Here is a 69,648-nt window from a genome sequence, read left to right on the forward strand (position 1 = left end):
CATTACTTCTCCTAAAGTGCTAGAAATTTGGCAAAATCATTCACTACCTTTCTTTTAACCCATCTAATATAATAAACTTATAGAAAAAAATTTTTAAAAAACACACGAAAAATTTAAATAAAAAACTTTTCTTTTTTTTGCTTTTAAATCCTTAATTTTAAATCCTTCAATGCATTTAAAAGGGGTGTTGAAAAATTTTTTTTCTTTCTGCTTTCTAATAGTATTGTAAAAAACCTGAATAATTTTTTTCTTTTCTTCTTTATTTTTTTTTTCCCAGACATTAGGGTCATAACACTAAACCCCAATCCGTGCTTTTGTTATAATTGTTTTATTTTGTGGTGATGTGATTTAAAAAAAAAATTTTCTTGTCGTCAAGTTTGTCTTTTTAAAAATATGGTAATTACTGATGGAACAGGCCAGAAACTGCTACAAATATAGAAAAGTTGGAACAATGCTATGCACGAGAAACCCAAAAACACCTCTGTAAATATAACCCAGTACTTACTCCCCCAAAAAATTTTATAACTTTTTCTGTAAGCAGCAGCTAGTTTAGTTAATGAAAATTTAATTGATCTTTTTTTCATTCCATTATTATAAAATAGTTTTTTTATTACCATTTATATAATTAAACTTTTTATTTTTTTTGTTCAAGATCGTTAAAGGTACCCAACTATTAAATTTTTCACATAACCCTTTCCTTTTTTCTAAAGCTTTTTTTTTTCTTATAGTCTCGTCTAAAAACTTTTTAAATTCAAAAAACTTTTTGTGTATAGGAAAAAGTTTTTGCCAAAAAGGGAACCTTAACTATTTCTTTAATTTAAATCTTTAATATGAACGTTCGGGGATTGTATTATTAATTTTATAAATTATAAATATTTCCTCTGTCCAGTTTGGTGTATACCTTTTTTCAAAATGCTTTAATTTACTTAAGCGAACTCGATCCCCAAATTTTAAATTTTTGCTTTGCTCTTTGGTATCTTAAATCCCCGTAAAAATTTAAAAATAAAAGTCCCTTTTTTTAAATTTTTACTACTTCGGTTGGTGCATTTTTAACTAAATTTTTTTGTTTTTTTAAATTTTTATCAACCATATCCTGCAAAATTTAAAATAATATAAGTATTATTTGCTGAAAAATATTTCCACTTTTCTTTTAAATTTCTTTTTAAATCTTTCTATTACTACACCCTTTCCTTCAAAAATGTATGATACATAAAATTTTTTATTTTATTAAAAAAATGTTTCAAACTTTTTAAAAAAATTCTTTTCCCATCAACCCTTTAAATTTTTACGGGTAACTCTTCTAAAATTATTTTTTTCAAACTCGTAACAGTTTCCCCGGTTTTTTTTTTTTAAAGGGGAATCCCCAACATATTTACTAAATATATAAAATAACGTTAACAGTATTTTACTCCTTTATTATTTTTGAAAAAAGTTTGCATGTAACAAAATCACTGCCCAATATCATCAATATCATTAACTATCATCTTTCTTTCCAAAATTTTCCTTTTAATTGGTTTTGTGTAATTCTTTCTATTATCGCCCAAATTTTTTTTTTGGGGTAGTAAAAGTTTGCTCTACCCCCTTTTCCCCCCGTTTTTGATTTTTGTTTTTGTCGGGGCGTTAACCCATGGGGACGCTTTTCCGTCCCACCCAATTTTGTTTTTGTTTAATTATGGTTTCACAACTAAATGTTTTGCAATTTTTTCTCCAAATGTTTTTGTTTTAGTTTTATTTAAATTGAAAAATTTTTTTATCATTTTCACTTTTACTTAGCCCTTGATCATAGCAAAAATCTGGTCCATACATACTGCACCAGTTCATTGACGGGGGTCCTTTATCAGGGGATTTCCGGGCCCACAAAAATTATCCTGGAAGTGTTAAACCTTTCTTGGGTAAAAAGGGTAACATTTGTTTTAAAATATCAAAAATTACCCCCTGTACTTTTAAAAAACTTTGTTTTCATCTTTCCACAAATAACAATAGCCCTTTATTTTTTCCCCCCGTTTTTTGTTGTAAAAATGGGGAAAATTTTTATCAGAAATTTTCTTTTTTTCAAACAAATATTTTTTTTTGTAAACTACTAATCAAATGTATTTAAATTTTTTAAAGACAAAAAATTTTGAAATTATTATTCAAAATAAGATAAAATATCTTCAATTTTTAATAAATATAATATAATATATCTCCAAAAGTTTTGCCCAAATTGGCAGACTTGCACATTGCTGCCACTTGGGAGAAAAAAGGGAGACTTTGATTGGATGAATTTGTGTTTGCCCAAAGTTTTGCCAAAAGTTTGTCAAGTTGGGAGCGATGCCCCCATTTCTGCCACTTGCAGGGTTTTGGGAAATTTTGGTGGAAGTGTTTAAATATTTTTCTATAGGTTTTCATAAAGTACTATGAAAATTTTTTTTTTAAATTTGTTGAAATTGGGCAGCTTGGTCGGTTTAGGCAATTAAAAATTTAAATTTGGGGCAAAAGTGTGCCAAAAACCCCTATATATAACTACTTTAATCATTTCAAAATTTTATGCTAAAAATCCCACATCCCTAATTTAGTGTTGTTATATTTTCTGGGGCCTTTGGGGTCATGCAGTCTATTTAATATCTATGTAACAAAGTGCTAGTTGTGATGCACTTTCCATAATCTTTCATGAATTCGAACAGACTCTGTCAAACCGAATCTGCTGTTATTTTTCTTCTATGCATCCAAAGGAGTTTATAAGATTCTCAAAACAGCTGAGAATAAAAACATTTGGAGAATCACTGTAAAATATGTTTTTTAAAAATTTTCGAAAACAAAAAACAACTACAACTGGGTGCAAATTTCGAAGTTTTATATCAATACGTTAACAATAATATGCCTCTTTAAATACGATCATACATTGTATAATCAAATAAAAACTTAAAAGCCTAGGTGCATTTCTTAAACAGACGGTTAAAAAAAAAATAAAGAACATTGTTAAAACCATGTGGACATGCATCTAATTATAGAATCATTTTAAACTGCATAAGATGTATAACATTGGTTGCATTAGAATTCTCGCTACCTATAATATTTTATAAATTATGGGAATGTAAACTCTTCCAAATTTAATTGTACCTCTTAATGCAATATCCTAAAGTTAATTTTTCCCGTGATCCAAAGAATAACAAAAAATTTAAAAGAGACAAACCTTAACGACCCAAACCGATTTTTACTGCAATTTTCTTTTTTCCCGTCTGGGTTTTTAAGGGCTACAATGACCCGCCCCTTATGATACTTTTCGTTAATTTTCCTTAAATGAAAATAAGTTTCAATGTAAATAACCGGTTGGCTGACGTTTTAGACCAAAAAAAAGCTCTCGTTTAATATATTTTGATTAAGAAATAATTTATCCCAAACAATAGGTTCAGTTGCGAAAGAATTATATCACGGTTTTTGGTAAAGTGTAAGTTTGAGAGATATTGTTTTGATTCTAACTCTATATCAAGGATCATTATCTACATCAGGGACCACATCCACTAATGATCTGTTATATTTCGATCTCTTCAGATCGTTTATGTTGTGTTAGAGTACAGTTTAATTTTTCAGCTTGAACATTTCGGCTTGGTTGGTTCCAATACTCTCGCTTTAAAAGCTTTGGTATTGTGAAATCACCCCCTGGATATGGTGCCTGCTTTTTAATTTTGTCTTTTGACAGTTTCTGTGATACGCAGGCTCCATAACCTGGAGATCCACTCTCTAAATTCCAGTTTCTTTAGTTCTGCCCATTGTTTTCTCGGTTAGGACAAAGCCATTACTTTATTTGGAGATTATAAGCCGCTTTTAATGAAATTGCTCTCTGTGCATCATTGAAGGTTCCATGTGCATCACCGCATAAATACATCTTTGGATGTCTCTAAATTATATTCTGGTACTTATAACATGTGTAAATGTTGAGTTCTGCTCAACCCGGGGCTAGAGGGCGTGGATGGTAGCTTGCATTTCCACTACCACCCATGAACAGGCTCAATCAAACCGAGCCTGCAACATTTTCGTTAATGTCGTGTTGGTCCACATTTTTATTTTCTATTCAAACCCGCCGCTCTAACGCTTGACGAGTGACGTAATAATTGTGATGTGCAAATAGTGATTGTGCTTGATAATTAAGTCATAGTTTCAGTGTTCCTTGGAAAGCAGATATTTTTTAGAAAATAAATTAAAAAAAGGTTGAATGCAGGGACATGACGCTCTTAAAGTTAGGAACGGTTCTTTCAAGTATGCATTTATCATGGTCGTTGTATATCTTCGTGAGAGTAATCGGTTCTGTTATTTGAGGCCCTGGCTTACTTTTAAACAAGTAAAGAAAACCTTAGGAACTTAAGGACTTTAGAGACATCCATTGAAGTTAGGTAACAATTTATTAAACTGTTCTTCTTAAGAGATTTTGTTTATCTTTTACAGAAATAGTAATCCATTCGTCGTGCTTTCAATAGTCTATTTGCTCTTCATAAATTATCTTACATAACATTATATAGAAACGATTCTGAAAATCTGCTCGGTGGTTCCATTATTCAGAGATAGAAGAAGAACTAAGAAAATAGTCTGGTTCGAAGGGATTTCTGATTTCCAGGGATTCCTTTTAAGAGGAGTATCATAAACCAGGTTTTAATAAACAATCAGTAAGCGTTTCATGAAGAAAATCCGTTTCAAGATGTTTGCCAATTTCAGTTCCGGTGGCTCCTTTATGCAGACAGTAAGAAATAAACAAATGTATGAAGGTCTCGAGCGTTTTGATCTGGTTGATATTCTCGAAAGGTCGGTACCATATGTCAAATATCCTGTTTCGTCGGCCCGCTTAGTAGCTACCCATTTAAGCTAAACCTACTCACCGTTCCATTAATCTGAAGACAAGTAGCTTGTCCTTTCCTATCCTGTTCGTCGTAAACTTTCAGTGAGTGTAAGGAAAAGCTGATTTTCACAGATAAGACACTATAAATGAAATTAAGAATAATTTGTTTTACTGAAGAAAATAGTAACTGCTTTTTACATGGTAGAATATTAACGTTATTCCGTTGTTGAATTTACCGCAGTGTGAAAAAGCAAGTTTGGGGCAAAGGGTACATAATCCCCAATAAAGAGAATGGAAGAGCTTGTTCTTGTTGTACCTTTGCGTTAAGTGTTAACCATAATAAATAAAATTAACCATGTCAAATGTTCAAGGTCAATGAGTTTCTCCGATAACTCGTTTGGGTTGCAGAATTCTTTCACGTGAGGAAGCCATTCAGTTGGCTTGCAGAAGACTGGTGGTTCCAGCAAGGTGCCTACACATGTCTGAAATAATACTGCTCGAACGGCCACCTGGGATATTCTTCTATCATGAAAGCTACAATATTGCCACATGAACAGTTATCGTTTCCGTCGAAACGTAAAAATCAACACATCACTGCAATCACATAACACTAATGTAACAGGAAAATAATCTTTATTGAGTTCTATGCGGGCAATATTTATCTTACAAATGGGGTCGATAATTTATTAATCGGTTCAGCAATACAAATCATCAAAAAATGTAAATTACTTTGTACTGAATTGAAAAACATTAAACCTACGTTTGAAAAATGGAATCTAGATTTTCAGCAATCAATTCACTGTGAATGTTATAGTCGTAAACAGGTTGTCCACGTGCATCGGTCCGATTTGTTAGACCATACTTGGGTGAAACACTAGACCCTTAAATGAAAACATGAAACGATCTGTTAATTGGATGCCAAATAAGAGTCTGACACAAGTTTTATTCAAAATAAAAAAGAAGGCATATATAAAATGATAATTATACATTCTAGCATAAAACTACCTTTTTTCACTGGATCCGTCAATGTACTATCGGGAGAAAAATCGTGTTGTAACAAGGCGATTCACGTGCTGTAAATACATGATATTTTATTTTTGAAATGCTTTTTCAGTGACGTATATGTATTACTGCGTAGATTACATCTGGTAGTTGCGTCTTGTTTCTTTACATTATAACCTTAATTGTAGCATAAAGATGCAATCAAATCCACAGTGCGATTTGCTGTATCAATATTCGACCCCAAACGCATAGCCCTCTCCCCTACCTCCCCTACAGAATAAATAATGTACTTACTGGCTCGTCCCTCTGCTTACACCCTTTTCAAATCGTTCAATTTTGTCGATAACAGTGAATGTATTGAATCACGTGTAACTTTTGAATGTTTGGTTTTAGGAATTGGGAAGCATCAGTTGGTTTGTTTTAATTTAATATCTCACAGAATTCATATAAATCTTGAAAGCTTGTAGTACTCACCCATTTACTAGATAACTAAAATGTAAAGTTATTATTCTTGAAACAGTCTTCCAGTTTACCGAATTTTTAAGCAAAATAAAAATGCAAAACTATGGGTAATGTCATGTTTGTAATAAAGAGAAATGACAACACAATCATTTAGAAAAACTTTGCTCTAGGTAGTGTTGTTGATTTGCTGTTCCCGGATATGGATAGCTAAAACATGTCTACCAATTTCAAGAACAACAGCATCAATAATTATTGAAAATTGTACCGGAATCGTAAAGTCATCACAAATAAAAACAGCAAATTTGGTCTCCAAGACATGTTTTTAAGCAAGAATAGTAACTTTACAAGATTGTTTTGTGTATTCCGCCTGATGAAGCCCGCGGGAACGTTTGTGACCGAGACACCAATAAACGTGTATTATCCCTCTCATCATAAATCATAAACTTTTAACGTTTAACTCTTTTATTTGTTATTGCAAATTAGTCAAATACAATCTTTTGTTTACCTTTAATTTTCAGATTTGAAAATGTTTGTTTCGATTTGTTCTCTGTAACATTGAAATATGTAAAGGCAATTATGATGTCATCTTTTCTGAGTTTCATGAAATTACCAGTTGCCGCCACTTCAGCATTGTACAACTGAAAGAAAGAAGACTTTTAAGCATACACACTAAAACACTACGGAAGATATAATGTATTTCAGTATTACATTACCAATTCACTTAAGCCTGGTGATTATACCAAGGAATCTACAAATGCCCGAATTACCTCCATTGGTATTTTGGGATCTTTCTTCGTTCGATGCATGAACGTCACCGCTAGAAATAAACAGGGTCGATGTTACTTTCAACCAAAACGAAAATAAGTACTATACAAAGGAGTGTAATAGAGAATAACAGGCTACTATCTTTTGATATCAATGTTATAAAGTGAGGCTGAAATGGGTCGGAAGAGTTGAGGGGTGAAAAATAGCACAATAAATTAAGAAGTCTTAAGCAATTTCATCCCGTGTCATTTGTACGCCGTGAGTATGTACATCGATATTGGTGATAACGACATCAACATTTGCAAAAATAGTTTTGGCTAGAATCATTGAATATAATAATACTATAATAAGAACTTGATGAAATAAAACATTTAGGCTTAAAGGTACTAATAATCGCCCTATTTATTTTTATAAAAAAAAACACATGGTACTTATTCAGTCAAGATTTTCTCTTATTTTCGTAGCAATTTACACCCGTTCATATCGGTTTACCTATAAACAGAAGAAAAAGAATTTTTTTATGAAATATCGTGGAGACAATAGCCATTGATGAGGGTGATAAGACAACATTCATTGCTTGATAAGATTTTTTTACTGTCTGTTTTGCAAATGATGGCTTTAGAGAAAATGGAGTTGATTTAAAGAAAGTCATCAATGACTCTTTAATTGAAGTGAAAATCTTAAAACAAGATCTGGTAATTTAAAAATATTTCTTACTGTCATGCTTACTCTGAAAAGAGGAATGCTCCAGCCAGCATGACTATATCGGCCCGATATAGGTATAATGTCGGAATGTCGGCAAAATGTGCCGATGTAGGGCCGACGTCGGGCCGTTGTAGTGCCGCAAAATATTGTAATCGGTAGATCGACATCAATCAGTGTAACTATTTCGTACGTCGGATTGACATCGTGTCGATATTGGATTCTCTAATATAACTATATTTTTCAAAATATTATTGATAAATGTGAAAAAGTAATCTATTGTATATATGTGCTAATTTTTTAAGCAAATATGATGTATGCCAGAGTTAATCAAACTAGGTTCCAAACAAAATTTGTAGACGGTATTTATCAAAATTTTATATGTAATAAAGGGAGGTAATAATTAAGATGATTTTTATTTTTATGTAAATTGCCTCCATAGAAATACTTATATTTACAAAAAAAAATGAAAATATAAATATGTTTAAAATTCTAATTGAACAATTTTAATAGTGTTAAGAGTATACAGAAAGCTTACGTAACTGTATAAAACATGCAGTATATAGTTGTGAAAAATATAATATCAATAAAATCAAATAAGCATCATACACATGATGCGAGACACATCAGTTCTCAAGAAAATTACTCTGAGAATTTATAAAGTGTATATTTTAAGAAAACTTTGATAAAGCACTGCGTGTCACACTATTTCGCGACCACGATATGATCTGCCAATATCGGGCCGATATCATTTTGATGTTGGCCAAATATCGTTTGCCAATATCGGACCAATGTCATTATGATGTTGGCCCGATACCGTCTGCCGACGTCGGGCCGACATCATTCCTATTTGCAGCCGAAGTTGAAGCCGATATCGGGCCGTTATAGACAACGACGTCGGTTTGATATCGGGCCGATATAGAATGCTGGCTGGGGCCTTGCCGGAAACCCTTTTCGATCGTGTACGAATAATAATTTTCTGGAAGAACTTTGTTAAATGTTGACATGTGCTTTCTTGAAGTTTTTATGCCGTTCAAAATCAACGTAAAAATAAAGCAAATAACTTTGTAGATTTGTAGAAAGCAGTCTAATGCACTCATTCGCCCATTAGTCTGACTTGGATAGTAAAATATTGTTGAGATACGAATAGTTAAAATATCATGAAATATGTAATGACCCGTAGGTCCCAAAAAGAAATAATGATCCGGCTCTGCTTTGACATTTCTGCAAAAATATATCTGTTATCAAATTGCATTTATTGTTCAAAAAAGGCAGTAAAGGCAGAAATTGTGATGTAAAACACACAAAGTCTTACGGACCTGCTAGAAATGACTTTCTTTGTTGTTGTAAAAATAGATTTTGCATAGGAACTGGCTATTTGTTCGGGACGGTCCCGTACGAATAGCCTCTCAGGCTATTCTATCCATTTATCTTTCGATAATGTCAAACCCCTTACGGGGACGTACACATTTGGCGCGTCAAATCACAAGGATAGTTAAAAGCAAGGAAAATTAGTTTGGTATAAAGTATAAAAGCAGCTATCAGGCAGTTCAAGGTGAGATATGATCAATACAGCATATCGTTTGTTAGAATGAACTGCTCAAGTGTAGGGAAGATGGCAACAACAGGAGGGAGATAATTAAAGTCATATACTGTTCTGGACTAGAATACTTGAAGTTATCTATAGTTGCTGATATCTTGTAACTGAGGGAATGGGGGTGACGTGTTCGGCAAGTGAGGGGAATTAAGAAGCCTTCTTTGGGGATGAGAATTAAATCATGGTGGATTTTGTACATTAGAGAAAGTTCATTTTCAATACGTCGGAGATCAAGGCGACGAAGTTTAAGGCATTGTAGCATCTCTGTGCGGTAGTAGTCAGCGTTAATCTAACAAGCTGCCCGTCTCTGGACACCCTCTATCTGGTCCATGAGGGTTTGGGTTTAGGGTGACCACACTTCATATTCCAGCTGGGGTCTAACAAGTGTCTGGAAAGCCATGGACTTCAGGAGATAAGATTTGACCTTGATGTTTCTACACAGAAACCGTTACGTTTGAGTTGCTGTCTTTGTTGACCTATTGATGTGGACATCCCACAACAAAATTTGATATATCAACGCCAATATATTTGGCCGAGGTGACTGATTCTATGGAGGTAGTACTAGGTGGGAAAAGGATGTTTGTGACGTGGATAGTTTAACATTTTGAGGGGCTGAATGCCTTATCCCACTCCAATCCTAGCTCTTCTAACATTTTGAGGTCATTTTAGGGTGAAACTGATTCATTTGCAGATGACAGTTTGAGATAGACTGCTGTATCATCCGCAAAGTGGTGGACTTCGGAGTTGATTTTTGTTGGAGATCCTTTATATAAGCTACAACGAGTAGGGAACCAAGGACAGACACCTGTAGAACACCAGATGGGACTGGCATGGCATCTGAACTGGTGCCATTCGGGACAACTGATTGGATTCAGTTATCAAGAAACTTTTTAATTTTAATCCTCTTTAGAGTTTGACCTCTCACTTCATCATCGTGCATTTTCAGTAAGACTTCTCATAGCTGACCTTATCGAAACGAAAGCCTAACTGAAATCTAGTAGTATGAAGTCTACTTGTTTCTTATCATAGACAGCGTCAACCAGGTCATTAACCAACATTATTAGTTGATAGACACATTCACGAAACCCATGTTGTTAGTGGTAGAGGTTGCTTTGGCTGTCAAAATGTTTTAAAATTGAGGAGGAAACAATGTGTTAATTTTGCTCACCCGTACTAATAGAGAAATAGCCCGCAGGTAGCTATTCGTACTTCAGTTTTGTATAACATTGTACTGAAGTCATTAATCTGGTACATTTTCAATCGAATACTTCACTCTATTATTAATACTGACTTTATTCGGTAATTTCCTAGGGCGCCATAGAATCCTGAAATTGTCCGGGTTTTTACCAATACCAAATTTCAGAAAACATGGAAGACTTCTAAATTTATATCTATTTAAAACTATGTTTGCTATAGCTTAGAAAATTTATCAAGACATACTACATCCTTGGTTATAACTTGTGTTGCGAAACAAAATTAATCAGATAATTTTCAAAGGCTCAACAGAATCACGATCATGTTACCAATTTTAAGATCACTTCACTCAAATGGAGATACAAAAGAGAGGTAACGATTTTTCAATTTTTCAATTTTGTCATAACATACATTGCTTCATAACTGAAATTGTTCATAACAAGTATAATAAGGCATAACATAGAATATACATGTGACGTCAAACAGGTAAGATACTAACAAAAATCTCCATGTAATTATTTAATTCACTTCAATTATTTATCTATTACTAATTCAATAATCAACAGAATGTAACTGCATGCAAATCAACGCAATTCTTCACAAAGCACCGGTTGCAATCTGTATCCTATATCACTACATTGTTTATAAAGCCATTTTATTCCTCTCACAGTTTCTACATAGCCAACACACATTTTATGGAACTACTTTATCTTACAGAATTTTTTGTCACACTTGACCAACAACGTCAGGCAATTTACAGATAAAATACATACGGACAGTTTGTACTCTTGGTTCTTCACATTGCATTTTAGGCATCTTTTGTATTTTAGGAAAAAGATTGAATGAACTATTTTCAAAACAATTGAATGTACAAATGAGATATCATATGAGGCATATAAAACCTGATCGATGAAATATCAATTTCAAAGTTTGAAAACAGTACCTCTGTGAAGTACGCTATAGCTTATTGTAAGTAATCTATTATTTTCCTTTATTATAAGGGTATAGTGTTTTCTAGAATGAAAGCAAAACGATATGTTTAACATCCTTAATAAATTCCATGGTGAATTCTAAGTACGTTTCAACCTGTAAAATTGTATTGATAATTCATCGTTTTTTAAATTCATGTTTGGTCAAGTTTTCATATATATATTTAATAGTGGCAAGATTGGCTTTTATTAACATATCCTAAATACGTTTTGGTTTTCACCAATAAAATTAGTTTTAAAATAGCACATCGGGAAACCAGGAAAACACGGGAAGGAATTTATGGCAAGATTATCTCTCAGTATTTAGATATTCGATCCTAAACTTATTCTGGTATAATACTTACATAGTAATATGTTCTTTTTTAAAAAAGTTATTTGCAATAGAATAATAAAATCATATAATGTTAACCTTTATATACTCAAAATAATAACTCTGTTTAAAACGCTATAATTTATTCACTTCATCAAAATATATATTACTTCAAAGGAATTAATCGTTGATTGACGCAATAATTGCTTTACACATCTATTGTTACACCTTAAATAACAGAACAGAACAGATCTGTTCTGATAATATGATGGAAATGTTTTCAAATACAGTATAAATTACTTCAAATACAAGCCGTCATCTAAGTACTGCGGCCCGCTTGATTGAGCTAAAAAACGTCATTTGATAAAATCATCTATAAATAAATTGAGTAATTAATTAATTTATGCCATCACATTTATAAATTAGGAGTTCTCAAAATTGGTAGCGGACACGGTCAAAAGTAGGTGTGAGCGTTGATCAAACAAAGTAACAGCACTTTTCTTCTTTGGTGGCCGAACAGAACAGAACATTTTTTATGGTAAATAAAAAACAACGACAACAACAAAAATCAAGCAAAAACATGCTTATATCCAGACCTTGTTTACTGTATTTAAAAGTATTATATTTTCTGTGCTAATAGAGAACAAAGTTACAAACGTAAATCCGGTGATATAGGTGTGTATGTCCGTAAGAATATCTCTAGATATGTTAAAATTTTACCAAACAATAATGAATACGTTCTTTGGTTGTTTTTTGATAAACAATTGTTATGTACTAGTGAAAATGCAGTTTTAAGCGTCATCTACTTGTCCCCATAAAACTCACGTTGCTACAATGATTTTGATTTATACATATTTGAAGACGAAATAAACTTGTGTTCCTAACTGACGATTTTAATGCCAGAGTATTACAGTTAACCGGTTTTAATGAAGTTTTTCATATTGATCATGATTTGCAAACGCAATTTGATAAATATATTGCTTTGGAAGAGTTAGGAATTCCTTTGTCAGGTAAATCTCAGGATAAAAAAAACGAATGATCATGGACTTATGGTAACTGAAATGTGCCGAAACAATAACTTAATATCGGTAATGCTAGAGTTGGGAAATATTTGAACCAGGGCTGATACACTTTTAGGGATAAGTCTATTATTGATTATGTTATTACAAGTGCGAAAGGGTTTAACAGTTTAAACGAATTTGAAATAACTGAAACTGATCCAATATTTTCGGATGGTCATAATGCGTTAATATGGTCGTTAAAACACATATGAAAGAGCAAAGTGCTCCGTTGAACAGTCCATTTACTGGTTCGAAAGCAAAGTGGAACACAAATAAATTTAACGAATTTACACAAAATGTTGATATAAAGCAGGTAAACGATATTCTATAAATATTCCAAACGCCACGAACCGGATAGTCTATAGAAAATATTACTAACGAATTAAAGGCAGTTTTTGAACATTCAGCCAATATTACATTTAATTGCGCGAGTAATATATCTTTCAAAAAAACAAAGCTCAAAAGTTAAGGTCGATTAGTTAAAATAACTCTAAAAAAGTACTGGAGTTTTCTGAAACGTTTAAAACCAAAACGAAAAGAAGAAAAAACATTTATTTAAGAGTTTTATGAATACTTTAAAGAAAATAAATACCAATTTGCATGAGGATCAAGGATATGATTCGTTGGATGATCAAATACCGGTATTTCTCGATAACTAAAATCAATTTCTTAACTTACAGATTAACGTCTTCGAAGTAACTGCGCGTATTAACAAACTTAACAACGGAAAAGCAATGAGTCAATCGGGTAATATTATTAATGAGCACATAAAGAGCACGAAACATATTTTAATGCAAATTTATGTCAGGTTATTAAATAGTGTGCTTGATACTGGCTCAATCTCTTCTTCTTGGCTTGAAGGAACCATTATACCAATTTTTAAAAATAACGGAATCTCGGAGAAACCTAATAATTTCAGGCCCAACACAATACTTAGCAGTGCAGGCAAACCATTTACCGCAGTTTAAAATATGTCGAAACATTCAATCTGTTGGATGAAAATCATGCCGGGTTTAGAAAAGGCCATTCTTGTTCAGATCACATTTTTACACTTCATGCCTTTATTGAAATTTTAAAGGAAAAGTAGCAAAAACTCTGTTCATATGTGGATTTTTCTCAGTGCTTTGATAAAAATTGGCGCTATGGGTTTGTGGCACATGTAAAGTAATATTTAATATGTATCAGAATATCAAATCATGTGTTTCCCAGAATAATAATAAATTGTTAGTCCTCGTGTCTGAAACTGGCTTGCGTTAGGGAAAAAACTGAGTCCCATACTTTTTTCTCTGTATCTTTATGATTTGTAATCCTTTTTGAAGGCAAATGGTGCTATGCGAATAGAGCTTTATAGTCCCGATGATGAAATCTGACGTAAACTTTTACTATTACATGTACTCTATGCTGTTGACATTTTTATTGTTTCTTCTAATACGTCTGCTTTTCAGAACTCTTTACATCAATTTAATGATACTGCAATAACTGGAAATTAACAGTAAATTTAGAAAAAAAATGTCTTTGGTGCAAGAAACACTAATAATTTTAACTTTACACTCGGAACCCAGCAAATTGAAATCTCAAAAAGATAATGGTAAGGGTAGATTTCTCGGAAGCATACAGCACAAAAAACACAGTCTCAGAGCCACGTATTTGCAAAGTCATTCCTGAACGCCAGGGAGCATATAGTCCAGCAAGCAAACAAAGCTATGTATCTTACATGGACAAACAATGCTGATCTCCCTGTCGATCTCATTTTAAAACTATTTGATAATACAGTTTTACCTATACTGAAATACGGATCAGAAATATCTGGTTTTGAAAATATTGATTTGCTTGAGAGAGTTCATAACGACTTCCTCCCAAGAATAACAAATATGCACAAAAGTACTCCAATGCTCTTTGGCGAATTGGGTAGATATCAAATATCTATAATAGTTAAAACAAGAATGATCTCTTATTGGGTTAAACTGTTTCTTGGCAGAGATACTAAATTATCCTCTATGATTTACAAATATATGATGTCCAAGGACTAATTCGACTAAAAATGGATAAGTAAAATCAAGGCAATTCAAAAAGTGTTGGAAGACCTGTCCTATGGTTATATCAGAATACTGATGTTACTAAATATCTGTACAAGCAAATTAAACAAACTCTCATTGACCAATTAAAACAAGAATGGCACACCAAGATGCAACAGTCCAATAAAGAAATGACATATAATAGTTTATCAAACAATTAAAATTAAGAGTATGATAATTATTTCGTAATTCTTCCGAAGACTGATTCTCTTACTTTTTTCAGATTTCGCACATGCAATCTCAGACTACCGGTTGAAACCGGGAGGTATGAAGGCACACATTTCCCGGATCGAACATGTTCAGAATGCAATAGTGGAGCTGTAGGTACTGAGCAGCACTTTTTTTATTCAAATGTAACTTACCATTTTTAACGAATATTACTGTAACAGGTATTAAACGTTACTTTCGAAACTTACTTAATAACTCTAATTCATCGTGTATTTTGCCAGAAACCTGAAAAATGATCAGAGCAATAATAACAGCTCTAATTGAATTAATTGACCTACCTTTACCTTTTGATCAAAGAGCTCACGGAGTTTTATTGCAACAATTGAGGCCAAAAGAAGTTTAAACATTTTTGGAAACAATATATTCCATGAAAACCCATTTCTGAAGTGTCAAAGCCGTGCCTATCTACATTTTGTTCACTTATGTTTGTGATAGGGGAGATAAAACTCACCTATAAAATTATTAGGGGGTAGTGTAAAAGTTTCGTCTACTAGTTTTTTCACTGTTAAATTACAGTGACTATTTGATTGTCAGTAAACGTATATATGTCAAACAATGACAGCAATAAGAAATTCATCGAGATGGAATGAAAGGCAAACTTGATATTCATTGTCAAATTTAAAATTTAAGTGAAAATCACAAAAATGGCATATTTGAAATTTAATTTTATTCTAAGAAAAAAAGTTTATTATCATAAGTCACTCATCTTTATCCATGTAATGTGTATATATCAGCAAAAATCAGAAATGTAAATATTATTGAAAATTTGTTGGGAAAAAAATGCTTAAATAGCTCTTTATTTGAAAAATAACATATACTTCTTTTCATTATTAGTCAAAGGTGAGGGTCTTCAAGAAACTCGCCAGTATGTAAAACTGGTTGGAACAAGTTGGGGAGACAATGGAAAGCTCCTACGACAAGCCTATAGGCCAATAGCAGAGTACGCATCCACCTCATGGGAAACCGCTTCTTAAACCAGTAAAGGTAAACAGGACAAGGTTCAAAATTCAGACCTGAGGATAATTCTCTGAAAACTGAAAACAATTCCAATAAAAGACATGAAAAGACAGCCAACCTTCAGCCATTAGAGGCAAGACGAGAGTACAAAAGCCCTTGTGTAGGCAGAGAAGGCAAAGAGACTACCATCACATCCACTCCACTGAGAACTTGAAAGCAGAACCGAAAACGAAATGAAACGACAAACTCTCAACCATATCGTCAAAGAACTACAAATAGGGAAAGCAAGAGCACAGGGCGCAGAGGCAGAGCCGGTTGAACCCGATTTATGGGTTCCTAGACATTGTGCTTCGAAGATCAGATTGGAGATGCCAGGAGTAGAAGAAAAGGAAAAACGGTATCAGGCTCACCAACAATCTCTAACGCTAGAAATTATCAATGACCGCTATTAAGCACACTCTTGGATCCAAGCATATACCAATGAATTAGTGGGAAAAGCAGTTTAGAATGCTGTGAGTGGTGCCTACATCAAATTTCAAACAACTCCACTCTCACACTCTCTTATCTAGTCGGCAAGAGATGCTCCAACTTCAGAGCCGAGATGCAAGCCCTCACATCGGCCACACTCTAACTGTATGATTGAGGAGAAAAGGGACAGAATATTGTTTTCATTTCAGACTCCAAGTCAACTCTTCAGGCTCTCTCAGCAGGTCTATCAGACATCTTATCGAGTAAACTGCTAAAAATCATCAATCTCCTGTCTGAAAGCAACAATGTAACATTTCAATGGATTCCTGCACATGTGGGCATAGCCGGGCATGAAGCTGCTGACAAACTTGCAAAGGAAACAGCCAAGCAATTACAGCACCAACCTCCAATTTCATACAGAGAAGCTCAGACTCTACTGAAGAACAGCTTTGTGTCAAACCGGATGAACATAAATGGAGGCTAACTGCCCAATCATGACAGTCTACACAAGCTAATAAGGCACAGTCAAACAACTATCTTCCGTCTGCGTACTGGACACTGTGCTAATAAGGCACAGTCAAACAACTATCTTCCGTCTGCGTACTGGACACTGTGGCCTGAGAAAACATATATAGGAGATGGGTGTTGCAGAGACAGCTAAATGTCATTGCAGATTAGAGGAACAAACACCATTCCGAATCCTGCAGAGCTGCTCCTATCTGGAAGAAGCACGCCAGAAAGTTGGCCCCCAGACATTTCATTTGAGACCAAGCTGTGGGAGATGCCAGCAACTTGCAGAATACGGTGCATTTCGTTGTCGCATTTAACCTTAAAATATAAAACGGCCATAAGAAGATGGAACGCAGTAAGTAAGTAAGTAAAGGTTAACATTAAAATGAATTAACATCAAGTTATAACGACAATATATCTTAACAAAGAGATAAAATAACAGTGTTAACTTTTGCATTTTTAACCGAAAATGAATTTTAGCCTTTAAAAGGGTTGATCTATGGACTCATGTCTGACGATATCTTCATTGTTGACAATGACCTATATATAAATAATAATATATATATTAATGACAAAATACCTTTAAAAATGAAAAGTATTGCAAAAATGCATCTTTTGCGATCGTTCACTCAAATTTGACATTTTACCTAAGCTTTACCAATCACTGTTTTTGAAATTAGATATGCATTGCTGACATTGCCTTACAATTATACATAAGAAAAAATTATTATCAATGGAAGTAATTAGTAGTTAATTTTTAACGAGGAAACAATAGATATGCTGTATTTTAAATGTTTACATGAAAATGACCTTTGACCTTTAATGTCAGTTTCACCTTGACCATTATTATTTCAACAGTGATATTGTCTGTTATAGATATTTTAAAATGAAAAATGATCAGTTTAACTAGTGACAAAATACCCTGAAACAATAAAAAAAAAAAAAATTGCAAAATGCTGCTTTTTGCGAATTTTAACACAAATTTGACTTTTGACCTTTAATAATAGGTTGCCTCTGACTTATTGGGATAAGAACTACATAGCTGACCTTAATTCACATGTATACATTAAAGTAAACTGGCAACAATGAATAATAATTACAAGCTATTTGAGTAAGTATGCTGCGTTTTGTGCTCTTTATATAAAAATGACCTCTAACCTTCAATACCAGGTTTGACCTTGACATATTTTCTCTTCACTGACATCGTCTGACATATATACAGTAAAATGAACAACGATCAGTTACTAAAATGACGAAACAAATACTTTTGAATGACCCTTGACCTTTGATATTATGTTTGAACTTGAATGTTTTGAAAACATTGCCTAACATTTATACATTAAAATGAACTGATATCATTGACTAAGATCGACAATATATTATCAACAAAGAGAACAGTTAAAGAGCTATTTTTCATTCTTTTACTTGAAAGTGACCTTTGACCCATAATATCTCATTTGAACTTGACGCAATCCAGATTATATTTTATAATTGACATTGTGGGACATATTTACATTAAACTAAATCACGACTAATTAGTTATAATGATAAAAGGTATCTGTTACTTTTTAAACAGGAAGCTATTTATGCAATTTTTCACACAAATTTGACCTTTGACCTTTGATATTAGCTTTACTCTTGGCGGTTTTGGGGTTACCTCTGCACTGCTGACATTGCCTGACATACAAACATTTAAACGAATTAACTTCAGCGACTAATAATCGACTAATAATGTGATGACATATTAAACAGATTAGAAAAAGTAAACGTAACAGTTTTCACATTTTGCATGAAAATGAAGTTTGACCTTCAATGGCTGACCTTGACTTTTTACAATAATATTTGTATTTCTAATTTTTGCTGTTATATACACATTACATAGATAAAGATGTTTGATTTATGATAACAAACTTTTTTCTCAGAATAACTATAAATTTCAAATATGTCAATTTTTGTGATTTTCTCATAATTTTGACCTTTGATCTTGAATATCAAGTTTGCACTTCATTCCATTTTGATGAATTTCTTATTACTGTCATTGTTTGACATATATAAATTTACTGACAATCGGATATCTACTTTAATTAAACAGTGAAAAAAACTGGTAGCCGTTAACTATACCTAACCCCCTTATATTTTTTCAAGTGAGTTTTACCTCCCCTATCACAAACATAAGGGAACAAGTTATAGGCACGACTTTGACACTTAAGAAATGGGTTCTCATTGAGGATATGAAGTATTGTTTCCAAAAATGTATAAACTTTTTTTGGCCTCATTTGTTGCAATAAAAGTCCGTGAGCTCTCGGACCATTAGTTAATGATCCGTTCACACATGTTTACTCCATTCATGAATAATATGCCTGAGTAATTATTATAACCGCACTACTATCATAGTAAAAAATAGTACGATGTAGACACTATAATTAGTATACATCCCACGCGTGAGTGACTCATCTTTGACAACATTATTCCAACGTTACAGAATTTTAAAATACAGAATTATATTCATGACATCTTATTTTTTGTTGTTGTTGTTGATTCGTTCTTAACTACATTACTTGCTATGATTCATGTCAATTTTGTCTTTAATTTAATTAATGTTGGTAAAATAAAATAACTTTCTAATCTCTGTAATATTTGAAATGATGATTTCTACCTGGCTGATGTATAGTATTTCTGATAAATACATCATTTCCCCTAACAAAATAATATTTGTCTGTCGAAAGTTTATGCTATCATGTTATTTTGTATTGACATTATGTTGTATCCCCATATTGTATAATTACTTGGATGTAATAAAGATCATGTTCTGTTCTGTATAGGGGACGCGTACATATAATTTCTTATCTTCAACAATTACATTTCAAGATTAAGTACATATATATGTTGTCAGTATATTTTTACATTTTTTGAAAATTATAACTTTTATAAAGGTTTTAGATACAATTACGTTATAATCACATTTTAAAAGTTACGTACATAGGCCTGATTGTATTGTCTTGGATTTCGGAAATTGGTTTTTTGGTCTGTAAGAAGGGTTAAATTCAGATATCTGTAAAATGTCTGATTAATTAAAATTTTATATATGCTTTTGAATGAAGGGTGAAGTATATATGCAAAAAATTCTGAAGCTCTAGCACGTAGTTTTAAATTTAGTTTTCCGGGTTTTGCTAAAGTCCGTATTTTAGTCTTGAAAAAAGGGACGATTCCTGGATTATATACCGTCCTAGGAATTTTTCAAATAAATTGACCCCACATGATCCAGACTGAAACTTGACCTAGAGATCATCAAGACAAACATTCGGACTAGTTCTGCATTTTAACTAATATTAAGGATAAAGGGTAATATACATACCAAATTTCAAAATTTTAGCACACATACTTTTAAAGTTATGGTCATTTAAAGGTATTCCGGGTTTTCCGTCAATACATTTCCGGGTTTTCTGGGTTTAAAGAATTTCCACTTTTCTTTATTTTTCAGTCGCACATCCAGAAAAGAAAATCAGGAAGTGATTTTAAATATGGGTAAAGTACGAAAGACCCGTGGTGACATTTCAACTTCATTATTTCACGATTTCTGCTTCATGATTTCACGATTTCCACTTCATGAATTCACGATTTCACGATTTCCACTTCATGAATTCACGATTTCCACTTCACGAATTCTCGATTTCCACTTCACGAATTCACGATTTCACGATGGTGAAATCGTGAATTCATGAAGTTGAAATCGTGAAATCGTGAATTCGTGAAGTGGAAATCGTGAATTCGTGAAGTTGAAATCGTGAAATCGTGAAGTGGAAATCGTGAAATCGTGAATTCGTGAAGTGGAAATCGTGAATTCGTGAAGTTGAAATCGTGAAATCGTGAAGTGGAAATCGTGAAATCGTGAATTCATGAAGTGGAAATCGTGAAATCGTGAATTCATGAAGTGGAAATCGTGAAATCAGGAAGCAGAAATCGTGAAATAATGAAGTTGAAATGTCACCACGGGTCTTTCGTAGTAAAGGCTAATTTTATGTCTACGTGCAATATTGTAGTCAGCGCATGGTGTATATTAATTACAGAAAGCGTTCCGTAATGGTTGAATAACAGTATTCAGTTCTATTCAGTAGAACAGCTGTATTCAACTACATCCGGGTTATACCTCTGGGAAGCACTTTTAATCGTGGCCCATAAGATTTTAAGTAAGAAATATGTAATATTAATAATGAATACAGCTCTGATCAATGAAATAAGAAAACACATAAGATACGGATAGAAACGTTAATACAATATATAATAAATGGGATCGGCCTTTTTTCTAGAATGCATTATTTTGTAAAAAAAAAAAAGTCAGGGTGTGAGCACAGGGGTCACCCCTTCTAAATGTATGCACGTGGACATCTTGTTTTTGTTGTTGTTGTTGTTTTTACTAGTTTAGTGTCAGTTTTCAGCACTTTCTAACAATTTGAAAATACCTGGGATTTTGCACGACATTTCAGCTTTTTCTTATACGAAAACATATTTGAACTCGGAATAAAAACATTTCTCACAGAGGTCCGTAACGTAGGAAGGGTATATGGTGGTGTTTATAGCTTCGTCAGGTCGTTGTAAAGGTCTTTTGATGTTGTTTAAAGGTGTCAGTACACACCTCGAATGTTAGATGTTTTCGATTTTGACAGCGGCAGACCTAGACATTTCAAAATGGTTTCAAAATGAATTTCTTCTAATAAATGTTTATTCTACGGAAGCGTGCAAGGGCCATCAGACTCTAATAAGTTTTATTACATTACAGGCGCGAGAAGAATTTTCGATTTTGTCTCCTCAAAGTATACACATCAAAGTATACAAAGACCTATTTTAGCCAAAAATAAATTGCCTAGAATGACAATGATTATCAGAAAAGGATAAGAGAAGAATACACACCTGCTGAACTGTGTAGTCGATACTTTTTACTAAGTCTTCCACATTGTAAACGGCGAATTCCCCATGCGCTGGTGGGTAGGGCAACGTCTCAAAACCTGTATTGGAAGACTTTTTGAGTAATAGGACGGAAATCTTATCATACTATTTTATGTCAAAACTGCATTTAACCAAATGAATCTTATTTACAATGAGCATTTCATATGATTGAATATCATATAAGAGATACAATAAACTGTGCAACACCCTTCATCCAGACACACTGACGAACACTGGTGACTCTAGATCTGTAACCAAAGCAAGAAAACAGCGTGAGAAATCTCGGAAATGAGTTAGACTTTTATATCGATGTGAAAAAAACATGTTAAGTCTATGCAGGCCTAGATATGCACAAGTAAGCATCATAGGTCCAAAATGGTACCTAAACTGTGATACAAACAAATTCTTTGTTCATGGTTATCTCATTATTACTCTATAGTAATACGTCATTTATTGGTATTTCAAGCAGCTCTTGATGTAACTAGAATATCTCGCTATAGTAATATTTTATAGACCTGTGCAAATCACGTGCTGTCTAAATAATCACATTGATCTGAGAAGTGATGTTGCATCCGTTGATCACGATCAGGGATCTCGGGCCCAAACAGTCCAGAGTCAAGTACAGGCAGCGCATGACCGGACCACCAAGTCACAAGCCCGAGAAAGTGTCCACCGACAGACATCTTTAGTGTCAGTCTGATATGAAACAGCCGGTTCATAGAAAGAAAAGTCGAAAACAAATATTACAGCTCAAACTCATATGATCCCAGTTAACGTTTGATTAGAAATTGATGTTTTAGTTTATTGAAATGTCATTATTATTTGCTTTTTGTTTTGTTTGGCCTTGTTCACGTATGAATGTAGAATTTTGAGATAACCAGCGTTTCTGTTTTTGGCCAGTTTATATATATATATATATATATACACACAAACGGAGATATACTTGTAACCCGTTATATATAGAGAACAATATTCTAACCCTTACGTACAATTATTGACGTGATTGCTTCAAACACTAATATTTACTTTTTTTTTTTTCCATTGAAAATTATTATGTTCGTTTCGTATGAGCAACAATAGGAAAGGCGCGAAATTTACGTCATAGCTGCTTAGTGATAATAAGCCGCCATTTTGACGACGTACGTGTTTAGTCAAGGAGAATGTTCCTTGGATGAAGTCGCAGTTGTTCCGTGTGGTTGTGGACAGAATGACCGGTAAGCTGTTAAATGGCACAAAATATGTGCAATTTATAAAATTATCTTATTAACAAATGGAAAGGAAATATAATGCAAATATAAGAAATGAAACTATTTTTTTCGTAGTTCATGCGAAATTACCAACAGAATAGGATCGGCAAATTAAACATGAATCACTAGCGCGGTTCATGGATTTACCGATCCTATTCTGTCGTTCATTTCGCATGAACACCGTAAAAATCATTTCATTTCTTAATTATAATTAGCACATAAAAGACGCTTACATGACTCTTAGGAACTGTCAGCGAAACAAAAGACAAACTGAATGCATCATATATTGTTCTAAAACATCGAAAGCTCTTCAAAAATTAGTAAAATCCATTTTCTTTGTACAATATTCTACCGAATACTACAGTATTCTAATATCTATCTATTCAAATGGGGTTTATATCTGTTTTGTTCTTTTACTTATGTAAAGTCACTTCATGTGAAATGGTTTCCAGATTTTTGATTGTTGGTACTTTACAATGTCTGCTGAAGAACTTTAAAACTTTTAATAAATTAAGTATAACTTTAGTAATGTAAGAGAAATACATTACAACAAATTAAAAAAAGACGTGTTTTATAATATGCCTAATGTATTGTCACAACATTCTCCTGTATTGTGTATTTTGGTGCTTGTAACTTGTTGGATTTGAGGGCTTGGGTGGTAGCATGCATTTCCACTACCGCTAAGGAACATGCTCATTTAAACCGAGTCTGCAACATGTGGAGTTTCCACTTTTTCTATTTAAAGTCATAACAGCGGTTGTCGTTTCGGGCTAATTTGCAGGCGATAAATCACCATGATAGTTATGGCAGGGAAAACTAGCTCATCCAAGCCAATCTATTTAAAAGACCTTGTTAATAACAAATGGCAAATGCGTGATACAAATGGGCATCTATTACTAACTTGCATCCCAGCCACGTAGCAACATGTGCCTGAGTGTAACATGTCCATGGTTTACCAACACGCTGAATCTGCCTCTGTGTTCCGCAACCTTGCACACCTGTAAATAAGTGAGCTAGGAATAAACATATATAAGAATATCATCTTTTATTAATAGAAACCTGTAAGACCTGAAATCTCTTGAATATTATATGTTTTATAAAGTATCCATATCCTTAATATCGTGCTTAATTTAAGAAATGCTAAAACATTTGGTGAAAAAATGCCCTATAAAATAAAAAAGAAAAAGAAAAACAACTGCGATAGCATGTGTTTTGTCTGCCATTATTTTTCTTAAAGACTAATATTCTTCAAGCTCACAGAGTATGAAAATGTCTTAACTATAGAAAAAATATTGATCCTACATCTTTATATAAAATTAACAAATTACTGAATTCACTATCAAACTTCACTTACGTATATTGATACCAAAATGATCTTTATAAGGTCAAACCCCATCCATAGTGCACCAATAAAATTTATAGACACTTTTTGTTTGGAACATGTACACGGATAACGAAGAATCCATATTAAACAACGCATCAGGCAAGCTGGAAAATATGAAAATAGAAAAAATGTACTTTGAAAAACAACAATACAGTAAGATAATAAAAGCAAGTGAACTGGTTATATTTTAAACAATTACTTGCTTAAAGTGTCGTAGAATTCGCCTTAGGTCAGAGTATACCGTTTCGTTCAGAAGTGTTGTTTATTTGCTGTTTTTTTTTTTCATAATGAGTTTTGTAAATTTGTTATTTATTGTCGATACGATTATCCAAAGTTTTATAAAAAGTGTGTTACAACTATAGCCTCTAGAGTGTTCCTTTGATTTCAACGGGTGACTTAGTTTTTACCCCACATGACCTAGATTTGAACTTGAGCGAGAGAGCATCAAGACAAACATTCTGACCAATTCGCATAAATTTTAAATTTAAACCTCGGACTCTATAGAGTGTTATGAAGATTTCCTTTGATCTTGCGTACTGACCTAGTTTTTGACCCCACATGACCCAGTTTCAATATTGACATACAGAATTGTGCACGCGTGCGTGCGTGCCTGTGTGTTTGTGTGTGTGTGTGCGTGCGTGTGTGTGTGCGTGCGTGTGTTTGTGTGTGTTCGGGGTTTACCTCTTTTTAAACAATTTTTCACTCATATAAATGACGGTGTTACTTGTAGCAGTGAGCACAATGCCCAACTTTATAGTGCTGCCTCGCTGAAATATCAAGCCGTAGACACGTGACACGATACCCTACCCAGTCACATTATACTTACACCGGACTAATCAGTCCTAGCACTACCCTCTCAATGCTGAGCGCCAAACGAGGTAGCTGATAGTAAATTTTTACGTCTTTTGTATGACGTGGCCGGGGAGCGAACCCACGACCTCTCGGACTCAAAGAGGACGATCTATCATTAAGCTACCGAGGAGATTCATTAAGACAAACATTCTGACCAAGTTATATACAGACCGTGTTACAACTGAGGCTTCTAGAGTGTTCACAAGCTTTTCCTTTAATTTGATGGGTGACCTAGTTTTCCCCCAAATGACCCAGATAAAATGTTGACCTAGAGATCATCAAGACAAACGTTCTTACTAATTCTGAAGGGGTTCAAACTTAAATTGTGGTATACAGAGTGTTAAAAATATTTTCTTTGATTTTGCAACTGATCCAGTTTTTGACCCCACATAACTCAGTTTTAGACTTGGCCTAGAAATTAACAAGACAAATATTCTGGCCAAGTTTCATACAGATTGAATCACAACTTTTTGCCTCTACATTGTTTACAAGCCAATTGATTTGAACTGGTGACCTAGTTTTAAACCCAAAATAACCCAGAATCTATCTTAAACTAGAAGACATCAAGAAAAAATTCTGTCCAAGTTTCAAAGATTGAGTACAACTGTGGCCTCTAGAAAGTTCACAAGCTTTTCCTTCGATCTGGTCTTTTGCCCTAATTTTTGACTCCATATGATCCAGTTTTGAATTTGACCTAGAGTTTATAAAAACAAAAATGCTGACAAAGCTTCATAAACATAGGAACATAGGGTCAAAACTGTGGCATCTAGGGTGTACACAAGCCTTTCCTCTGATCTGAATGGGAGACATAGTTTTTGACCCAGCATGGTCGGATTCAAACTTGACCTAGAGATCATCAAGACAAACATTCTGACTAATTCTTCTGAGTTTCAATTTTAAATTGTGGTCTCTAGAATTTAAACAATATTTCTCTTTGATCTGACCTAGTTACCTAATATTTGACCCTTAAAAATCCATTTCAAGCTTGATCTAGAAATCATCAAGAAATACATTTTAACCAAGTTTCATGAAGATAGGGCCTCAACTATTACCTCTAGAATGTTCACAAGCTTTTCCTTTGATCTAACCTACTGATCTAGTTTTTGATCCCGCATGACCCAGCTTCAAACTTGACCTAGAGATCATCAAGACAAATATATTGACTAAGATTCATAAATGTTCGATTACAGCTGTGGCCTCTACAGTGTTCACAATGCAAACGTTGACGGATGGCGTACGACGGACGCCAACGGACGCCGGACAGTGACAGGTCACAATTGCTCACCCTGAGCTTTCGTGCTCTTGTAAGCTAATAATAGAAATACAAAATAAACTTAAATTTACAATGCTAACCTGTTTTCCGTCCAGTAACTGTTCTAGCCGAAATGCTCCCTTCATCCTTAAACATTAGGAAAGGTCAGTCTATTATTGACTATATTGTGTATTTGGCTATATAAAAAGATGCGATATACAGAAAGGCATTATAGCTGAAATAACATAAAATGGGATACAAGGTATACTATTAAGAATTATCAAAGATATGTGTGAAAAGGTTGGATTTTTTGTAGAAACTGTAATGTATATTCGGAATTTTACGAAAATGCGGTAGGGTTGAGACATGAGCGATAATGCCACCGGTTTTATTTTCTCTTTTCGTGGAAGAGCTGGAGTTATTTTTACAAGATGATAGAAAATCTGGTTTAATTATCGACGATATAGTAGTAATTTATCATTATAATTTTGTGCAGATGATATGATTATAATAGACACAACACCACAGAAGCTCCAGGACAGGTTAATTTCATTATTGAACTATAACCGCGTTTTAGAAAAGCGCATGTCTCCCACAACTGCATAATTTTGTTAATAGTAAGTCATTCTTAATATACAGTTTACTCACGACAGTTATACCTTTCAAGAGTGAAAAGGTTGATCATTCAAGGGCCATAATTCCAAAATGTCTTGGCCGATTTTGCTAGTTATCGAACTTGGACGACGACTTATGGTTAAACGCATTGTGTTTAAGTTTGGTGAAGATCGGATGAAAATGGTCGACTTGGAGCGCGGATATTAGTAAAAAGGACGATTTTCGGTAATTAAATGGCCATAATTCCGAAGTGCCTCGGCCAGTTATCGAACTTGGCCGAGGATATAAAGTCAAACGCATTTTTTTCAAGTTTGGTGGAGATCAAATGAGAAATGTTTGATTTAAAGTGCGGACAAGAGTAAAAAGGCCGATGTTCGGTGAATTAAGGGCCATAATTCCGAAATGCATGGACCGATAGGGTTAGTTATCGAACTTGGCCGAAGACTTATGGTCAAACACATCTGTTCAAGTTTGGTGAAGATCGGATAAGAATGTTTGATTTGTGACAGACAGACAAACAGACAACAAAGACACACACACAGAAGGAAATCAATATGTCACCCACCCAACTGTTTAGTAGGGTTTAGAAGAAAAGACATTGACAACAAATATAATGGTATTAGGAAAAAGGGCGGATTAAAACGTAATAAATGTTGGATATGTAATGGGAAGAATATTAAAGTAGTAAATGACTTTAGCTACCCAGGTACATTTGTTTTTGTTTTTTTTTGTTTTTGTTTTGATATACTGGAAACTTTACGGAAAATCAGGAATACTTAACGGGAAAGATGATAATGGTGTCAAATGTTTTGTTGTTCAGTTGTTAGAAAATTAGACTGTATGTTCGATGCATTTGTCGGGTCTATATTGAACTATGTTTCAGAAATTTGGAAAAATGCGAAATCTAAGTAATTGGAATAAATACATTAAAATTATGCTAAAAGCAGTTAAATATCAGAAAAAAATACATGTTCTGTAAGGGCATATGGTGATTGGGAAGATATCCCTTGTATAAGAAAGTACCGCGAGTTAGAAAATATTGATTCAAACTCTGTAATACAAATAATGTTATTTCAAACAAGGTTTATGCAGTCGTTTAATGATTGATATACATGATGTAAATGGTATAAAAATGGGTTTCAAAAATATACACTGTGTTTATGGCTTTACAAATGTTTGGAATTAACCAGAGCTTGTATATTACAATCACTTTATATGTATATTTAAACAGCGTGTTATTGACTGTTTCATACAAGGCTGGGTTGTAAATAAGAAATCAAGAAGTGTATACTTGAATTGAATAATAATTGTTAAGTTATATTTGGTTAAGAATTGTATTTAGATTATTTGTCGAGTTCATGCTATGAAATTCCATACTGGAGGATATGCTTACAACTGATTTCAAAGATTAAGATGCTTCCAGAATTGTAGATGAATAGCACTTTATACTTATTTGTCTATGTTATAATGACTTAAGAATAAGATTTATCAAAAATTTTATATTGTTAGACCTAGTATGATGAAGTTAATTAAACAGTTACAAACATAAAATAGAAATGTATTTTATAAATTAGCTCTATACTATGAAGGCGCTATGTTGATGAGAGACAACATGATAAAATATTACTTCATGATCTAGCCGTCTTCACTTTAAACACAACATCAAAAAAAAAAGACAAAAAAAAAACCTGACTTTAAAATAGTCAATATTTATGTTGTATTTTGATCTTGATGATGTAGTATGTTCAAGTCAAAATAAAAACATATGTTTTGTTCATCCTTAACAATGACAATGAATTTTATATCAAGTACCTCTACCAAGTGATATAACTCAAGATGTCGAATGTTTTTCCATACTATATGTCCAGTGTCGATATGAGTTGTGATTCTATTTTTCGTGAAATTGTTCTTTAGGACTGATAGTTAATAAGTACATGCACTATCATGACGGCAAACATAAGTGATACATTTCGTTTGAGATTCAGTGATTGATATTGTTGAGGAATAAAGATATTCTAGAAAAAACTAGTATTAACATTAAGTATATATAAATCTTTTCGCATAAGTCGAGCGATTTTCATCTTAACGTGACGACATTTTTCTTTTGCATGATTTTCTAACGCTTCTGTACAATGCATGGTCAATAAATAGCAACGTCAACAAAAAAAAAAAAAAAAAAAAGGTTATCCTAACTTAATGATCTCGCATATATTCACCTTGTAACATAACCCTACTTCTGATGTCGTCCAAGATCATTGATACTAATTTTCATATAATGGAAACCAAATTGAGCGCTCTAAATGATCAGCTTTTGTCTTGCGGAATATTGAAATGAAATGTCTATGTACATTGCATATCTTTTTATGCATATATTCCTAAGGAGGATTTATTGACTTAAATATATGAATCGTGTGTAATTAAATATTTAGCAAAATTATATGTATGCATAAACAAATCTTAAAGTTTGATACTATTATGATGTTACGAATATGTAGATCTGGATGTATTTATAGATATTGAGTAGATTGCAAATAGCAGGTTAGCTGTTCACTGCATGTTTTAGATTATATAGCCATGACGATATTTAAAATTACAGATATGACATATTCCTTTAATTACTTTCCAGAAGACTGTAACTTACATGTGGAGGACTTTCTGTATGTCCGCTAGCAGGAATTTCTGCTTCGCAACTTTTGTCCTGAAGAATATATAGGATTTTAAACGTTAAGCATAATTAACTTAAGGAATATCGAAACAGATATGCTATCTAATACAAAGAAGTGAAATTACATAAAATCCACATTTATCATAAAAGGTGAGTTTAAAATAACATTAGGCAGAAGAAATATATATTCAAAAAAGTGTCCGCTGCAATAATCAGTACTTTAAGTATTACTGATTCTTACTAAGATATACATGAATAACCATTATGTTGAACTGGGAAGGTACTCTTTGTATATAAGTAGGTACCTGCGAATTTTAAAATATTAGTTTAAACCCTGTAATACAAATACTGTTATTTTAAACAGAAGGTTTATGCAGTCGTTAAATGTTTGTACTTAATAAATGACATAAAACTGGGTTTTAAAAGTAAAATAAATTTGTGATTATAGCTTTGCAAATATTTAGTATGAAACAGATTCTGTAGATTACCATCACTTTATATGTATATCTAAATAGCGTATCATACGAGGCTGGGTTGTAAATGAGGAATCAAGAAGTGTATGCTTGAACTGAATAATAATTGGTAAGTTATATTTGGTAAAGAATTGTATTTAGATTAAATGTCGAGTACTTAAAGCGCATGCTATGAAATTCTATACTGGAGGTAATGCTTACAACTGAATTCTAAAAATGAAAGAGACTTCCAAAATTGAAGATGAATACCACTTAATACTCATTTGTCTATGTTATAATGACTTAAGAATTAGATTTATCAAAAATATATAACTGTTAGACCTAGTATGATGAAGTTAATAATACTATTACAAAATTTAATATAAAATAGAAATGTATTTTATAAATTAGCTCTATACTATAAAGGCGCTATGTTGATGAGAGACAACATGATAAAATATTACTTCATGATCTAGCCATCTTCACTTTAAACACATCAAAAAAAAGCGAGTGTGTTATATAACAAAATGTACTTTCCAACTGACTGTTTGAAATAGTCAATATTTATGTTGTATTTTGATCTTGATGATGTAGTATGTTCAAGTCAAAATAAAATATATGTTTTGTTTATCTTAACTATGACAATGAATTTTATATCAAGTACCTCTACCAAGTGATATAACTTAAGATGAAGAATGTTTTTTCATACTATATGGCCAGTGTCGATATGAGTTTCGATTCTATTTTTCGTGATATTGTTCTGTAGGACTGATAGTTAATAAGTACATGTACTATCATGACGGCAAATATAAGTGATACATTTCGTTTGAAATTCAGTGATTGATATTGTTGAGGAATAAAGATAATCTAGGAAAAACTAGTATTAACATTAAGTATATATAAATCTTTTCGCATAAGTCGAGCGATTTTCATCTTAACGTGACATTTTTCTTTTGCATGATTTTCTAATGCTTATATACAATGCATGGTCAATAAATAGCAACGTCAACAAAAGAAAAGGTTGTCCTAACTTAATGATCTCGCATATATTCACCTTGTAACATAACCCTACTTTTGATGTCGTCCAAGATCTTTGATACTAATTTTCATATAATGCAAAACAAAATAGAGAGCTCTAAATGAACAGCCTTTGTCTTGCGGAATATTGAAATAAAGTGTCTATGTACATTACAAATCTTTTTATCATGTTTATGCATATATTCCTAAGGAGGATTTATTGACTAAAATATATTAATCGTGTGTAATTAAATATTTAGCAAAATTATATGTATGCATAAACAAATCTTAAATTTTGATATGGTGTTACGAATATATAGATCTGGATATATTTATAGATATTATGTAGATTGCAAATAGCAGGTTAGCTGTTTATTGCATGTTTTAGATTATATAGCCATGACGATATTTAAAATTATAGATATGACATATTCCTTTAATTACTTTCCAGAAGACTGTAACTTACATGTGGAGGACTTTCTGTATGTCCGCTAGCAGAAGTTCCTGCTTCGAAAGTTTTGTCCTGAAGAATATATAGGATTTTAAACGTTAAGCATAATTAACTTAAGGAATATCGAAACAAATATGCTATCTAATACAAAGAAATGAAATTACATAAAATCCACATTTATCACAAAAGGTGAGTTTAAAATAATATTAGGCAGAAGAAATATATATTCAAAAAAGTGTCCACTGCAACAATCAGTACTTTAAGTATTACTGATTATTACTAAGATATACATGAATAACCATTAAACAACAACACCAAAAACAGAAATGTCTTTATAAGTTGTAACAAAACCTGAGAAAGTTTAATGATCTGGCATATACATACTCTCAAACATATTTAAAATAGACCCACTTACTATTATGATGTGCGAAAATGAAGTACATTGTACTTTTAAATTTTGTTTGCTTATTTGTTGTGTGTGAATGTGATTAATTTAAGGTCAAATTCGTACGAATATAGCAAGATTTTCTCCGAGGGAGTCGTAAAAATTTATATACACCGAACAAAACCGTTAACCCGGCATTTGTTGACAATATCGCACAAATACTAAATGTGCTTTCTGAGAACTTAAAGCACTATCAGAAATAACGTTACTGATAGCATTTCCAACTTACGACATAATTAAACAATGATATTGTATAAAGCAATTCATTTTATGACTGTAACCTTTTGTTCAAACATAAAAGAAGCAAAGACATCAAACAGCATCCCTTTCGTCCTCGTAGGAAGAAGTTCGTTTGATGTTTTCATGATGTGTATCTGCTTAATCGATAGTTTTGAAATTTCGATGTGTTAAAATATGTTGATCTTATGTGTATGCTTTCTAAAATGACATTTACCATTACTACCTTAATGACGATATAGCAAATAGCGGGTTGGCTGTTTTGTTAAGTAAATATATTCGGAATGTATTGCCATATGACAATATTAATGAACTTATAGATATATTCATTTTATTTAAATTTTGCCGACCGTAACTCATATGTGGAGGTCTTACTAGAAGGCACTGCCTCGCCATTTTGACCCTGAGAAATGTATCGGATTTAAAGAATATTTATCCTTAGGAATATGAAAATCATTTTGTTCAAAACAGATATCTAATACAATGAGATTAGATAACATAAGAGAGTCATGTTTTTTGTAAAATTGAATCGATATATTTCGCGGATGGACCATGTTTTTAAAGTGACCGCCGCAATAACAGCAACAACGTCCGCTTCTCTGTTATTTAGTTAGAACAATATAGGGTATTTGTTTGTTTCCAGAGTAATATCGAAATATGTCTTCATCGATAAGGGAGACAATTCAATATTTTCACTGAAAAACCAATAAATTGTCTTTGCAGTTATGATAATTTGTGAAGATCAACAAATTTTCAGTTTATAATATGTTTACGTATCTATATAAAACTGATACTTCAGGATAAAGTTTGCATTAATTTAGGCTACTGTGTTACGTATGATGCATATACTAAATATTCATGGACACTTATGAATAGTAATATCGGATATTGGTGATAATGTCCGAAAAATCACCACAGCGCCATTTTGTTTTAAAAGCAAAAACTGCAGTTAAGTATTGTGTTTAGAAAATATACGATCCATGACTAACATACAGTGATAAATGTCAATAGTTAAGTACACGTATGCATATTTAAAACACTTTGGGTGAATGCCACCAGTGCTTTAAATGACCGGAGGCTTGCCTTGTTTACAACACAAACAACCCCTGAAAGTTAGATTTAAAAAAATACAAGAAAAACGTAAAAAAAACTGAGAAATGATTGTGAGACCTAGGTAAATCAAGCTGCAGAATAAGATATTATCATGGATTCAACAGAAATAGGTAGAAAATATTAATCTAGGAGTCCATAGCATCACAAATAAACATAATTTTATTGTTAATTGTAGAAGTATAACTGTGGGAAAATACGTCGACGAAAATGTTGGAATATTACGTAAGGCTGAGTTAATATTTTGTGAGAATTAACTAAGAAAACAACCCACTTAATGTTCTTTTGTCAGTTTATTGTACCTGTCGAAAGTAAATAGATGGAAAGTTGACTAAGCACAAACACCAAGACAGTCAAGGAAACATTTCTATTTCTTTTGAAAACTTTAGTATAGCTAGCATTTGATATTAAGGATTGTTCAGCTGTACACGACTCGGGTATGGCTTGAACATTAATATAACCTTGCGGTTCCAGTATTTCTAAAGGCAATAAAGATAGGTAATTAAGAAACATATTTCAAGAAAGATAATTTTGCCTGTAATAATATGTTTGGCACTTTGAGTGATAAAGAGAAATATCTCGCTGATAATTTTCAAAAATTCACCAGTTAGTAAACAAGAGAGCCAAGATGACCCTAAGTCGCTCACCTATATAACACACCATTACACTGTAAACATGTTTTACCTAGTGATTTCATAGAGGCAAATATTCTGAACAATTTTCATTAAGATTGTACGTGGCCTTTTGAGTGTAAACAAGTATTTTCTTTGATTTGACCTAGTGACCTAGTTTTTTTACCCCAGGTGACCAGATAAGAACATGTCCAAAATTTAAAGCTATTCCTATGAGTTGACCTAGTGACCTAGTTTTTGACCCCACGTAACCATGATTTAAAATCGTCCAAGACTTCATGATAACAAACATTCTGACCAAAATTTACGAATATAGAATAGATAATGTGTGTAAACAAGCTTATTCTTTGATTTGACCTGGTGAATAGTTTTTGACCCCATATGACCCAGATAAAAATTAATCCGATATTTCATGCAGACAAAAATTCTGACCAAGTTTCACACACATGAAATGAACAAGAGTGTTAAGGTTCATTCTATCGGAAAAAGGGCGGGTCTAAATAATTTAGATTTGCGGGTTTGTTACTGAACAAAAGTTATAAAAAGTATATACCAATGGATTTGTCTTGGAACGAAGTATACGATCAGATAGTCAAACTACGACTACGACTCTTTCATAAGTCGTACGATAAAGAATTTGATAACAAAATTGGTCATGTTTTTTCAAAATCAAGGGCTGCTTCAAAATACGTGCGGAGTCCGTTCAAAAAGTATTTACAGACAGACAAGACATGTATCTAGTTCCTGCCACCCTTTAAATTACCCTAATTATTTTCAAAAGGCTGACGATTTATGTTTAAAAATACACTTTAGAATGCTTCAAACGATTGTTTTCATCGTCCTTTGTTGACATGACGGACTACGTTTTAGTTGCTATGGGCGCATTCGGCATACAAACCCGTGTAACTCTGACTAGATCACCCGAGTTCACCTAAGTGACACGAGTAACAATTGTAGTCCGACCGAGTGACTGAAAATGACGGAGAACGTTACCTATATGCTAAAGAATGTTGCTACTTTTGACACATTAAATTACTTCATTTTCCAAAATGAACAGCTGATCAGACGAGACATTATCCCTCGTATCAGAAATTGTGTTGAATTAGTGAACTAGATGTAAATCTTAAATGCATGCATTATAGTGCTGTTAGTTGATTGCATTGCCGTTGCGTGTATCTTACATAATGTTTGCATTTTCAATGAAAATTAATATATAAATGATTTTTGTAAAGAACCTAATATAGATATTGTTTGATGACCATAATTAGGACAGACAGTCTGGTATCGTTGTTAGAAATGAACTGGTACGACTTTTGTCAGAGTGAAAAATCAGACTGGATTATTATGAATTGACTATCAAGTAACACTTGGAAAAAATGTTCAGCCCATAATGTTTGATAGACTATAAATTTGTATTTTAAGTTAATTTATACTTCAAATCATTTCCGAAGCAAGAGCTACAACTTATATTAATCCTCTTATGTCTACACATGACTCTACTACCCCGAACCATTTCAAATTAAAAGGGTGCTTGGTATGTTTTTTCTTTTTTCTTTCATTGTTGTGACTCAAATTCATTTAAGGAAACAGCGGAGACCCTGATCACATGATCTGTTTTGTGGTGTTCAATCTGCACTGTTTGTCAAGACCCTTTTATAGGACACTGGGCATAATAATCACTTTTGACAGGTGATCGAATCCACAACCTTTAGCAAGAGACGTTGATATCACTTAGCCATGCCCATTGAAGAAATATGTTACGAAAATAAAAAAGGTAAACTCTGCTGTCTTTATTTCCCCATGCTAATGAATTTCTTTTTTTTTTTTTTGAATTAAAATGTCTTTGTTAAAAATGACATAAGTGAATTCACCATGCTCACAAATAGCACATAACAAACAGTATGCTTTATTTTCAAACTTTGTACGTAGTACAGCCATGAAATGTGCTAAATGCTAGTTTGATTTTTAAAAGACCAAGTACAAGTTCTTTATGTTGTTCAATTGGGTTCAACACCATTTCCAACAATCTTATTGCCATATATGACTGACAGTCACTAATGGTAACAAATGTTCACTCTCCCTGGCAAGCTTAGCAACTTAAGTGGCTTACCAGTACACTTTCAAAAGGAACTGACAATTCTACATTTGTATGAACTGAGGCAGATTGCAAATGGCCATGGAAGAAATTTCTTCTCTAACTGGATCAAACCCGTGACCTTTACACTGGCAGTCAATGCATTAATTACTGAGCTAACTAAACTTTAGACAACAGTACCATATGTGTCTGTGGAAAGAAGTTTGTCTTACTTATAACTTCAACACCAATGTCTGGCTTTTTTTGTGGATTACTAGTATTTGTCCTTATAACTCATTATGTGATCTTAAGCCTAGATGTTTTTCTCAAATTTGTCCCTTGTGAACCTAGAAAGAAAACTTACAAGCTTTAAGAATCCTCAAAATATGCTTGACATGGATGTTGCTGTAAGGAGCAGATTTTTCAACCGCTGTCCTGAGCATGAATGCCAAAAAAGCATTTCAAAGTTTCTTTGCATTTAGAAGTAAGTAAAATGTTTTAAAAGAACAATGACAGCACGCTCAACTATTTGAAAGCAATTGTCAATATGAATGATTTCCGGTTCTAGAACTGAAATAATGATTCGAGGATTATTTGACTTGATTCTATAATCTCGCTTTAAAACCCTGAATTGATATAAGAAGTTTTCAACCCAGTACCACCCTTAGCTTTGACAAGAACAGCTTGATGGTAAAATTTTAATCGTCATTTTCTTACTACAAAATGGGACATTATTTTGCCAAATTAAAGTAAGTGTTATAGGACTTGATGCTTTTACCTTGCTTTACAACCCTGAAGACATGTGGGAAATGTCAACCCAATACCCCCATTAGTTTTGGAGATAGCAACTTGAATGCAAACACAACAATATCTATGCACAAGAAAGAGGACATTATTTGTCCAAAATTAAGGTTATGGGAAATATGCTTTGACCTTTTTTTTACATCACTGGAGATATGTATGGAAGTTTCAATCCAATATCTGCATTAGTTTCCGAGATAGTAGCTTGCATGCAAAATTTTAAACAGCTTTTTCTAAGTTTAAACAGTGGGGCATAACTTGGCCAAACATGGAAGACATGTGTGAAGTTTCAACCCAGTATCTGTATCAGTTTAAAAAAGAGCTTGCATGAAAAACTTCAACCCAAAAAAGGGGTCTGACTCAAGAAAGAGCTATGAGGCTATGGTATGTTGATATGACCTTATTTTACAGACCCGTTTTGATATACTAACTTGCATGTAAAACTTAAAACTGCATTTTTTTAAGTCCAAAAGGGAAATAATTTTGTCGAAATGCATATTAGACTAATGGGACTTGATGATCTGCGGTTATTTAATGACCTTAAAAAATAAAAATAGGTTTCAAAGAAATATGTCTATTAATTAGACCCATAGTTTACATAAGATTCGATCAAAAATTATCTAAAGTAATTATTTTGGTAGGTCGGATGAGTTGAAAGACTTGTTTGAAGTTTCAATTCAATATCCTCTGTGGTTATTGAGATAAAGTCTTGATAGTAATTGATTAACCACAATCGCATACTGTTAAGCATAGAGCTGACACTGTTATAAACAATAACATTCACACTCCGCTTAAGTTATGTAAGTATTTGTTTAATCGGCGCCGCGTGTGTGCTCACATTACAGGCAGGGAATCGCGAGATAAACTGTTATAGACACGAATTATAGCAGGTTGTTCCTATATCGTATTTCCTATACTATAAAAATGAAAATTAGGTACTGATACTTAAGTAAACATTTTTAATCACTATATTAATGCAAACAACGCATAATACTTTCCCGTTACACTAGGCCCTTTTACTTATTTACAGTATTTCATGCAGCTGAGACCAAGCACCGGCCAACCTGTTAAACGTTGACATGAGAACGTTTTATCTTTCAGGATGACCGTAAAGTTAATCATTCTTCGTTTCTTTTCTCTTAGCTATTTCTATGATCAATTACCATTTTCATACATATGCATTTTTCTTTCACTAAAATTAACAATTTTACGTAATTTCATGAAGATATACCTGTATCTTATATTTGTATATGTTGGGATGCAGCGTATATTGCTATTTCATTTATTCCAGCAATCAGATATTTAGTTTATTTATTTATTTATCTATTTACTTATCTTAGTTGACTTCTGCGTCAGTTGGCTCACACTGTTCCCGCTAAAATAGTTATTTCTACCAATCAGTCGTCTGCTATGATATCAATACAACTTTAGAGTGTTCACTATGCAACTGCTAACTCAGAGCCTGGCATTATATGATTATGCATATACACTTCAGTCTGTCGCTAACATGTCTGCATCCGCTAGCCGTTGTCTGCCCTCGTCGGCTTTACAATCAAGTCTTTCGCTGTACACTTCTACATCTACTGTCAGCAGCCTACCCAAGTTGACTGTATAATCAGGTCTGCCTCCGCAGCCTGGCATCGTCTGCAATGAAGTCTCAGCAGTACCTTTTGCATCCATTGCTCGCAGCCTGTCACATTAGGTTTAACATGATGTCTGCCATACTTTGTCACCGTTGAATGTATTGTCTGTATAATTGGCCAGCAGCCTGTCATCGTCCGCTTCTTCAATGGTGTTTGTCTGTCGTAAACATCGTAGATAGTCCGCTACTTTATGCATATTTTGGGAGTCTTAACCTGCCACCGTAGACTGTAGTCTTCACCATCAATTGGCTGCAGCTTGCAATCATAGGCTATTTCGGTAGGTCTGCCATTGTAGACCTCTGCATCCCTTGTCCTTAGCCTGCCATCGTATGCTATTCCAACTAAGTCTGCCATCGTAAACTTGCATCCGTTGCCCGCAGCCTGCCTTCGTAGGCTATTACAACCAGGTCTTTGATCGTAGACTAGACTATGCGTCCGTTGCCCGCAGTCTACTACCGTAGGTTTTTGAAATCTGTAATAGTCTGTCACCGAAGACGGTAGACTTCAATATCATTTGCCTCCAGCCTGCAATAGTCGGCTTTTTAATAAGGTTTGCCGCTGTAGACGTTTGCATCCGTTGCCCGCAGCCTGTCATTGTAGGCTAATACAATCTAGTCTGCCATCTTAGACTTTGCATATGTTGCCCACAGCCTGCCATCGTAGGCTATAACGACCTAGTCTGCCATCGTAGACTTTGCATCTGTTGTCCGCAGCCTGCAACCGCATGCTTTTGAAGTATGACATAGGCTGCCACCTTGAAATGTAGACTTCAACTTCATTTGCCTGCAGCCTGTCATAGTAGGCTTTTTCAGTAAGGTCTGCTATCATAGATCTATGCATCCGTTGCCTGCAGCCTGTCATCGTAGGCTATTACAATTAAGTCTGCTATCGTGACTTTTCCATCCGTTGCCCGCAGCATGTCACCGTAGGCTTTTTAAAGTCTGCCATAGTCTGGCACCGTGGACCGTGGACTGTAGACTTCAACATCATTTGCCCGCAACCTGCCATGCTATAACAACCAAGTCTGCCATTGTAGACTTTTGCATCTGTTGCCCGCAGCCTGCCATCAAAGGCTATTACTACCAAGTCTGCTATCAGAGACTTTTGCATCTGTTGTCCGCAGTCTGCCATAGTCTTCCACCGTGGACTGTAGACTTCAACATCATTTGCCCGAAGCCTACCATCGTATGCTTGTTCGATAAGGTCTGCCATTGTAGATCTCTGCATCCGTTGCCCGCAGCCTGCCATCGTAGGCTATAACAACCAGGTCTGCCATCGTAGATTTTTGCATCCGTTGCCCGCAGCCTGCAATCGAAGGCTATTACTACAAAGTCTGCCACCAGAGACTTTTGCTTCCGTTGCCCGCAGCCTGCCACCGTAGGCTTTTTGAAGTCTGCCATAGTCTGCTATCGTAGACTTCAACATCATTTGCCCGCAGCTTTCAATCGTGGGCCTTTTCAGTAAGGTTTGCTATCGTAGACATATGCATCCGTTGCCCGCTGCCTACCATCGTAGGCTATTACAACTAAGCTTGCTATCGTAGACTTTTGCTTCCTTTGCCCGCAGCCTGTCATCGTAGGCCTTTTGAAGTCTGCCATAGTCTGCCACCGTGGACCATGGACTGTAGAATTCAACATCATTTGCCCGAAGCCTCCCATCGTAGGCTGGTTCGATAAGGTCTGCCATCCGAGATCAGTGCATCCGTTGCCCGTAGCCTGCCATTCAGGGCTATAACAGCCAAGTCTGCCATCGTAGACTTTTGCACGGTTGCCCGCAGCCTGCCATCGTAGGCTATTACTACCAAGTCTGACATCGTAGACCTTTGCATCCGTTGCCCCCAGCCTGCCATCGTAGGCTATTACAACCAAATCTGCCATCGTAGACGTTTGCATCCGTAGCCCGCAGCCTGCCACCGTAGGCTATAACAACCAAGTCGGCCGTCGTAGACTTTTGCATCCGTTGCCCGCAGCCTGCCACCGTAGGCTTTTAGATGTCTGCCATAGTCTGCCATCGTAGACTGCAGACTTCAGCATCATTTGCCCGCAGCCTGCCATCGTATGCTTTTTCAGTAAGGTCTGTCTTCGTAGACCTATGCATCCGTTGCCCGCAGCCTGCCATCGTATGCTATAACAACCAGGTCTGCCATCGTAAACTTTTGCATCCGTTGCCCGCAGCCTGTCACCGTAGGCTTTTTGATGTCTGCCATAGTCTGCCATCGTAGACTGTAGACTTCAACTTCATTTGCCCGCAGCCTGCCACCGTAGGCTTTTTGATGTCTGCCATAGTCTGCCATCGTAAACTGTAGACTTCAACATAATTTGCTCGGACAGAGCCTGGCTTATCAATGTAGACGTTTTGCATTATAAGCACTATTTATATTGTTACATCTGCTTTGTTATGTTATTCTTCTTTTGTATTGCTCAATGGGGACTTAGCAACCTTTCTTGGGGCTGAACCTCCTGCCGCTTCCAACTGCAGTTGGATGCGGTCACGGAGGTTCTTTTTGGGCTTTCGGCTATTCATTAATAGCATCGTCCCCAAGAAAGATTGCAGCAGACTGGCTCGATTACACCAGACTTATACTTTCAATTACTTCAATTTATGTTACCTGCAATGAAATTTAGCATATTGTTTTAGTTATGGTGTATCAAGCCAGTTTTGCCAAATAAATTAGAATTACTTGTGTTTTGGTTATTCCTCGCCTGCTTATGTAGTTTGAGTATAAATTGTTTTTTATGTAATAAACATGGTTTAAACAAAAATGAAATAAATGGTCATCTGCTTTCACTTTCGATTCCTTAGGTCTACCTCTAGTAAATATAGAACTGAGTCATGTGACATATAGCTTAATATTCATTGGAAGCGGCATGCATATCATTACACGCGGTTTAACGATTTTGTCAGTTGCATTTCGAACTCCAGAGGCTTGTAACCTCCATCCATCCCCACCACCTTACCTCATTGAGCAATGCCATACTGGCTGTCTCGGGTTGGTCTGCGCTTTCTGCGGGCATTCGGCTATTTATCAATAGCCTCGTCCCAAAGAAAGATTGCAGCAGACTGGCTCGATTACACCAGACTTATACTTTCAATTACTTCATTTTATGTTACCTACAATGAAATTTAGCATATTGTTTTAGTCATGACATTTCAAACTGGAAAACTTTGATACAACGAAAATATGTCCTTACAGTATTCACTGTACTAATATATGTATGTATGTGTTGGAATTAGGAGTTTTGTTTAGGTTGAGGGTACAGGGACTTCTATAATAAAAGTTCGAATTTCGATATTCTGCATAGTTTTGAGATGAAAAAATAATCAGTCAAGATCTAAAGTTTTTAACCTGATGAAAGGTTATGTTGTGACAATTTTATCATAGTTAAAGGTTATAGATATGATATCCTCAACTACATATGTTTCTATGTGTTAGAAAATCACTTTCAATGAAGTGGTCATCTTACTTTTAGAGAGTGTTGTATCATTTCTGTTAGAGTGGAGCTTAAGGATCTTCATCCTTAAAGTTTTTTATTTGTGAATGCGAAGTACTGAATTCTTGAAAATTGAAACACTAAAATATGGTTATCAGTTACACTAAAAAAGAGCTATATAATGATAAATTTGCCTTGGGAAAACAAGAGCTGGCGGATTGGTGTGTTCTACAGTTTTTAAGTAAAGAAATAAATAAATGAATACAAAGGTCAACAAAATGTTTCCTAAAAATGCAAAACATCTTTATATTAGCTCATCAAAATGAATAAGTGTGTGAAGTTGCAATATATTCCCATTATTCGTTACTGTCATACCGGTATACATAAGTAACTTTCCAAGTTGAAAAGGGGGCATAACTTTAATTTGCAAAATTGCAGAATAGTTATATCAATGAACCTGTTCATTGCCAGTTTTAGTCCGTCACGGTGAGTAACTTTTTTATGAGTAAATCCTTTGTTGCAAGTGGCTATAGGTACCAGCTTAATACAAAAACTTTATCAAATAATAGAGGAGCTAATAATAGGATGAGTTCACTAACTCTACCTGTTCTTGGAATAGTCAAGCTTAAAAGGAATTTTCATAAGTGTGGGAGACCTTTGTAGGACTTTATGCCATATAATGTCTTTGAATACTTCAAAAGCCAAATGTTGAATATCAGTAAGAAGGAAATGTGTATATAATTATGTATTAATAACTAAAACACAGTGCTATGCAATATTTATATTTACATTTCTCTTACACCTGTCATTTCCAAGCCCAGAATAAAATACAAGTTTTCCTCTGATTTAAGGATGTGAGAAAATGCTTATCAGTTCACAGGTTCAAAACAACCAAAATATTCGTTAATGAACTGACATAAAAAGAACATGGATAAAGAGTGTCTTATATCTCAGATGACTTCCCAAAGAAATTTAAAAGCTCTCTCTCTCTCTCGCTCTCTCTCTCTCTCTCTCTCTCTCTATTCAATATTATTTCCCATATTTTTTAAACTATTGCTTATTCCCGTTAATTTGGTTTTAAAAGGGACTTCTTCTGGTGATGTGATGTGATAAGTTGTTGCCCCACCCATTTCCTTATTCACTTGTGTTTGTAAAATCGTCATACATTTATGCTAATATTAAAAGAACGGCAAAATATATTTGTATAACAGCTTTTTAAATACACCCATTGCTTCGTTGTTATTTCTGGAAAAAAATATTTATTTCAGTGAAAAGTGGACATAAATTATCATATCAGTTTTTATCAAACAATAACAACGATAACAACAACAGGAAGTAAATCAATTGAATCGTAACATTCAGAAGAAGTTTAGCCGTTAAAAGTTTATATTAATACTAGTGGTCTCATAAATCATTCAATAGCAACGGTATAGTAGCCTTCAAATAATACTTTAATAGGAAAAATGTAATAGGAAAAGGGGTTTATATATTTTCTAGGGAAGCTAAGTTCTTTATTAAAGACGGCTCATATCGCTTTCAAATGTTGTCCACAAATAAAGAAACTGACATAACTTTTAATATTTGGTGCAAAAAGATTTTAGAAGTTGTTTACTTGAAATGACTGGTCTAACACATCATTTCACTCTGCTTGGTCGCATTCGACACTACACGTATATCTTCCAGAGAGAATTGATAACTATTAACTGATACGAATACAAAAAGAAAGACAACATTGACTAGGATTCGTAATTAGACACAACCAGTTTTCTTCAGAATATTGGAAATCTTAATTAATAAAAGACATTCAAACCTGGTCCATATTTTGTGTTTCTTCGATAGAGGATTCTTCTCCTGTCGGCTTCATTCCTTCTTTTGACTCAGATTCATCCTATTGATGTACAGAATAAGTTACTAAGTTGTGAATTCAATGTCATTAAATACAACAAATTTAACTTTTACCAAGTAGTCATTGTCTACATTTTTGTTCTTTTTATTTACACATATATATTTTACAAGTATTTTAATCAGTTTGAATTAACTTGTTATTACATGAGGACCTATAAATAGTTATAATTTAGCGCTGAAAATATTCTTGTTTTTCGTATTGTCTCATGCATTATCACATTATAGGCCCCGGGGCAATTATCGAAAACGGCCCTGACGTTAGCGAGGGAAATAACGTCATGACGTTTTATGAGGTACTATAACGAATATTTCAGTTTTAGTTGTATTATTTGGAACATAACCTTGTGTATTCTGCTTGAAACAACTGATGTTTAACCCTAAATAGGCTATAAGCAACATTGTACATCTACCAAAGCATTTGATTTTATAACGTATATAGCCTATTGAAACTGAAAAGCTGGAAATTATAATGCCAGCAGATTCTAGTTCCAATAAAACAATGACGCACTAATTCTTTCTTACTATTTAATGAGTAAATATGTAATAAACAGATGAATACATAGGAGAGAGGTGTCCTGTTCTATCATGTTCTTCAGATACAAGCAAAACTATTACCTTCATTAGAATTATTTACTGGAATTTTACATTTACGGCTCGTAAAAAGTTAATATTTTACCATAGGTAAGTTTTCAAAACACATGAAGCAGTTCTTAATGGGTAAATCTAAGACATATGAATACATCTTAAATGTTTTATTTTGCATAAAGGTATGATACTGTGTCTTAAACCATTTTCATTTTCCAGTCAGTTGTGTAATTGCAAGGGAAGTAAACTAATAGATATCTCTGCTAACCTAAGGCAAAAGTGGTTATTCTTTGCACATCACAACTTTAAATACGAAAACTTCTGTTATTGGTATAAACGTAACTAGTAAGAATTTAACATTTGAAAAAGTATTTTTGGTTACATGGATGACTTGGATATTAATGTCTTTACTTTATTTAAGGTAATTCTATCTATGAAAATATTAGGGTCTATCTCTACATTTGAAAATCATCTAAACATTGAATCGTCGTTGAATAAAAATAAAATTATTGTTTTGAATTCAAATGCGAATGATGGCGTAGTCCGCGTGATATAATTATCCTTATCTAAACGGCATTCAATAATCTTATTAAATCACTGATTGGGATATAATATTTCAATTTTATTGAATTGCAATTTAATTGATTGCATTGACAGAAAAATGCTTTAACAGTTTAGCTACATTATCGTGTATAGGTACGGACGTTATGCGCTCCTGTAAGGATGCCGTTCAAGTTTGTAAATCCGCTTTGGTAAGTTGATTGATTGTGTCATTTAAACAACCCTCTTCAGACTAGCCGTACGCTAGGAGTTTACAGTTTCTTTTCTGACGTGCAGTACGATCTGAATATTGCATCGGGTTTGAGATTACCTCAGAGAGAAAATATTTTAGGCCTAACCATAGTAAATTTAAAGGATCCAGCGTGGGAGCAATCTGGCAATGACCGCCAGGTATTTGAACACTAAGTTTTCACTTGACATGGCCAGAGAGGTCTCAATTAAAGCTGGTTTCTGTATAAATTTCATTGTGGGTGTAGTTTTGACATTTTGGTAGAAAAATTGGGAGAGGAGGTTGCATTTTGGGAAGTGAAACTAAATTTTAGTATGAGTAGTACTTCCAGGTCACAGCAGTGTGATTTTGATATTGTTTTACAGTAGTCAAATGTGACAGGAGAAATCTGTCTTAGAAGATACATGACCCCTACCTTTTTCTTCATTTCATGTCAGTTTTATCATAACTCTTTACAATAAAGTAAGGATTTGTTCTCTGAAATGGGTCTGCCTATGTTTGGTAGCTCATTAAATAATTTCACTTTTTTTATAAAATATATAGGGTATACTATTTTTGCTATTGTGACCTTTAAATTCTACAAATAGGAAACAAAACAATTTTCATGTAAAAAATCATTGACATATTTAATGAACATTATTCAAAATATCGTCAGCTGCTACCCCATGGGAGGCCTTAAGTATGTTGTATATTTCATTATCTTGTTAACTGTAGTGTTAGAATGAAATGCATGATCACGAACAATTTAGTACATCAAGCAGTAAATTTACATAGTCGTGTTAAATATTTAATAAATACCTTAAAGGTTCCTCCCGGGTTGTCTGTTGCTTGATTATTATCATGCAACTCAACAACAATTGGTTGTTTATCTTCTCTCTTACCACTCATATTTTAAACTGAAACAATACATATAAATACGTTATCACTGTTCTTGTGATGTTGCATTTTAAATCATGAATATTAACTATAACGAACACAGGGAGTATAAATTTTGACCAGCCGATACAATTTACATAATCTGTAATTAACAATGGTGGTTTTTTAGGGATATTTGTGTTACATGTTTCATCACCTTTAAGATTTACACCCTTTAAGATTTGATAAGATATGTTCTATGTATCCAGTGAATGTTCTTCTATAAAGTTTACCACAAAACATTGACACATAATACTAATAATAATAATAGTAAAACACACAAAGTGTACAGAACATAAAAATGAAACGTAAACTTATTTTCAGTATGACCTTCAGTTAAGAACAACAACAATACACATGTATACAAACATTTACGATTAATTTCACAAAATCATGTTTTAAAAAATGTTTCAATGATCAATGTATTAAATACTAGTAAAAGCTTTCCATTCATCCATCCGACAGACACTCACATACTTATAAGAATGTTAAAGATAATAAACAAACAACAGCAAAAAAAATAATAAAATAACTGACATCATTATTATATGTAAAAACTGGAATAATATTATTATTTAAAGCACTGTACTGTACTACATTCATCTTTAAAATTATCTACAAGGTAGATAATGTGTTAACTGCATACTTCATATGTGAAGTCTGCAGTATCAGAGAAAGCTGTTCACATGTGGGTCCGTTACCTTAAAAGTAAACTGGTAGTCCTTAAAGACAGGGCCTAAAACGTAAGTGACGTCAAATAACATTGCCGCAGTAAGACGCCTGATTGATTTAATTTAATCATATTTTATTGCTTCTATAAACAGCATATATACCTAATAAGTAAGACCCCTGATTGATGAAGACGCCAGGTTCACGGGATTCAAGATAGCCTCTATTCTCGGCATATCAACAGAGAGATTTAAAAATGTTTGTGCCTGATGATTGGCTTGCATATTAACCGAGGAGCAAAAGGCTAACTTAGTATGCCTAAATATGCAACGAACCGCTGAAAATGTTCTCAAATTTAGATGAAAACACAATATCACGGCTCCTAACAAAAGATAAATTCTTGATATACTTATATGAGTCCTAATTTGGCCTAGTTTTCACAGAGACAAACAAGTTTTATTTAAAACAGGTAGGTAATTTTGCAAGTACTTTTAATGGTTTTACTTAGTGACATAGTTGTTTATCCCAAGTAAACCACTCATGAACCTGATCTAGTTTCATACAGACAAATATTTTAACAAATATTTATATGATAAAGTTAAACAAGAGTGCAAGAATGTCACAATATACGCCCGTCACAGCAAATTTCTATACTCTAGCACCTGTATTTGCAAATGGAATTTTAATTTTGTGGTTGTTTAGTAATAACTGTAAGTGTTTTGTTTTTCTAAGTCCACAAAAAAACTCCTTACCAGGTAGAGATACCTTAAAATACACCTAAAATTCGAAAGTAACATCTATGTTGTACCACAGAAAAGTGGTCTTGGTTTTTCCCTACGATAAAAAAGTTACAATATAAGTTATTTATAGTAACAACTAAGGGAAGTAAGTCCTCACAAAAATCTTTACCAGGTAGAGACTGGTCAAAATACTTTACCTTAAAAGTAACCTGGTAGTCCAAAATTGGATGTAGCATGCATGTTGTACTACAGAAAAGTGGTCTCGATTTTTCCCTACGACTAGTAATGAAAACTTTACAATATAAGCTATTTATAGTAACAACAAAGGGAAGTAATTCTAAAGAAGGGAACTGCGCATGACACTTCGTCTCATGACATAATGTAATTTAACCTTATGGCCTAGTTTAAGACCAAAGTTAAGTTAGTTTCAAACTAGACCTAGCTAAATAGCATTATAACAAAGGTTTATGAAACTGAGGTAGAAAATGTGGCCTCTAGAGTGTCAACAAGGTTTTCCCATTAACGGACCTAGTGACTTAGGTTTTTACCCTAGGTCATCCGGTAACGACGTTTTCCGAGTTTTGGGAGTAATATGCTAACCAAGTTTTATTATAATTTGGCCAAAATAGTGACCTCCAGAGTGTTAACAGGCAATTTGTTGACGGACAACGTTTGGCGCCAGAGAAAGGGTGATCACAATAGCTCAACATTAGCACTTTATGCTCAGATTAGTCCAAAAATACACCAAAAGGACTGGTCTTCGCTGTTTACAGTTTATCCATGACAACGCGCGGCTCACAAAAGTGCCATCGTCCAAAAGTTTCTCAGATATGATTTTTATTTACAAATCAGTCATCCCGCTTATTTACCAGAACTAAGTCCTTGTGCCTTTTTCCTTTTTCCAAGGCTGAGAAAGATGTTGGCTGGTTGCAACTATTTATCGAATAAAGCACGTTGGAGTTATATTTTTCAGTCATATAAAACTATATCAAGGGAACACTTCCTTGCAGCGTTCACCTCTTCGATTTCTTGACTTTGGAAGTGAGTGAAAGTCAAGGTTGAGTTCTTTGAAGGGATAGACTTAATCTGTAGACTGTAAACAGAGTGTATACCATATTCCAGCACGACTGTCATTTCTTAGAATGACCCTCATTAGCGAAAACACCAGGAACACTTCCGGTATGCAAGCATAAGCGAAAACACCAGGAACTCCTGTTCGGTATGCAAGCACAAGCGAAGAAAACAGTAACTCTTTTCCGGTATGCAATCATAAGCAAAAACACCAGGAATTCCTGTTCGGGATGCAAGCACAAGCGAAAACACTAAAAAAAATCCTATCAATTATGCCAGCAAAATTTGTAGTCCTGTTTGGCGCCATATAACCTATATTGTGTGGGTGCGCCGTAAAACCCAAATAAATAAAATAAAGTAAACACAAGTGAATACACCGGAAACTACTGTCCTGTATGCAAGTACCAGCGAAAACACCAGAAACTACTGTTCGGTATGCAAGCACCAGTAAATACACCGGAAGCTTCTGTCTGATATGCAAGTATCAGTAAAAACATCGGAAAATTCTGTCCGGTAAGCAAGTACCTGTGAAAACATCGGTACTCCTGTCCGGTATGCAAGCACTAGTGAATAAACCAGAAACTCATACACGGCAGATAAAATACCTGAAACTCCTGTCCGTAATGCATGTACCAGTAAAAAAACCCGGAAAACTCTCGTCCGGTATGCAATCACCAGATAATAAAACAGAAGCTCATGTACGGCATACAAGCCCAAGTGTAAACAATAGAAACTTCAGTGCATTATGCAAGTAACAGTGAAAAAGCAGATACTTCTGTTCGTTATGCAAATACCTGTGAAAACACCGAAAACGCATGCCCGGTATGCAAGCACCAGGGAATAAATCAGAAACTCATGCACGGCAGTTAAGATACCTGAAACTCCTGTTCGTTATGAAAGTAACAGTAAAATAACCTGAACAATTCCGTCCGGTATGCAAGCAGCAGTGAATAAACCAGAAGCTCATGTACGGCATACAAGCTCAAGTTAAAACATCAGAAACTCCTATCCGTTTTGCAACTACCATTTAAAACCCCAGAAACTCATGCCTTGTTTGCAAGCACCAGTGAATAAATCAGAAACTCATGTACGGAATGCAAGTAACAGTGAAAACAGCACAAATTCATGTCCATTATGCAAGTACCAGTACAAAACAACGGCATATTTTGTTTGGTATGCAAGTACCGGTGAAAGCACCGGGAACTCATGCCCAGTATGTAAGCCCCAGTGAAAACATCAGAAACTCCTGTACGCTATGCCAGTACCAGTGAAAACATCAGAAACTCCATTCCCGTATGCAAGCACAAGTGAACACACCAGAAACTCCTGTACGTTATACCAGTAAAAGTGAAAACACCAGAAACTCCTGTACGCTATACCAGTGCCAGTGAAAACACCGGAAACTCATACCCTCCAGTCCGGTATGAAAACACCGAGAAAGGTTTTATTCTAAATCCTACATATAACGGTTGAACGGAGCTGGTTACAAATTTCAATTTGCCTAGTTGTGGATATGTTACTTACACTTGAACTTAAGATGAGTGCGTCCACAAATTTATTCTAATATTATTTTTACTGTCACGTCTATATTTTGTATTTAGTGAGAACAAGCGACAGGTTTGCATGCCTCATACGCGTTTTATCTTAGTAAGCACTGGTAATAATCAAAATGTTTATTGAATCTTGACAGTTACAAGAAGTTAAAACGAAAGTCATATGAAGGTATTATTGATAACTAACGACCGCATAAAATTCAATAGGGCAATATTAGCCTTTGAATAATATTTGAATAATAAGATATTTAAGGTAGCAGGATACACTTCGAATTTTGGCCCCGTCAATATTTGTTAAAACTTAAAAATAAAGTTAATTGATGATTTTGGCATACTATTTTATATGTAAAACTTTCGTTTTGATAACTTTCTGTATTATTGTATGAACGTCCTGATCTTGCCAGTAATTAAAAGCACAAAACATGCACGCAATTTATATGAATCTGCTCATTATGGAAGTGCAATATTGCGACTCGCTACATGTAAGCCTGGGCGTGCCCAAAATATTTTCTATTCTAAGTTACCCTGCTACCTTTAAGGGAATCTGCCAAAATTAAATTTCGAAAGAACTCATTTCACAAAGTTTAGAATCTCTTCTTCGATATTCTAAACTTTCTGTGGACTTAAATCGCTACCTGACGGCACAGCAGCTCAAAAATGTTACGATGAGGACACATAAAAGCATAAAAGTCAATATACACGCATACGATTTTTGTTAGATTCTAGCACCATTAACAGGGTTCTGGTACAGTAGAAAACATCATTTTTATCATTATTAACCCACATAGCGCATATTTAGGCCACCAGCTATGCATTTCGTCTATCAGGGGATGTTCGGACGGTGTGAAACCCATGAAATAGAAAAATAGAGGGTGGGGACATTTTATTTTCGCAAAATGATGCAAACTGCCCTCATATCATTCCTAATGACAAAGTACGTTAAATCGTGCCAGAAAATGATAAAAACGGATGTATTGTACGTTCTTTGTCTCGTAGCGACAATTTGTAACGTTAGGGGTGGGAAAGTTTAGACGCTCACATACAGACTTCTTTTGATGCTATTGAAACATTATATATATATATCTTTTTAGTTTGCGAAAGATATATAAATGTTCAGAACTAGTAAAACCCTCTTTTGTTCATTTACTGAAAAATCTTAAAGTAGGAGGGTACACTTCGAATTTTGGTCCCCGTCAATATTTGTTTTAATTAGAACTTCGTGATTTTGGATGTCTGAAAATTAAGGTGAGAGATAATAATTGTTAATTCTAAAGAAACTTTAAACAGCCGATACAAGTAAAATTCGGATTTAAGTTGTAAAACTAACTGCTGCTAGCTTTGTATGAATCGGTGAGTCTCTTGGCGCGAGAAATTCAAATCACGGAAGGGTTCCTTGATTGTTGATTGATACTCAGGAACCTTTTCGCTATTTTGTGAAAAAAAAGGAGCTGGATGGGACCCCATTCCGTTTATATCCTGTAGTTCGGTAGGGACTATTTAAGTGAGAAATGCAATAAAATTGGGCATTGTTTCTGCAGCGGGATCACTGCAGGCTGTTCAAAAAGTGCAAAATTGATGATTTTGGCATGCTATTTTAATGGAATATGTAAAACTTTCGTTTTGAATACTTTCTGAATTATTGTATGAGAGTCCTGATCTTGCCATTAATTAAAAGCACAAAACATACACGCAATTTATAAAATTGCCACCCTGAATCTGCTCATTAGGGAAGTGCAATATTGCGACTCGCTACATGTAAGCCTGGGCGTGCCCAAAATTTTTCTATTCTAAGTGTACCCTGCTACCTAAAGTATTCTGCCATTATAAAGGGCAGATGACTCTTTTTGACTTTTAATTGAAAAAAGAAATCGTATACTGGAATTCTAGCGCACGCCTTTTAATAGGATTTTTAGACATTATCTAGGGAAGTTAAGTTCTTAATGTCATTTATTAGTATTTTAACAAAATTTAACTTAATAGCATACAGTCTTGTCATCATTTTATGCTTATTGAAAGCGGTTAATCAAGAAAATATATGATGCCGTGAGTCTGAGTTAACCAGTCAAAAAAGGTATGTCGTCAGTCTGATATTTAGACCACACCATGTGGTTTTCGGTTGAGTGGCCGTCTTATAGTACGATTGTAGGTTCGAACCATATGTGTGACGTACATTGTTTACCGACTTGCATATGGAACCATTTTTCCTAAATATGTTACTGATTTCAAATAGTTCAGCTGTGATACAGTATTGCAACGATTAAGTATGTCATAAAGATCTGTAAAAGACAGAAGCTCAATATTAAGATTGTGACGTTGTAATACAAATTAATATGTATACCGCAGCTGTTTATTGGCAACAAAAATCTTCGTATTAAAAACAAGGAAGAAAAGGTAAAAGAAAAATTACCATCTTGAAATGAAAACAAATTAATAAGAAAAGTAAGAAATATTAAAAATGGCGAATAAGAATGCAAAGAGTAAATAAGCTTACGACATTTCATAGTATCTTAAAAGAGTGAAAATTGATTCGTTACCTTGGCAGTTACACTGAACAGTCACTTAAGAAAATAATGTTTAAGTTTAATAACTATACACGGTTTACATTTAGATCATGATTAATATTTTGATAATACGGTAAATAAGGGGTCGCGAGCGACATGCCATTCAGCTGCATATAAAACACCTTGATAACAAAAAGCTTAGAAAATCAGCTGAGGATTTTTAGATCAAATTTGGATACGTGGAAAAAATCAACGGCAACTATAAGAGAATAGCGTCAGTAAAAATTATTAATACCAGGTAGATACACTACAGAATCTGTAAAAAAATAAAATGAATAAAAAAGTTTAGGTTAAAGAAATATGGAAGATTATTTATGCAAAAATTCTATTATTGTATTTGATCAAACGCTTTATGATTAATGACAACTATTATTGCATTTGGTAAGGTGCTTTATTGTTGATGACAAACGCATGCTACATGTTGCAATTTAGATCACTTATATATGGATATAAGTAAACCAATTAATGCTTTAAATGCCAAAATCCTTAGTATCTTATGTATAGCTTCATGATAATTTTTCAAAGTATTTTTTCTAACGCCAAGTGCCAAAAGAGAACTGGTAGTCATTTACTTGATTTGGGCTATTGGAGACTAGTTAAATGTTAGCAAATACGTTCTCTCATTGTTAATCAACTGTTTTTATTACAGTTATTACATGCATACACTGTAATGTCATTAAGTACTTGTGTAATGTCAAGAGAGCAACGATTTCTGTATTGCGCTTTATGCTTATTCATATACGTAATTTCATGTCTTCATATTTTGTTAGCTGGGTCCATTTTCGTTTAAATGAAGAACGATAACTCCAGCTTACTTATTTGAGAATACAGTTAATAGCTGATCCCTTCAAGAAACTCTCGTAGAAAGAGGTAGCCGGGGTTATTAATAAAACCCGGCCCGGCCCAAACCACAAAAATAGCCGATTCCGATTGTACGGAAACCACCGGAAACTTACGGACGGAAGGCTAATATAATTACGAATGGCGACACCGTCATCTTTATCAAGGCCATTATGTGTATTTTATTTCATTATTACGAAAGTAGAAGCAAAGTATTTGATATTGATGATACGTATGTTTGATGAAGTATTGCACTTGACATAAGCGAAGACCTAAAATAACAAGATATTTGAATCACACTCAATCAAAGAAGTAATACGTTCGGCAGTCGATGTGTCATTTTGTGTACCGGACAGACACGAGATAGCAGTTTGCAGGATACTTTCAACAGAACTGGACAGGCTAGTTAAATGTACGTCGTTATTTCACACCTAACGATGTGACATAAGGCGAAGGGTCTATACCGTGCACTGGAAGTATTTATAAAATTTGGTTGCCCGACCAAGATAGCGTTTTAGCATATTAAGTTTTAATTTAATGAAAATATCTTGTCTTAGGGAACATATGAATATAAACACTCTTATATTAAGGTTGTCAAAGATTTGCATTGGTAAGTACACATTTTGCGAAAATTAACTAGAAATGTAAGTTTATGAAATTATTATTATACTCCTTTTGCCTATCTCGGTTGCGCAACCAAGATAGATCGAAAATAGATGAACTACGAAGCTATGCGCTGTTTTCATACTTGCCATTTGTTTCAGGTTGTTGAAGTATTCAAATTTGAATATAAAACTAAATAAACTAATAAATTATATCAAAATCTAAAAACATAGTCCACATTTTACATTTTTTTTTCATATTAAAGGGAGGCAATTACAAAATTTCATAAAAAATATCAAAGTAAACATTTCCAGAAGAGGTATAACTCTATGTAATAGGTCTTTGTTCCTGAAATACAAGAAAACTGAAAACAAAATATCACAAAATGTTGCTCAAATGATAAATCATATGATTTAGCTTTAAACAAAACCGGGTGATTTTGTATGGAGATGATACCCGGAATTACAGTAAGTTGTAGAAATGAATGAACTAGAGTATAAAATATGAAAGATCGGTCGCAAAGTTTCGAACCCGGACCCCCCCCCCCCCCCCCCACCCACCCACACACACACCCCGAAACATGTCCGCTCAGTCTGTTTAAAACAAAACAATAAAAAACGGTAAATATCTAATACGGATAAATGGGAGGGTAGTGATAGCAATGAACTTTCATGTTTTAAACAATTTACTGCTAACGTTATTTTTGTTTTTAGATTATTTAATTTTTGATTTCTCTTTCTTTTATATTTGAAATAATACTAGCATATCTTTTTAACACAGAATTAAAAAAAAAAGGTCCGTCGGACTACGAACTATGCTTTTGCTATATGCTTATACAACTATTCACACAATGTTAACTTTTTGTTTTTAAAATGAACATTTTAAAGCATGGATTACAAATGTGTGCAATTCAGATGTTAAATTATTATACCCACACAATGTCCAATGCACTTTTCCCATTAGTTTAACTTGAATAATATATCATAAGCGTTTTTATATCTCGTGCGCAAATCGTTATTTTCAATTTCTGCGCATGTGATATTATACAATAATTGCCTTTTGGTGAGGTCGATATGAGCCGCGCCATGAGAAAACCAACATCCGCCCAGTCTGGTCAGGATCCATGCTGTTTGCTAACGGTTTCTCTAATCGCAATAGGGAGCGGTGGTCTAGTGGATAAGGTGTTGGCCGCTCAATCCAGAGGTCGTGGGTTCGAGCCCCACTGGGGTCACGACCATGACTTCTCATATGACACCAGTACTGGTTTTTCCAGGAAGCGGACTCGAGAGTGGTTACAATAAGCTTGAAGCTTTCATCACAATCGAGGTAAAACAAATTTGTATAAACTAAAAACTAATCGCAATAGACAATGTTGGTTTTCTCATGGCTTGGCTCATATGTGGATTTATCGGCCTGATAAAAGCAATATCAACCTCGAGCGAATTTATCGACTTGATATCGCTTTAACAGGTCGATAAATCCACATATCGACCACACATAAAAACGACAATTGTTTTATTATCAAATCCAGCCTACTCATAAGTATAAACATTAGATACAAATGTCTGCAGCCTTAGGTCATCTTTCGCGGTTAATTGTATACGACGTCGCATTGTTTTAACGTAATAACGTGTGGACGTCACAGCTGGAGGTCAATATGTGTGTTTGGCTCCGCCTTCGAGAAAATACGATTTTTTATCGTTGAACATGTGACTACATCTAGAACAATGGAAAGGACTATAAATATAGATTTAATGATAAAACAATAATTCCATATCACATGCGCAACAACGCTATTTTGTTTTTCTGCGCATGTGATATTACATTTTCGTGTCTCCCTATGAGAGATCGATACTTTCGTACTGATTAAAAGACGATGCGCTTATTTATACATAGGATTAAATTACTTTATCTTGTGTTCATACATGTGTGAACCCGGCCTATTTTTTGTGAAAAAAGAACACACTACTTAGTCATTCCATTTGAAAACATATAGGTTTTAATGGGCCTGCTATACCAAATGAAACATAATTACTTTTTGGATATAATGGAAACCCAAAAAATAAATTAATCTCCGTAAAACAGAAACGTCACAACTATATATATTTAGGGTTGAGCTAAAATGTGATTTCTCGACGCGATTTGCGTAAGGAGTTTCAATACAATGCAATATCGGGTGAAGATCAACTTTTACTATTATTTAAACAAGTTATGAAGGATGCAACTTGTTTCTGGAAAATCCCGCTCATTACACTTTCTTTACCGTAAAGTTGAAAAAAAAATTGTAAGGTTAAAACTTTTCTGAGATGCTTTATGGATTTGGCCACACATGGGCAGTTTAACAAACCAATTATAGCTGAAAAATTACACTCAGATCTTTCGTAAAAAACTGCAAACTATCGTACAATTACTCGGTATATACAAAAGAAGAGCAACAGTTTTATTTGCATAATTACAAAGGTTTGGTTCTACCAATGAAAAACTCACAAAACGTAAGGTCTCAGAATGCGACAGCATTAAAGCTGCTCAATATAGATCCAAGTACAGTTCACTTCCGGTGTGGTCACGTAACCATAGTAAAGTAAGCAGTGTTAGAGTAAATCGTCTGCAGTACATTGTGATATTGATAAATTTACAAAAAAAAATCTTAATGAAGAAATTTGTGAGATTTGAAGAAACAACATCCGTTCAAAGTTTTATTTTGCTTTTTCGAGACTTTTTTGTAAATTATGATTAGCGGGCTCAAACCTTCAGTTGTTATGTATCAAAAATGCCGAGCACTAGCAAACTGACTGAAAAGGCATTCTGTATACAATAATATATCAAATCAACCTAAATAAATTGCAAAGTTTTGCAAGATATGTCTAACCATTGAAGTTTAATTTTGAAGTATCTAAATTCATAATCTGAAAGTGTAGAGCATTGGTAAATATCCAAACGAACCTTAACAAGTTCAAGTTTACTTGGTCTTTTTTCACGAAACAGTGTGAATCGTTCTGTATATTGAGTGCAGTTAAATGGTAATTTTGTTCCCATTTAAAAGATTTCTTTTTCGCGTCGAGTTTTGGTTCACCAACTAATATGAAATACACCCGATGACTGCTTCCTGGAAAGTAACCAGTACTCGCACCGAAAGAAGGGACTGTTGGAGTCACGGTCAAAATCCGCTGACAGGATTCGACCCCGCGACCTCCGGTTTACGAGACATCTGTACAAAAATGAAAAAAGGTAAAATTTGTATCTCGATTCTACTCTATATAGTTTTGAACTAATTTGAATATAACTTAAGTAAGTCAGTTTATTCAGAGATCACTTGCAAACATAAAAAAAAAAAAAAAAAAAAAAAAAAAATATATATATATATATTAAAACATTATAGGAACCTGCCGAATATGAAATCGATTATGCCACAAACTGCAGTGTACCACAATATATTCAATTTGTGACTTTCATCGTACGTCAATTCAGTCGACTAAGTTCAAGAGATACTCAGAATCCTGCGTGAACAAACCTATCTCACTATTTGTTTCTATATATTTGTTTTATGGTCTTTGAGATTTTTTAAAAACTTTTTAATAAAAAGTTTTAAAAAAAACTGCTCATTCTATTCTCTAAAAATTGTCAGTGATATTAGAAATTATTCGTATTCATCTTTTTTTTTGACATAAAAATAATTTCCGTAAAGTCTCATTGAACAAAAAGTATAAAAAATCCTGCCTTTTTACTACCTATTTTTTTAGGCAAGTTACCGGACACAAAGAATTATTTAGGCTTTGGGAATGCACAGGTGAAACAAAAACTCTTTGAGGCCCGAGAGGAATTCCTTTCTTCGAAATATAACAACTTTTTGGACAAAACGTGATTATAAGATAGTATATAATGATAACGATACAAAATATCGGGAACTAATTAGAAGGCTCGTCAAAACAACGCTATGTATAACGATTTCCTGTGTACAAGTTTACAAATTATATTAAGACGTTTTTGCAACCAGAAAGAACACGCAGTTTTAACCCATTCATCAAAGAAGTTCCTCGCGGGCAACATAAAGTTCAGTGTTTTTTTTTTTTTACTAAATTCTAAATATGTAAGTTGATATCGACACGATATCATTCGTAATTATATTAGCCTTCCGTCCATAAGTTTCCGGTGGTTTCCGTACAATCAGAATCGGCTATTTCCGTGGTTTGGGCCGGGCCGGGTTTTATTAATAACCACGTTTGAACGCGCTAAATTTAGAACCGGAGATCTATCTTACTTTCATTTTCACATTTTTTTCCTTTACGATTATGACATTTTCTGTAAGTTTTTTTTTCCACATGGAAGGTACTCTATATGTTGTTTGGATAGATTGTAAGCAAGTTAGTGAAGAAACAATTTTTATTTTTAAAACATACTGGCAATTTAAAAGAACTTGTTCGTTGTTGTTCCTTTATAGCAATTGAACAAGCCTGGGATCAGTCCTTATAATTTTAGGACATGTGGCGCCCCTAGCGTTAAAATTTATCAAAATTTGCCGGTTCCCGGCTTCGTTGAAGTCAAGGAACTTAGTGTATGGTGGATAGTGCATTGTCGCTGTGCCAAGTGTCGAAATTTCTTTTTTTCCTATTTAAAACTGTAATTAATGCAAACGCATTATGGAAGAGCTACTTTACAAAATCAAAGTATGGTCATACATGCAAACAGTTGATTTATTCTGTGCATCAGACTAATAGAAGTATATGCATGCGAACATTTGATATAGAGCTATGCAGGAAGTATGTTATCAAACACCAAGCATATAGTGTTTATATTCATCAAAATTGCGTTACATAACATACATTTGTCTACAATCATAAAGCATTTGACAAAATGCAATTGAATGTTTGTCATGAATCATAAAGCATTTGACCAAATGCAATAATGTTTGTCATCAACAATAAAGCACTTTACCAAATGCAATAATAGTTGTCATTAATCATAAAGCGTTTGATCAAATACAATAATAGAATTTTTGCATAAATAATCTTCCATAAAGAAATTTGCTCGGTTTAAGTTTTGATTTTGAAGAAAAAAGAAAACATTCTATATTAAGATCCATTAGATTTTAACTAAATGAGGGAGATGTTACATTATTGTCCACACCCGCCTACTTTAATCTTAATATGGTTCCCCGCCATTTCTACTAGACTATGTATAAATACTACGCACACTGTTAAATGTTAGGCTCAGTTATTAGCAACTTCTATACTGTTAGCATGTCCTATTATAGTATTGAACACTTAAATGTCGTTCTAAACTAACTATACGGATACATAACAAAACAATTTAAACAGAAATTAAAGCAGCATACATACCTGATCAATGCTCACTATCTATATATTTTGCTTTTGCTATATCCAACATTTAAACTGCAGAAGTTTGTGTGCAACATAACACATCCGTTACGATGTGTGAATATAAAGATTAACAAACTGCTAAGTACGAAATTCCGGTTTGATTTTAGTTCAGGATGGTGAGGTAGGAAAGGAAGAAATGGACCACACTAGATAACAGCTTATCCCGATGTCTGGTGGAAAAGAACACAGTAGAGTAAACTGAATCCCGATGTAAATCAATTTTTGTCTTCATTTGTTTAGATCTATTCATGTTAAGCAAACACCTCCAAATTAGTTTGTCAGTATTGTTGAGAAAAAGGCTTAAATGCTCCTAAAAGCATATAAAACCAGATCAGTATTTAAAGCTTTCGCTGCTAGTTCGCAAAATAATATACATTGTACTTTTGATCGAGATTTGACTATCGAAGACTAAAGAAATTGTTTGGAATTTCTTGAAATATAGCGCACGCTTCCAGACTTACTAGTTTACTAGATTAATTAGTAAGTTTTTGTAATTTTGCAAGAGCCAAATAAAATCTAATAGTTACAGAACTTATGGATTCATTTGAAACTTCTTTTGTTAATGTTGAATATTCACACCAACGCTTTTACTATGTCACAGTACTTATAACAGTTTATTTTAGATTACTTAAGTATTGTTACTGTCTTCCATACCATATGGGTTACAATAAAAGGGTCATGATGATGATGACCCTGGAACGCTTACCTGAGTAATATGAACCACATGTTTCAAATGGCAAACCGATGCTAAAATATTTAGGAGGTAGATCAGTAGATCACATTCATGGTCATTGAAAGTCAGTTTTAAGATCTGTGTGCTAAACTGTACATGCCATTATAATTTCAAGGCTGTATCTTAAAAACAAGGAGGAAGGTCAGTAGGTCAAGCTCACACTTTTCATTTGGGGTCATCAGGTTATTATAATTAAACAGTCTAGGAAGTAATATCAAATAATTTTTAGGTACCTTTCCCTATATAACTTATATAACAAGTGACCCCCAGGGCGGGGCCTCCTTTTACCTCATTGGTATAATTTGAACAATCTTGTAACAAATCCACTAGGCAAAGCTTCACACCAAATATCAAATGCCTAGGCCTTGAACTTAAGAACAATCTTTATATTTTTCCTATATAAATCTATGTTAAACATAATTTGAACAATTTTGGTAGAAGAACACTAGGTAAGGCAATATACCAAATATCAAAACCTATGCCTTGCAGTTTCAAGCAAGAAGATTTTTCACCCAAGGATAATAATTTGAATAATTTTGATAGAGGACCACAAGGTTATTCAACATATTAATTATCAAAATCCTAGGCCTTGCAGTTTCAGACAAAAAGATTTTTTCAAAAAATCCTATATAAGTCTATGTAAAATTAGAGACCCGCCGGGGCAGGGCCTTTTTTCACGCGAGGGTAATAATTTGAATAATTCTGGTAGGGGAACACAAGACAATGCTACATATAAAATATAAAAGGCCTAGGTCTTGAGGTTTTAGACAAGAAGATGTTTAAAGTGTTTCCTATATAAGTCTATACAGAACTTGGGATCCCCAAGGCGGGGCCTCTTTTCACCCAGGGGCATAATTTAAACAATTTTCATAGATGACTATAAGATGATGTCACATGCCAAATATCAAGGATCTAGAAGATTTTTAAAGTTTTTCCTTTCAGTTGGCATTGCAACTGTAGTTTTGTAATGGTATTAAATTCTTTGGGCAATTTTGAAAGGGGGCAACCCAAGGATCATTCCTGTGAAGTTTGGTGTAAATCTGACCACTGGTTTTGAAGAAAAAGAAGTTTTTTTTTTACAAATTGTTGACACACGACGCATGATGCACGACAGACAACGGACGACGGACGTCGAGCGGTCACAAAAGCTCACCTTGAGCCTTTGGCTAAAAATGTTGTCTCAAACTTTTGCAATGGAATATGGGTGAAAAAAACCTAAGTTGACCATTGTATGATTTTCACCTTTAAATAGAAAACCTCTAATAACACTGTTTTGGTAATACACACGGGGGCATGTTTTTATGTATTGTGTATTGAACAAAACGTAGCTCTTTGTCATTCTAAGGTCCAAACTAATTGATATGAAGATACCATATCATTCTAACTTAAATTTTTAAATGATTAATGCGTTCTGATTTTCGAAATCAAGACGCAAAAAGAAACATTTTTAACGATGTAATCTAAATTTCGAAAGAAAAAACATTTTCAATATGTTTTCCACAGGAAAGGTTAGTATTTTTAAGAACAATCAGACGTCGGCCATAACGGTATGGATACAGCTAATCAAAGGACTATTTACGGTTTGGATTTAGTATATAGCGGTGTTGTTAGTAACTAAAATCACATTCTTACATCAAAAATAGATGTCAAAATTGATCAAACAAGAAACAATCACAGTGTCTGCTTCAATGTTGTCTGTTGGGTATTACACGTGAACTCTTTGTGACCTTGCTATACACATATGGCATAAAATGTAGGAAAGGTAATCAACTAAAAGGAAGATCTTTACATGTAAAACCCGAGACTTAACATTATAATGCCACTTGACACTAGTACTAATATCGTTAAAAAGTCAGGGTAATAGAGCATAGAGCAAAGCAAGATGGTATGAACATATCTATTTTATTACGATATGATAAAAGAATTTAAAAACACTGGCAAAATTACAGTTCGTTTGTGTAGACATCATGTTTGTAAACATTAAAGATTGCGTTTTGTAACCTTAACTCCGGCTTCCATATTTTAATGTTTCTAGTATAAGAAAAACGTGAGCTCAAGCTAAAACAGAACATAATCAAATATTAAAAAGGTCATTTTGTAAGTAGAGAAATTTTGGGTTGAAAACGTGTACACACGTATGACCTAGTAATCGAATTGTACATAACTTTTGAACAGTAGGTAAATATATTCAAATAAATTATAAAACTTAACAAAATAAACACATGGGTCAAGAACTAAACTTACAGTAATGGATGAATAAATGCAAATTACAACAGAGTACAATTTTAAAAAACCTAAAGTGCGAGAAATTTACACCTTTAAAGGCACTGACCTCCAGATCTGGCTAAAAGATCTTCCTTTCAAGTCGAAGTTTGGTCACTTATGAACATTAGCATATGAGTTTTTTCTTCTAACATATTTTAAATATTCCAAATCAAGAAAAAAGGATGACCGCGTCGGTAATCGAACCCCGTACCGCTGCGGCTATAATAGACATTTTGCCGTCGTCGTAACCGAGGTTACAATAGTGGAAGTAGTGAATTATGACTTCAAAATATAAGTATTTATAATCGAGAAATTTTACCTGGAGTAAGCGTTACAAACAATTTTCACTGTAAAAAGTAGTAAAAACAGCAAATTCATATATGTTTCCGTAACATAGTTTGTCAGTATTAAAGTGTTAAAGCCTTCATAAAAATATAGCATTTATTTCCATATATATTAGTTTTTGTCGAACGATCTGGAGGCCAGTCCCTTTAAAACGTTTCATACGATAACTACGATAAGATAGCCGATGTATTAGAGATTCAATAACATTGCAATGTAAATTACTAATAATATCCTTATAATAAATTTGTTAAATATATACAGAAAAGATAGATTGTATAGATTTATACACTATTCCGCATGATTGGATCGAGTGGCTGTTAGAGTGGGTGCATCGTGATTCAACTGGGTTCATCTTTTCAGTTGCTCTATTTTTCACATGTTGTCTTTCACGAAGACATTCCAGTCAGATGACACTGCAACAAGTTTCTTTTTCTTTTAATTTTCAAAAGTATTTTAAGTCAAAGGATTAGAACACCAAGTATTCATGCTTTCTTGTGCAGTATTCGTGCATAATTGCTTGCCTTGAAAGTAGATCGACGCAAATAAAATTAATTCTTTGGCAAAAAAGTTATGGCATGAATTTGACAACTATATCTCTTGGTGGCTAAATCCGGACTTATTTGTAAAATCTTTGGCTTTAACGATCACGTGTGAACGCTCTTTTTGTGGTAAGGTAAGATGTACCTGCTCTAACAGCATTACGCATTTGCCTCAAACATAATCAGTGGTTTCACCCTTTACCTCTTATGTTATATATGTTTTTTTAATGTTTGTATAACTGTCTAATTTAATCGAATGTTTAATAAGCTAATTAATGTGCATTAACAATTACAGTTATTTATGATTCGTAAACGTAGTTGATCACTATATCTTTGTACTTTGAACAGAAGTACTGGTATGGTCCGTACTAATTGTTGTTACTCCTGTGGACTTCTTCCCGGTGGCCTTTCTCTTTACTGCAAGTATCTGTTAGATAAACATACGCGAGACGTAAAGACAAATTGTTAGTTAAATACAATTGATTGTGGAGGAAGATCGTTCTCACCAATGACACTTGTCCGAGTTTCTGACCAGAACTAGCAAAATGTAAACATTGCGGCCAGTCCTTCCAAAGATTTGAGGCACTACAACATTTCATATCAGCGCCTCTCGCATGAACATTAAAAAACTCAAAGAGAACAGCCGTCAAAATGTTTGAACAAATATTACTACGTATGTGAGCAAGACATGTCCTCCTATGTAAACGAAGTTTAGGGTAAATGAAATGCTTACAACCTCACAAAATGACTAATCCCAAGGTTACAAGAAAGACCGATGTTATTCCATACAAACCTTTGGAACAAATATGACAGCTTGTGTCACCAAAGTTCCAATTACAAGAAATCCCGATGTTATTCCATACATGAGGATCTCCTTGTCCTTCAAAAGCAGCGACAATGTCAAACCAACTGCGCTCAGAATGACCACATTGTATATGCAGAATCCAATCTCGCGTGAATCATTAAGCGCTTTTATTTTGACCTGGTGTGTATAAAAGGGTAAATGATATAAATTACAAACGTTCAAATGTATATCCATCAGAAGGTTATACATCTTACCTTTTTATCTCATTTTCTATCAAAATACGGTATACACTAGACATGAAAATTAACAGTAATATATGACATTAGACACAAATTGTCAAAGTGTGAGATAAATGTACATTTAGTCAGGAGCTCGAACTCGAGACACCTCGCTTACAGGGCGAGTGCTCTACCGACTGAGCTAACCGGCTTCATGACAAATATTTTACACTTATGCGATTAAGTCCTTAACGAGAAATATATACTATATAAATTCTTTAATCTTGACAACACATATCGGTCTACCTTTTGAAATAATAGGGATATTATTTTTGAACACCATCCTTTCTAATTCTTGAAGCAAGGAATGTTTCAAATAAAAGCGAATAATATTTTCTGAAAACCTGTTAAAACAAGAATAAATCTCTATATTGTATACTGACATTTTTCGTTTCCCAAGCAAGGAACGCTCCAAAAATAAGGAGGCCACCCTCTACAACATATAATGGCCATTCAAAATACTTCGAAAATTCCGACTGACAAACACGTACAAATGGCCTCACTTCGGTATCATCTCCAATCATGTATACCTGGAAATAATATCGCTACGTTTTATCATCTGTCTCAAATAAATAAAACTTATGAGCCTACATGTTCACAAACGTATGAAATGAATAAGTTTTAATGTTAAATCCTCAAAGAAACCACAGTAATTGCCTAAATCATCATGTAAACTGTTTTAAGAGGTACTACCCAGATCTATGTGAATTGATTTATGCGTTCTATGATTCATAAGGATCTTTTCACATATTTTATCAACTATTACAGCGGTCTTAAAGTGACGTATAGAGGCTGTAAAGTCTCCCTGTATCTGGACTCAGTGTCGTCATCTTGGTCCTTTGGGATCATGAAAAACATTCATATTTACTGTAGAATTACGCTTAAGCCGGGGCTAGGGGGCGTTAGAGGTGTTGCATATTCCTTTACCTCTCATAAACAGAAAAAAAAATCAAACCGAGTCTGCAATTATGTATCTTCGTTGCGTTCTATGCTTCAAAAGGATCTTTTCTTATTATTTGATACTCTAAAGATATTATTATAAGTAGTGAAAATTTTGCGGAAACATAAATTGAGGATTGCGAGCAGATTCAGTGCCCATTGCGTATATATATAATACAGAAAGGTTTATAGGGTGATTTGTCCATTTCTTAAAGGTAAGTTGTACAATTTAAATCTGTTAAATAATAGTTATAATTCATAGAAAAGGTGATGTAAATGAGTCTGTAAATTACAAAGAAATTACTGTATTGAGTACGTTTGCAAAATTATTTACAAAGCAATAATTCATATTTCTGGGCTGCGAAACACAGTGTGCATGTATATACTGAGTACTGTTGACTATATTTTCAATCTCCACGATTTAACCAATCGCTTGTTGAATAAAAATATAAAATATTTGTTGCTTTTATTGACTTTATTAAGGCATTTGACAATGTAGCACGTGATTTTATATGGGAAAATTGTTGAAATTAGGAATTAGAGGTAAAATACTAGGTATTATCAAATCTTTATATCTAAAGTCATGCACATAATATGTTATATTTGTTTAGCGAAGAATGTATATGTGTAATAGGGGTTGCAAAAAGGGTATAATTTATGTTTATCTCCCTTTTTGTTTTTACTGTGTCTTCCACTTTTCTCTATTTTCATATTTATTTTGAACAGGTTAGGTGGTACAGATGTAGGTAAGTTCAAACAGTTCATGTTATTTTATGTAGATGATATTATTATTTTCTTCGAAACAGAATCATGTTTTTATATCCTTACTCGTTCTACCTGTAAAAACAACTTACAGGTTTTAATTTGAAGATTAACCTGCTTTAATCGATTCGATTCAGCTTATCAGACAGTTGTAACAGATACTTATTGTTATGTATTTGGATTAACAAACGTACGCATACATGTATAGATATGAAGTCGCTCTATTGAGTTGGCTAATAAAATAAAATATTCATTCGTTCCAGATGAGTTTATTAATTAGACATAGCATATATGTCTTCTTTTAAAATCAAAAGTAGTTTTAAAACATTCTGACATTTTATCTGTAAATCCATTTCACACGAAGAAATAAAACAAAGTCATCTATATGAATAAATCATGGTTAGAATGATGTACTTTGTGGAAAAGGTGATGCATGTTCATAATATCAAACGCAAAATAATGGTTTGACTAACCTCCTTTTGCAAATATTTAGTTACTATTTTGTGAGGTCCGACCGATTCCACACAATCAAAACCACAAAACAACTCCCACGAAAATTCCAATATCGCCAGAAGCTGATATCTTTGATAATCTAAATGTTCATGTCTATAAAGGGATTTACCTGTGCTTTTTTAATACTTCCAAAGCTTATCCATTTACGAAATTTTTGATAGGTCTTATAATGATCAAAAAACTTTCATCCGTTACACTTACATGACTTGGCATTAAATCAAAACGCTTTGGGAATCATATTATAAAATAAAAGATATAGCGTTAGTGATCAATAAATAGCACACTAATAATCCTACCAGACATTTCTTATGTACCTGTATGATGCCAGATAAAAACTGTTTGGCTATAAAATTTTAGGGGTCATTTCATTTAATTGTGAATTTTCAAAGTAAATGTTGAATTTTTTCTAGTATTTTATGTATGATGTAGATTGGGTACAAATATCATCATACAAAAATTTTAAAGCTTAAACAGTAGATCTAATTTTTTTTTTTAGACTTAAAACGTTTTCTGGTATCCTCAAAATATGCATGTATGTATTACTTTCTCGCAGTCAAATAAGTTCTTCCCGTAATAACAATGCTAATTGTGGATTGATACCCATCAATGACTTATAAGTAGGAATGAAGGACTACATGAAAATTAAATAAGAAGTTTCAGAAAAGTTTAAACAACTTGCTTAAAAAACAGTTAAAGACTACGTTTGGATATTTCAATTCTTAAATAGTGTATAATAAAGGTAAATTATAATATATAAATGTAACATATATTGTGGGAACCCCGTTTTCACATAAAACATAAGCATACACGTTTCATAAGTTGCTTGTTCTTGAATATCCGGTATACTCTCCATGTTTTAAAAACAACGATCCATATGTCACAGTAAATCCAAGGCTAAAACACATTAAACTCATCTGAAAAAAAAAAAAAAAAAAAAAAAATACATTTTTTTTCAAAATATTCGACAATGCAAAAAAAAGTAATTTCGAAAATTTTAAAGCATCATGCAGAAATTTTTTTTACTTGACATTTTATTCGTAAATTTTAGCATATAAAAACCAGTTATTTGTTAATCTCATTTCTTTTTTAACGCTTTGTACATATATCTTAATGTTGCGCTACTTTTGCCTTAAGTCTGAAATTATAATATTTGTTTACTTTCGTTGAAAAAAAATTTTTTTGGTATTGCAAAAAAGCAAGGATCTAAGTAAACTTTACTTTACAATGGCCCTTCGCTTTCGCACATGTTTTTAAGAATACTGTGCTGTAACAAAGACACACCCTACTAACACACGTTGTTAATATTCGAAAGAGGACAGCTTCACATATCTAAAAAGTAAAATGAGGTAAGAAAACTTTGATGTTATAACGTTAGAAAGACCGGTTAATTTTAAAAAAATCCAGTTTTAAGGGCAAAGGCAAGAAAGGGTTTATTCATATGTAAAGTGAAGAACTGCCCGTCACAACTATAATGTAAAAGAAAGGCCATATTTCATTGATTTTCAACGTTTTCAAGAGAAGACGTATTTTATCAAATAAAGGGAGCTTACATAACTTAAATGTAAAAGGGGTCACTTAAAGTTTAAAAGAGAGGGCATTCGTTAATTCAACAGTCAGAATATTATTCTTTCAATAACACATAAAAATATATGAACATAAATGAATACCTATGGGTTGCGGTACAACACGTTGAAAAAGAGGAAAGAAATGGCAAGACAAATTCCCCGGCTAGCCAGTAACGTCATTATAAACGAAAGAGTTATTGGATTTCATTTTCCTGGGACGTAATTAACGTGGAATCTCTAGGAATAACATTATCTAAAAATGATAAATGTAAGTTATATAAATTCCAAAGACGGATACAGGGGGATCAGACCCCTTTTACATTCTGTGAGGTGATTCTGCATTGAAAATAAGAAGTTATTTTGTGAGAAGTTTCGGCTAGCTTTGTTTGCAGACTGAATTATACATGGAGCTGTAACACTAATAATTGTAATCCCAATTAATTATAACTGTTGGGATTCGGGAAACATCGTAGCCCCCAAAAAAAGTCAAAATAAATTTTTGATCATCCCTTGTAGATAAAATATTTGACCATATACTAAAACCTCAACACCCGACTGTTTAACGAGTATGAGGTAAAATCCATTCTATAACTCATTCTATACCTAGACGTTTTCTAAAAACTCAACATGTATGTTAGGACAACACTCCTAACAGCCAATTTCTAAGTTGTCCCAAAATATATTCAAATTTTGCGATATAAAAATCATAAACAAAACAGTGACCTTTAGATCTAATGGCGGGCTTTCATACATGCTTGTCATTCAGATTATAAAAGACAACAAAAATATCTTCGGGAAAAAACTACCTTTCCCTTTGATGGCACCCCTTTATCCACTGAAATATTTTGGATTTTTTTCTTGTCTTAAACCCCGCTTGTTCTTTTCCCTTAAACAAAACAAAAGCACAAACAA

At 33.7% G+C, this 69,648-nt stretch overlaps 2 protein-coding genes across 2 annotated transcripts; both read right to left on the reverse strand.

Annotated features, from left to right (window-relative positions):
- Nucleotides 1–4,850: 4,850 nt before the first annotated feature.
- Nucleotides 4,851–60,134, reverse strand: LOC123549602 (uncharacterized; the record flags this gene model as incomplete). Its single annotated transcript, XM_053533190.1, has 12 exons — nucleotides 59,951–60,134; nucleotides 46,461–46,558; nucleotides 44,193–44,270; nucleotides 32,025–32,081; nucleotides 30,066–30,122; nucleotides 26,911–26,956; nucleotides 24,676–24,809; nucleotides 24,223–24,319; nucleotides 22,039–22,133; nucleotides 6,780–6,912; nucleotides 5,571–5,691; nucleotides 4,851–4,950 (listed from the first exon to the last, which is right to left on the reverse strand). Coding segments are annotated over exons 2-12 (1,008 nt in total), but the record flags the coding sequence as incomplete, so codon positions are not given.
- A 2,474-nt stretch (nucleotides 60,135–62,608) lies between these two features.
- LOC128552168 (gamma-aminobutyric acid type B receptor subunit 2-like) lies at nucleotides 62,609–67,174 on the reverse strand. Its single transcript, XM_053533191.1, has 4 exons — nucleotides 67,132–67,174; nucleotides 65,341–65,487; nucleotides 64,668–64,856; nucleotides 62,609–64,301 (listed from the first exon to the last, which is right to left on the reverse strand). Exons 2-4 carry the CDS (start codon nucleotides 65,479–65,481, stop codon nucleotides 64,200–64,202), a joined length of 432 nt encoding a protein of 143 aa, XP_053389166.1. The 5' UTR covers nucleotides 65,482–65,487; nucleotides 67,132–67,174; the 3' UTR covers nucleotides 62,609–64,199.
- Nucleotides 67,175–69,648: the final 2,474 nt, after the last annotated feature.

This window comes from Mercenaria mercenaria, unplaced genomic scaffold (assembly GCF_021730395.1).
Source record: "Mercenaria mercenaria strain notata unplaced genomic scaffold, MADL_Memer_1 contig_2101, whole genome shotgun sequence".
NCBI lineage: Eukaryota > Metazoa > Mollusca > Bivalvia > Venerida > Veneridae > Mercenaria > Mercenaria mercenaria.

Coding starts and splice junctions, on each gene's coding strand:
- LOC128552168 (XM_053533191.1), bottom strand. CDS start 65,481: ATGATTGGAGATGATACCGAAGTGAGGCCATTTGTACGTGTTTGTCAG. Junction 64,857..65,340: donor TTGCTTGGGAAACGAAAAAT/GTCAGTATACAA, acceptor TATACACACCAG/GTCAAAATAAAAGCGCTTAA. Junction 64,302..64,667: donor CTGTCATATTTGTTCCAAAG/GTTTGTATGGAA, acceptor TTTATCTAACAG/ATACTTGCAGTAAAGAGAAA.